Source organism: Pseudorasbora parva, chromosome 25 (assembly GCF_024679245.1).
Source record: "Pseudorasbora parva isolate DD20220531a chromosome 25, ASM2467924v1, whole genome shotgun sequence".
NCBI classification, from domain to species: Eukaryota; Metazoa; Chordata; class Actinopteri; order Cypriniformes; family Gobionidae; genus Pseudorasbora; species Pseudorasbora parva.
Genome location: NC_090196.1, coordinates 23,509,530 through 23,581,618, shown reverse-complemented (window position 1 = coordinate 23,581,618; position 72,089 = coordinate 23,509,530). Strand labels below are relative to the sequence as shown.

The 72,089-nt window shown below is 38.2% G+C and overlaps 4 protein-coding genes across 4 annotated transcripts; 1 reads left to right on the top strand and 3 right to left on the bottom strand.

Moving 5' to 3' along the window:
- Positions 1 to 3,400: 3,400 nt before the first annotated feature.
- On the bottom strand, positions 3,401 to 11,598 carry LOC137064464 (kelch domain-containing protein 4-like). Its single transcript, XM_067435818.1, has 7 exons — positions 11,516 to 11,598; positions 7,982 to 8,060; positions 7,639 to 7,847; positions 7,266 to 7,553; positions 6,610 to 6,743; positions 5,700 to 5,789; positions 3,401 to 5,086 (listed from the first exon to the last, which is right to left on the bottom strand). The coding sequence occupies exons 2-4, from the start codon at positions 8,016 to 8,018 to the stop codon at positions 7,404 to 7,406; spliced, it is 396 nt and encodes a 131-aa protein (XP_067291919.1). The 5' UTR covers positions 8,019 to 8,060; positions 11,516 to 11,598; the 3' UTR covers positions 3,401 to 5,086; positions 5,700 to 5,789; positions 6,610 to 6,743; positions 7,266 to 7,403.
- LOC137065026 (kelch domain-containing protein 4-like) lies at positions 11,555 to 16,150 on the bottom strand. The gene is made up of 6 exons (XM_067436594.1): positions 15,975 to 16,150; positions 15,791 to 15,888; positions 15,635 to 15,713; positions 14,899 to 14,982; positions 14,542 to 14,676; positions 11,555 to 11,599 (listed from the first exon to the last, which is right to left on the bottom strand). Exons 1-6 carry the CDS (start codon positions 16,014 to 16,016, stop codon positions 11,555 to 11,557), a joined length of 483 nt encoding a protein of 160 aa, XP_067292695.1. The 5' UTR covers positions 16,017 to 16,150.
- An 11,863-nt stretch (positions 16,151 to 28,013) lies between these two features.
- On the top strand, positions 28,014 to 35,007 carry klhdc4 (kelch domain containing 4). Its single transcript, XM_067435816.1, has 12 exons — positions 28,014 to 28,222; positions 28,309 to 28,400; positions 28,478 to 28,556; positions 29,304 to 29,402; positions 29,569 to 29,705; positions 30,794 to 30,886; positions 31,246 to 31,408; positions 31,919 to 31,997; positions 32,129 to 32,337; positions 32,405 to 32,816; positions 33,913 to 34,029; positions 34,640 to 35,007. The coding sequence occupies exons 1-12, from the start codon at positions 28,124 to 28,126 to the stop codon at positions 34,810 to 34,812; spliced, it is 1,752 nt and encodes a 583-aa protein (XP_067291917.1). The 5' UTR covers positions 28,014 to 28,123; the 3' UTR covers positions 34,813 to 35,007.
- Positions 35,008 to 44,682: 9,675 nt separating this feature from the next.
- On the bottom strand, positions 44,683 to 66,573 carry slc7a5 (solute carrier family 7 member 5). The gene is made up of 10 exons (XM_067435817.1): positions 65,767 to 66,573; positions 62,837 to 62,962; positions 54,728 to 54,833; positions 54,180 to 54,224; positions 52,584 to 52,707; positions 52,345 to 52,448; positions 51,986 to 52,082; positions 50,404 to 50,553; positions 48,138 to 48,315; positions 44,683 to 47,706 (listed from the first exon to the last, which is right to left on the bottom strand). Exons 1-10 carry the CDS (start codon positions 66,350 to 66,352, stop codon positions 47,651 to 47,653), a joined length of 1,572 nt encoding a protein of 523 aa, XP_067291918.1. The 5' UTR covers positions 66,353 to 66,573; the 3' UTR covers positions 44,683 to 47,650.
- Between the last annotated feature and the right edge of the window lie 5,516 nt (positions 66,574 to 72,089).

The following is a 72,089-nucleotide window of genomic DNA, read 5'->3' as shown; positions in this document are numbered from 1 at the left end:
ACTACTCTATAGGTACTCAAGATTGACATGAGATTGGCAGAAATTGTGTGTTATATACCCTTTAATATTATGCAAGGGTTTTGTGAGATTCGGACAGATGCACAGATGCTTTCTTAAACTTCATTGTTACACCTTTGATCACAAAAAGATCATTAAATGGTTCCATTTGCAAGCCTTTTCAAACTGTGCCCAAACAAATTAGATAATGTGAGGAAAAGTGTCCCCAAGCTATAGAATTAGTCAAGCCTCAATTCTGAATCATTATCTTTTATCAAGCTCTCTGTCTGATTGGTTCAGCAGACTAATGAGGTCATAAGAACAGCCACTAGGTAAATAAACGGAATTAAATCAAGTAATGTGACCTACAAACATCATTGTAAATCTTAAAGAACTAGCAATTCTGTCCCTGTTTCTCCCTATTTAAATGTCTTTCTCTTTCTCTCTAACATACACACACTCTCTTCTGACGCGTCTCTTACGACATCAGTTTTATGTGCTTCAGGACGTCAGAGCAGTGTTTTAAAAATGGTGACTATTTAGTTATTTATAAACGCTGTCTTTTTAAAAAAGAAATACAGAATTGTAAAAAAAGATGGAGAGATGGAGAAAGAGGGGGGATGAGAGGAGACAGTTGGCTGCGTAATCGTAACCTCATCCATCTCTCTATCCACCATTTATTATTCATTAGCTTCTCATTCTACATCTTTCATTCTTCACAGCCAACAAAAAATAGGTCAATGTGGGAAGCGCCTTTCATTTGGAAACTGTGATTGCTGGTTGGCCATCCTTTTTAGCTTCAAAGTCTTGAGGAAACTTCTCATACAGTAAATGTTTCTGCCATTCACAAAACACATCTGTTCTGATATTTTTGACTATTATCTCTCACATTCATAAAATTTACTTTAGAAAATTTACTTTAGAATAGAATACACCCATTCTACTGTTTTACTGACAGCAAAGGGTTATTTTGCATTACTTTTGTCCATTTTTGTTGTTAACTAAAACTAAAATCATTGTAATTTATTTAAATAAAGCTGAGAAGAAAAAAAACTTTAAAAAAAATCCTTCAACAAAATGAAAAGTTGAAGTACTAAAATGACAAAAACGAAAATAAAAATTTCACCTAAAGGATTATTAGGAACACCTGTTCAATTTCTCATTAATGGAATTATCTAATCAACCAATCACATGGCAGTTGCTTCAATGCATTTAGGGGTGTGGTCCTGGTCAAGACAATCTCCTGAACTCCAAACTGAATGTCAGAATGGAAAAGAAAGGTGATTTAAGCAATTTTGAGCGTGGAATGGTTGCTGATTATTTCACAATCTGCTCAGTTACTGGGATTTTCATGCACAACCATTTCTAGGGTTTACAAAGAATGGTGTGAAAAGGGAAAAGCATCCAGTATGCGGCAGTCCTGTGGGCGAACATGCCTTGTTGATTTTTGAGGTCAGAGGAGAATGGGCCGACTGATTCAAGCTGATAGAAGAGCAACTTTGACTGAAATAACCACTCGTTACAGCTGAGGTATGCAGCAAAGCATTTGTGAAGCCACAGCACGCACAACCTTGAGGCGGATGGGCTACAACAGCAGAAGACCCCACCGGGTACCACTCATCTCCACTACAAATAGGAAAAAAATGCTCCAATTTGCATAAGCTCACCAAAATTGGAAAGTTGAAGAGTGGAAAAATGTTCCCTGGTCTGAGTCTCGATTTCTGTTGAGACATTCAGATGGTAGAGTCAGAATTTGGCATAAACAGAATGAAAACATGGATCCATCATGCCCTGTTATCACTGTGCAGGCTGCTGGTGGTGGTGTAATGGTGTGGGGGATGTTTTCTTGGCACACTTTAGACCCCTTAGTGCCAATTGGGCATCGTTTAAATGCCATGGCCAACCTGAGCATTGTTTCTGACCATGTCCATCCCTTTATGACCACTATGTACCCATCCTCTGATGGCTACTTCCAGCAGGATAATGCACCATGTCACAAAGCTCGAATCATTTCAAACTGGTTTCTTGAACATGACAATGAGTTCACTGTACTAAAATGGCCCCCACAGTCATCAGATCTCAACACAATAGAGCATCTTTGGGATGTGGTGGAACGGGAGCTTCGTGCCCTGGATGTGCATCCCACAAATCTCCATCAACTGCAAGATGCTATCCTATCAGTATGGGCCAACATTTCTAAAGAATGCTTACAGCACCTTGTTGAATCCATGCCATGTAGACTTAAAGTACTGTAAAAAATGTTTTTGTTTTTTTGTTGGTTTAACTTAAAAAAAAAAGTAAGTAACCTTGTTGCCTTAAAATTTTAAAATTTGAGTTGAAACAATGAAGGAAATTTGTTTAATAAATAGAAACTCAAAATATTATTGTATCTGAACCACATAAAAAATTTGCTAAATCATGAAAATAGCACTATTTGGCATATATATATATAAAATGTTAAGCCACTTTGGGCTACAGAGAAGCAGCACTGAACTGTTGCTCAGTGGTCCAAAGTACCAAATTTTGCATGCCATTCGGAAATCAAGGTGTCAGAGTCTGGAGGAAGACTGGGGAGAAGGAAATGCCAAAATGCCTGAAGTCCAGTGTCAAGTACCCACAGTCAGTGATGGTTTGGGGTGCCATGTTAGCTGCTGGTGTTGGTCCACTGTGTTTTATCAAGGGCAGGGTCAATGCAGCTAGCTATCAGGAGATTTTGGAGCACTTCATGCTTCCATCTGCTGAAAAGCTTTATGGAGATGAAGATTTAGTTTTTCAGCACGACCTGGCACCTGCTCACAGTGCCAAAACCACTGGTAAATGGTTTACTGACCATGGTATTACTGTGCTCAATTGGCCTGCCAACTCTCCAGACGCAAGACCCAACACTCTGGATAAGCTTAAGGCCGCTATCGAAGCATCCTGGGCCTCCATAACACCTCAGCAGTGCCACAGGCTGATCGCCTCCATGCCACGCCGCATTGAAGCCGCATTGAAGCAGTCATTTCTGCAAAAGGATTCCCGACCAAGTATTGAGTGTATAACTGAACATAATTATTTGAAGGTTGACTTTTTTTGTATTAAAAACACGTTTCTTTTATTGGTCGGAAGAAATATGCTAATTTTTTGAGATATGAATTTTGGGTTTTCATGAGCTGTATGCTGAAATCATCAATACTAAAACAATAAAAGACCTGAAATATTTCAGTTGGTGTGCAATGAATCTAAAATATATGAAAGTTGAATTTTTATCATTACATTATGGAAAATAATGAACTTTATCACAATATGCTATTTTTTTAGAAGGATCTATATATATATGGTTTTAGTATTTTTTGTGCGTTTATATACAAAAAATACTAAAACTTAAACATTAAAAATAATATATAAAAATAAAGCCATATTTTAAATATTAATACATATTCTGGTAGAATATTAATAATAACACTGCTTATGACAGTCAATTTATTTCGTTTTTTCTTCTTGTGATTTCATTTCTATTATTTCTTTAGAGCTCCCCTTTTAACAATTCAGAATTGTCATTGCTAGTCAAAATAGTGGCACTTAACCAAGTTAAAAGGTATTTTTTTCTTTGACATTTAAAACAGGACAGGAAAGAAAGAATAATTGTTACAATTTCTCAGGTTCAAACTAACTATATTCCAGCATTACCTTTAACAAACAAGGTCTATTTTTGCCTTTAATTTGCCAATAGCATCCGCATTAAAAATAAACTGTCGCTTATGCTAAATTACAAAAGTAATCAAATATTTTGATCAAAATGTATGAAAAATTACAACCCAAAAATGGCTTCCAAATCTGTTTAAAACATTGGAAAAAAAACTCCTAAGCAAATAATAGATCTACTTTTTTCTACTGTTTTTTTTGTTTTTGTTTTATACTGTTTTCTGAGGTCAGCTAATAACGTGTGTTTTTTTTCTACACTGGTTTTGAAGCTGTCTTCTGAACGCTGGGTTATGATGGGCGTGCCACACTGGAGACTTGGAAGTAAACGCCCACGGCTAGGATTGGAGAAGATTAGCATATTTAATGAGCTTTAGCTCCCTTGTCAGTTCACATGAGGAAGGGACTGTTTTGAAAGCGGCAACTGGAATGATTTTCTCGACCACAGGACTCGTAAAATGTCTTTATCAAACAAACAGAATGATTTATTTCTTCCCCCCCCCCCCCCCACGTTTGATTGGACTATTATTTTTGCATTAAATGGCCCGTCCGATCGGTCGATATAAGTGCGAACCACGCACACACACACAGACACACGCATGCGTGCCCTACAAATGTCAAGTCAAGAGAGAGAGAACAACGCAGAACGAGAAAGGAATATTATGAGATTCATTGGCCTGCCGACAGGCTTGCGTTTTGGTAGCCCGTCTGGAAAACACGTGAGCTGGAACTTCATTAAAAATAAAGTTCAACCACACATTCCTAATATTAGGATCTGAAGGAAGCTTATGCAGCGACTGTGTTGTTCCACAACCAGGAATAGTGCAATATCTTGCTATCTTCTTCGCAGCTCCATAAGTTGGTGGGCGGGGCTACTGAATTGGACGCGCAGTCGCGCAATGACGTAAAGATACGCACACAATCGTCTTCTGGGCCTGGTGTCTATAAAAGCTTTTCTTTGACTAACAAGGACATTTTCAGCTCTGAAACTTACGATATTCTTATATTTCCATGACCTTTTATATTTCAAAAGCTCAAGGGAAAGATGATTTCTCAATTCATCACCCCTTTAAGGTTGTGATTTAGCTGCGTTTAAAATGTCAAAAACATCCATTTATTTTAATTTGATCAATTTCTCACACATATAATAGCACACATACATTCTCCTTCTCACAAACAAACCCTTTAATTATCTTAGCACAGACACACAAACACACACACTCACACGTTCAGTGTCATTCCTGATCCTCAAAGAACACCTTGGCCATGGCATGGCCCACCTTTTGAACTTTCTTCTCTTTGGCATCGGGACCCATGTTTGCTCGGGCCAGACCCAGCCAATACGTCTCAGTCCGCATTTGATAATCCGCAAGTGCCTCTCCAGGCTTTACTGGAGGATGGTCTGCATCTAATAGAGAGATACAGAGAAAATGTTAACACCTGTGCAGATTACTGCTTCCTTTTTCTTTAAAAATCCCTAAATTATACCTTAATATTCTCCTAAAGAACTTCGGTATTGCCACTGTAACATCTGGGACTTGAAGTACTGAAGTACTGAAATGGAGATACTTTAAACACCCCTCAAAAAAGGATGATGAGACAACAAAGTGTCTTTGTTTAGCATGCTACCCAACCACGAGGCAGCCACAAGCTAACAATCAGTGATGTTATTACAACTGACAAGTGAAACAGGCATCTAACAATAATGAATTTAAGCGAGAAGGACCCCAAAGCAAAACACACAGCTCTGGTTGTCAAAGAAGATCAATGGATGTTGACCTGGGTCTTGGCGGCTAAACCTTTGGTCATGTCTACCTCATGGACCTGACCCAAATCAATCATGGCCTTGATCATTAAGAAAAATGCATGTGCCAGTCCACAGGGATGGGCTTTGAACTGCTGACACAGGTATGAAACTGATTATTTTGATCAGTTTAAAAGTAAAACTGACTATCAAAATACTTTTCTGTCATAAATGTGTATAGACTTCAAAATTAAGAGGACAGTGGCAAAATACACACCTTCTTCACCCTCCTTTTCCTCATCATCACCTCCCTTTGCATCCTCTTCTTCATCTTTATCTTCTGAATCTTCCAGCTACTCCTGCGTCTCTAAAATAAGAATTCAGTGCTCGAGTGTGGAAATATCAAAATACTGTTGGCATACTTGTTGCTACTTGTGTGACATTTACATAATATGTGTAAGAGTTTGAACAGCAGTGTATGGCAATTTACCAATCTCTGAAAAGTGTAGATATAAAAAGAAAAAAGATGAGACCAAAAGTCAGACCAAAATCCAAAGTACTTCCAGACATGGCTTTTTAGATTTTGGAGGGTTAAAATCGCTTTCTCTGCTGCGGTCGGGTTGGGCTCTGCACTTTCTGCCATCTTCCATGCAAGACGCGTCAACTTTCAGCATTGACACTGTGCCTGACAGTGCGACTCCCGTGGCCTGTCCCTGAACCATAAGGCCCGCTATTGGCATTCAGTATATTTCCACTGACCCACTCACAAGACCCATAAAAGGCACTAAAGACTTCGTTACAAAGTCCATCTCACTACAGTGGCTGTACAATAATTTTACGAAGCGACGAGAATAGTTTTTGTGCGCAAAAAAATAATAAATATAGTGGATAAAGTCGTTATTTTGATTTTTGTAATAACTATTTTCGTCGCATTTTAAAATGATTGTACAGCCACTTTAGTGAGATTGACTTTGTAACGACGTCATTAGTGCCTTTTATGAAGTCTTGTGAGTGGGGCAGTGGGAATGTACTGAATGCCAATGGAGGCCTATCTGAAGCCTTTCTCAGCCATCAGATTTCAACAAAAATATCTTCATTTGTGTTCCGAAGATGAACGAAGGTCTTACGGGTGTCCAACATGAGGGTGAGTAATTAATGAAATCATTTTCATTTTTGGGTGAACTAACCCTTTAAGCCAGTACATGTCCAGGCCCATCTGAAGTTTGCTAGAGAGCATTTGGATGATCCAGAAGAGGATTGGGAAGTTGAAAATCCTTGTTGCCCAGCGACAGCCCCAAAACATCACTGCTCTAGAGGAGACCTGCATGGAGGAATGGGCCAAAGTACCAGCAACAGTGTGTAAAAACATTTGTGGCGACTTACAGAAAAAGTTTGACCTTTGTCATTGTCAACAAAGGGTATATAACAAAGTATTGAGATTAACTTTTGTTATTGTTATTTTCCACCATAATTTGCAAATAAATTCTTTAAAAATCAGACAATGTGATTTTCTGGATTTTTTTTCATTCTGTCTCTCATAGTTGAAGTGTACCTATGATGAAAATTACAGACCTTTCTCATCTTTTTAAGTGGGAGAACTTGCACAATTGGTGGCTGACTAAATACTTTTTGCCCCACTGTAGATAGATAGATAGATAGATAGATAGATAGATAGATAGATAGATAGATAGATAGATAGATAGATAGATAGATAGATAGATAGATAGATAGATAGATAGATAGATAGATAGATAGATAGATAGATAGATAGATAGATAGATAGATAGATAGATAGATAGATAGATAGATAGATAGATATAGTTTTGATTGTCGATCAACTTGCAGTGTTTTATTTTTGCCATGGCACTAGAGCGAGAACAGGGCTCCACCAGGGAAACCATTGCAGCCGCCTCAACCTCTTCATCTTCCTCGTCCTCAATGTCATCTTTTGTCCGTGGAGCTGAAATCACTTCCTTGATGGTCATAACCGTTCCGTCCTCGGCAACAATCTCTTTAACAATCTCTTTAATCTAAGTGGGAACGTGTGACTTCTCTTTGTCCTCTTCTGTTTCATTTGTCTATTTGTCCCATGGCACCTCTTCTTCTTCTCTTGTTGACTTGTTGCCCTGCCCTGCAAAAAAAATTAAATAAACATTAATATGTATATATTCATGTCTCTATTTAGGGGCTTTATCAAAGCAAAACATCACACCAACCTTTAGCTGTGCAGGAAACCACCGGTTTTTGTTGATATCATAAAAGTAAAGGTCATTAAAGAAGTCTCCTTCCAAAGACTCCTCATCTTCCTCGTCACAGACGCCACCGAAGAGGAGCGCTCGGCCCCCAGGGCCCACAGCCAGGGAGAAGCCAGAACGAGGATGGGGCTTCACTCCTGCAGGGTTCACTCGCGTCCATATCCACTTTTCTACAGGACGGGGCAAAAATCATATGCTAATCTTCTTCAGAAATTGTTTTGTATCTTCAAAACAAAACCAGAAATGGAGAGAAAAGCAGCCCACGTTAAACAAGCGATCACTGTGGAGGCTCTAATGATGGTACCTTGCTCCTCTTTGCCTTCCCTCCTCAGCAGGAACATGTCAGAATGGATGGTTCCTTTATCCACATCCTTCTTCGCTCTCTGGAAGAGAAAAGCGGCCATTACCACCTACGTCTGTTTACTCTCGTGGGTTTACTCAAGGACAAGCTCTTGGAAATGATACAATACCTTGCTCTCTGATTAGAGCAGCCTCATTTTGCATGAACATGTTAATTGCAATGGCAAATTAACAAGCTAATGTAAAATGAGGCTAAACATTACACAGCTTACCTAATGATGGACAAATAAGGCAAAAACATACTTTTAAATTAATTGACCTAAAAAATTGCATGTGAAGCAACTTTTTAAGCCCTTAAAATGAACTGTCTTCAGTTTAATTGGCATATTCATATTTTTTTGCATAATTTTGCAATAGTTGGCTGCACAAATTAAGGGAGTGTAAAATATCGGACATCAATAGGAATCTATAATAATGTGTAGTTGCTTAGCAACTACTACCATTATTTATTGGGCATAGTGTGACCATGTAATTACATGCAACATGGTAGTCCTACAGTACAATTACTTTAGTACCGGTAGTACCACAATAGTAGAAAGTGAATATAGTCTTCATACCGTACTATGATATAGATCAATGATATCATTATATTTTCACCATAACAACTTCACAAACTTTCCAGAAAATGTTATTTGTTTACCTATATTCAATTGTTTATTGAACAATAAAGTCAGTTATCATATTGCTATTGCTGCCATTTTCCTGTTCGACTTTCCATATCATGCCAAAAAAAACATTTTGATTGAAAAGTCTCTTATGCTTACCCAGGCTGAATTGATTTGATCAGAAATATAGTCAGAACTGTAACAACATTTCAGAATTTACTATTTAAAATAATTTAAATTTTTTATATATTTTAAAATGTAATTTATTCATGTGATCAAAGCTGAATATTTCAGCATCATTACTCCAGTCTTCAGTGTCACATGATCCTTTAGAAATCATTTTTAATATGCTGATTTAATATGCGGATTCTCCAATGAATAAAAAATTTAATATTATGTCTGGGCTGTCATTGATGATCAGTTCAGTGTGTATACGTGAATAAAAGTATTAATTTAATTGTTTCTTATATTTATATACTGTTGGCACTTTCAGCGGTGGACAGGGGTAAGCATGGGCACCCTGACTGGTCTGTGGCTATGCAATCCCATACGCAACAAACTATGATGCTGACACCTTTCTATCAGAACCAGCATTAACTACTTGAGCAATTTGAGATACAATAGCTCATCTGTTTGATTGGAACACATTGCCTTCGTGTATCAATGAGCCTTGGCCGCCCATGACCCTGCCGCGCTTCACTGCTGTTTTTTCTTTAGACCACTTTTGATAGATACTGACCACTGTAGACCGGGAACAACCCAAAAGAGCTGTAGTTTTGGAGATGCTCTGACCCATCTAGCCATCACAATTTGGCCCTTGTCAAACTCGTTTAAATCCTTATGCTTGCCCATTTGCCAACACATCAGTGGACAAAAATGTTCACTTGCTGCCTAATATATTCCACCCACTAACAGGTGCCATGATGAAGAGATAATGTTATTCACTTCACCTGTCATAATGTTATTTATGACAGCTGAAGACCGGCATATAAATAAATATATATATACAGTGCCTTGCGAAAGTATTCGGCCACCTTGAACTTTGCGACCTTTTTGCCACATTTCAGGCTTCAAACATAATGATATGAAACTGTAATTTTTTGTGAAGAATCAACAACAAGTGGGACACAATCATGAGGTGGAACGAAATTTATTGGATAGTTCAAACTTTTTTAACAAATCAAAAACTGAAAAATTAGGCGTGCAAAATTATTCGGCCCCCTAAAGTAAATACTTTGTAGCGCCAACTTTTGCGGCGATTACAGCTGTAAGTGTACAGCTGTTTTGCCCATTCCTCCTTGCAGAACAGCTCGAGCTCAGTGAGGTTGGATGGAGAGCGTTTGTGAACAGCAGTTTTCAGTTCTTTCCACAGATTCTCGATTGGATTCAGGTCTGGACTTTGACTTGGCCATTCTAACACCTGGATATGTTTATTTTTGAACCATTCCATTGTAGATTTTGCTTTATGTTTTGGATCATTGTCTTGTTGGAAGACAAATCTCCGTCTCATCTCAGGTCTTTTGCAGACTCCATCAAGTTTTCTTCCAGAATGGTCCTGTATTAGGCTCTATCCATCTTCCTATCAATTTTAACCATCTTCCCTGTCCCTGCTGAAGAAAAGCAGGCCCAAACCATGATGCTGCCACCACCATGTTTGACAGTGGGGATGGTGTGTTCAGGGTGATGAGCTGTGTTGCATAACGTTTTGGATTGTTGCCAAAAAGTTCAATTTTGGTTTCATCTGACCAGAGCACCTTCTTCCACATGTTTGGTGTTTCTCCCAGGTGGCTTGTGGCAAACTTTAAACTTTTTATGGATATCTTTAAGAAATGTCTTTCTTCTTGTCACTCTTCCATAAAGGCCAGATTTGTGAAGTATACGACTGATTGTTGTCCTATGGACAGAGTCTCCCACTTCAGCTGTAGATCTCTGCAGTTCATCCAGAGTGATCATGGGCCTCTTGGCTGCATCTCTGATCAGTCTTCCCCTTGTATGAGCTGAAAGTTTAGAGGGATGGCCAGCTCTTGGTAGATTTGCAGTGGTCTGATACTCCTTCCATTTCAATATTATCGCTTGCACAGTCTTTGGGATGTTTAAAGCTTGGGAAATCTTTTTGTATCCAAATCCAGCTTTAAACTTCTCCACAACAGTATCTCGGACCTGCCTGGTGTGTTCCTTGTTCTTCATGATGCTCTCTGCACTTTAAACGGACCCCTGAGACTATCACAGTGCAGGTGCATTTATACGGAGACTTGATTACACACAGGTGGATTCTATTTATCACCATTAGTCATTTAGGTCAACATTGGATCATTCAGAGATCCTCACTGAACTTATGGAGAGAGTTTGCTGCACTGAAAGTAAAGGGGCCGAATAATTTTGCACGCCCAATTTTTCAGTTTTTGATTTGTTAAAAAAGTTTGAAATATCCAATAAATTTTGTTCCACTTCATGATTGTGTCCCACTTGCTGTTGATTTCTCACAAAAAATTACAGTTTCATATCCTAATGTTTGAAGCCTGAAATGTGGCAAAAGGTCGCAAAGTTCAAGGGGGCCGAATACTTTCGCAAGGCACTAAATATATTCAATTTTCATTTTAAAGTTTTAGTAATTTTTGTTGTATTTAAATTAACATGCCATAATAATATTTTTTATATTAATAATTATAAAATTAAAAAGGACATCTCATCTGATAAATAAATATATTCACTTAATATATTAATTAATATCTTTATAAACATTTTATAGAACCTTTAGCTCATTCTGAAAACATATTCTCAATTTAGGGTACAACAAAAAGTTAAAATTGTCCTTACAATACTGATTTTAATAATGACAAGTTGAAGCTGGGGACGTATACATCTGCCTGTACCTGGTGCTCTCATGGAAACCTCCAAACACAAGCAGTTGTTCACGACCATGCGATGTCCACTCCTGCCAGATAGCGCCAGGAGCTCTGAGAGGACAAAGCGGACATATTTCAACAGGTGGTCAGGATTGCCAAGTCCAAAGTCAATCCTGTTAGTTTAGACCTCTATAACCTCTAGTGACAGCATGACGACAGAACACTGGACAGACGTCTTAAAGTGTCTGCTGAGCTTCCATAAAGAGCAAATACAATTAGACTTCCGGTTCAACATAATGAATATGGTCTCCGTGAATGTTGGTGTTATTTTACTAATAGAGATAGTGTTAGAATTTGATTTATATTTAGAATTTTTTATTTTTGTACATTTTATTTATAGTTAATAGTTATTTTCCAAAAGTGAACGGACATTCTGTATCTGTTATCCACTGTAAACTGATTATAATAGGCTCTATATGCTTTTGACACAACACTCACATTTGGCATTGGCGAATTTTAGCTATTATGCAACTGAAGGCCAATGGGTGGGGTTATTTTTCAGGGGGTTGGGCTTGGCCCCTTAGCTCCAGTGAAAGGAACTCTAAATGCTTCAGCAGACCAAGACATTTTGGACAATTTCATGCTCCCAACTTTGTTGGGTCAGTTTGAATATGGTCACTTCCCGTTCCAACATTACTGTGCACAAACCAAGGTCCATAAAGACATGGCTGAGCAAGTTTAGTGTTGAGGAACTTGACTGGTTTGCACAGAGCCATGACCTCAACCCGATATAACACATTTGGGATGAATCAGAGTGGAGACTGAGAGCCAGGCCTTCTTATCCAACATCAGTGCCTGACCTCACAAATGTGCTTCTAGAAAAATGTCTAAAAAAAATCCCTAAACCCTGTGGAAAGCCTTCCCAGAAGAGTTGAAGCTGTTATAGCTCTAAACGGTGGGCCAACTCCATATTAAACATTATGGATTAAAAATGGGATGTCATTAAAGTTCATGTGCATGTAAAGGCAGGTGTCCCAAAACTTTTGGCAATATATTGTGTATATATACACTGACCTTAAGGTATTATTAGGAACACCTGTTCAATTTCTTATTAATGCAATTATCTAATCAACCAATCACATGGCAGTTGCTTCAATGCATTTAGGGCTGTGGTCCTGGTCAAGACAATCTCCTGAACTCCAAACTGTATGTCAGAATGGGAAAGAAAGGTGATTTAAGCAATTTTGAGCGTGGCATGATTGTTGGTGCCAGACGGGCTGGTCTAAGTATTTCACAATCTGCTCAGTTACTGGGATTTTCACGCACAACCATTTCTAGGGTTTACAAAGAATGGTGTGAAAAGGGAAGAACATCCAGTATGCGGCAGTCCTGTGGGCGAAAATGCCTTATTGATGCTAGAGGTCAGAGGAGAATGGGCCGACTGATTCAAGCTGATAGAAGAGCAACTTTGACTGAAATAACCACTCATTACAACCGAGGTATGCAGCCAAATATTTGTGAAGCCACAACACGCACAACCTTGAGGAGGATGGGCTACAACAGCAGAAGAACCCACCAGGTACCACTCATCTCCAAAACAAATAGGAAAAAGAGGCTACAATTTGCACAAGCTCACGAAAATTGGACAGTTGAAAAATGGAAAAATGTTGCCTGGTCTGATGAGTCTCGATTTCTGTTGAGGCATTCAGATGGTAGAGTCAGAATTTGGTGTAATCAGAATGAGAACATGGCTCCATCTTGCCTTGTTACCACTGTGCAGGCTGGTGGTGGTGTAATGGTGTGGGGGTGTTTTCTTGGCACACTTTAGGCCCCTAAGTGCCAGTTGGGCATTGTTTAAATGCCACGGTCCATCCTCAGATGGCTACTTCTAGCAGGATAATGCACCATGTCACAAAGCTTGAATAATTTCAAATAGTTTTTTTAAACATGACAATGAGTTCACTGTACTAAAATGGCCCCCACAGACACCAGATCTCAACCCAATAGAGCATCTTTGGGATATGGTGGAACGGGAGCTTCGTACCCTGGATGTGCATCCCACAAATCTCCATCAACTGCAAGATGCTATCCTATCAATATGGGCCAACATTTCTAAAGAATGCTTTCAGCACCTTGTTGAATCAATGCCACATAGACTTAAGGCAGTTCTGAAGGCGAAATGGGGTAAAACACAGTATTAGTATGGTGTTCCTAATAATCCTTTAGGTGAGTATATATATATATATATATATATATATATATATATATATATATATATATATATATATATATATATATATATATATATATAATGCTTGTTTTATTGTTTTGCTTATGTAAAAAGGGTCTTTTTGATGTCATTTCTTTAAGCACATTTTAACTAGCCTAGAAATCTAGACGCACCCTAGCGGCGGAAAATTGTATTTGCCCGCAAGTATTGTCTAGCAACTCTCAATACCCTTCTGAGCTGTATTCCCCTCACTCTGGACGGGCCAATCCCATAGTGTATAGAGTCGGTGGGCGGGGCCATAATGACGACGGCCGAGCTGCGTTTGTGTGCTTCTAGTAAACACAGAAACTGGCGAACGGCGGCGGTCTTTAGAATCAGCTTTGACCGTGACTCTGGAAGACTTGGAGTTAAGCTTTTCTCTGAGAAAAGAACAAAGAACGGCACTGAAGTCATTCTTAAAAAGGGAAGATGTGTTCGGAGTTTAGCCGACCGGATACGGTGAATGTTTAATCTATCAACAAGCTCTGTTTCACCTTCGTTGCTCTGGTTGGTGGTAGCGCTATCCTATCGCGTGCAGAGGGAGTTTGAAAGACAACCGTTTATCCCGCCCCTCTGATTGAGCTGTCTATGGTGAGTTTCCAGACCAAAGATCTTGATGTGGGTCTGGCTTGTCAGGCTACATTTTAACAGCTTTTGGCTTGCAAAATTAACTGGTCATGATGGTATTTAGATATTAGCTCAGATTAAATTGTCTTTCACTTGTAACACATTGTTGAGTGTTGCACAGTCCACAGTGAGTTGTCAAAAACAAAACAATGCTCACTTGATTTGCTCCCATGTGCGTGTCCAGGTGAAGCACCCACAGATCTTTATAGTGGTAGAACTGCTCACTGTCAGGAGATGCAAACTCCCCCCCAAATATCCACATCTGCCCCCCGCCCTGGGGAACTATCACTGACTGCCGGGAGATGGAGAGAGAGAAACAGAAATATGCCTCAGATTAATTATGTTAGAACAGTCTGACCCCTGGTGGTGAAGTCTGAAAGAACATGTTCAGCATTACCTACATTGCACATTGCTCCTTTTACTATAGCATCATGCTTTTTGTTAATTTATTTTTTCTGTCATGAAATAAATAAAAAATGTATATATATTTCAAGCAAGTGAGTAAGAGAAATACCTGTTGAGGAGGGTTCGGGATCTCCGCCTTCAACCAGGTGTTCTTCTTAATGTTGTAGAAAAATAATTCATTGTACAGAAAAATCTGGCAGAATGGAAACATTTAAGTGACGTCAAGTCAAGGCTTTTTGGGAAGGATATCATAGTTGGCAAATAAAAATCTGTACATATCTAAATTGACATTGAATTTTTGTGGTGCAGAGGTTTTCAATCTTTTTGATGCTATAATCAAAGCCATATTTGATCATTCTCATGCAAGGGACACCTATATATATATGTATGAAGATAACATATATACTGTGAAAAAATGTATATTGTATGGAAAATATTTTGTTTCTATTGTCATATTAATTATTTTTTCCTACAAACTGTAGTACAGCCCTGTTAGATGTGTTTTTTATTGTTTATTGATGTTTATTAATTAATATCAATGTTTAATAATTAATGCGTTTTAACATAGTTGTTATTTATTTTTTATATCATTTTAAACTGTTTTTCTCTACACTTCCTTGGAAATAAACTGCACAGCAAATAAACTGATAGCTTGTTTTAAAGTTGGTCCCAGCTGTACCAGCACCAAACCAATAAGGTGCAATAAGGTGCATAAGCATAAGGTGGTCAAGATGTTTTTTGGAACATGACAGCTGATTGACCAGCTAATGAGCATCTTAGACCATATAGAAACCAGCTCCAAAGCAAAGCTACATTTACCAACAGGGGTGCCATGAAATACCCACTTTCTTCCCATTGAAAAATTCCCCTCCGAATAAAATCAGCTCGTCTTTTTCAGGATGCGCACATAGAGAGGCGTTCAACCTGCGGAGGCAACGAGCTGTCAGTCAAATGTCACAGTAACCGTCACGTGATTCAAACCTGCACACATGAACGCGCACCTGGGTGACGGGGGTGGGGGGGCACACGCAGTCTCGATCACCTGCGTCTTTTTCGCGTCCAGAGACTGAAATTCTGCTATCAACGCCTCTAAATCCTCCTATTTCAATAAAACACAGAATACAATTATTATTTTCTGACATGTCTGGATGTTTAGAGCGTTTTTGTTGATATAAGTTCACTCACCTCCTCTCTGTTCGATTGTTTTGACACCTTGTTCTTCCCCATTTTTGTGGCGGTTTTCTCTATTCCTTCCAGTTTCTTTTCTTTCTTTTTTTTTAACAATTTTTACCCATTTTGATTGCTTTAAAGAACCAAGAATGAACCATATGAACAGCCACATTGAGAGAAAATAACTTCAAGACCGATTAGATGGTTTGTAACGCTCCTGCGCTATAGCGACGCTTGTTGGTCTGGGGGAGCTCCTGTGAATTGCATGTTCGCACTGATCTATCACACATACGAAAAATAATATATTATATTATAGCCAATAAATAATAATTAGATTACATTTAAATAAATAAAAATAAATAAATAATACACATAGCTATTCATTACTACGTTGAGTAGAACAAAATAATATGTATAAATAATGTAAGTAAGTAAGTAAAATTTATTTGTATAGCACTTTTCATAGATAAAAATCACAAAGTGCTTCACAACAAAATGAGGAAATACACAAAATGAGGAAATACATAATGTATTTGAAACAAATTTTAAATATAATTTTTGTGTCTAAATTAAGTGTTTATAAAAGACAGATGTCTTATACATTTTAGGATGGGGGTTCCTCACACAGGGATGATTATATTTGGAGGTCCGTGGCCATCTAAAAGATTGAAAACCCATGTGCCAGAAGCAGTGAAAATAGTCAAGCGTAAGAACTTGAGCAAGTTTGACAAAAGCTAAATTGTGGTGGCTAGACGACCGGGTAATAGCATCTCCAAAACTGCAACTCTTGTGGGGTGTTCCCGGTCTGCAGTGGTCATTATATATCAAAAGTGGCCCAAGGAAGGAACAGTGGTGAACCTTTGACATGGCCAAGGCTCATTGATGCACGTGGGAAGCAAAGACTGGCCCTTGTGGTCAGATCAAACAGACAAGCTACTGTAGCTCAAATTATTGGTCTGCACAACATCACACAGCAAACACCGGGCTTTGGTCATATATTAAAATATATATTGTTTTTGACCGAGAAAATGTCTTATAAATATCAAATCATGTATGAACATGAAGCCTTTACATTCCCCTGAACAATGTGAAATGTGTTAACAGAGTGAACTGATCAGATTTACATTAGATTTCCATGGGATCACTCCTATGGGCCCTGACCCACATGAAGCTCTGTCTCTCATCCTCCTCATAACTATGACACTAATTAGCATGTCTAGTGCAAAGCCTTTCATTGTTACGAAAGTTTCCATAAGGTTAAAAAAAATGTAATCGAAATTCACATTCACATGCATAATGTGTTGACCTAACAAACAAAACAATGCCAATACTCTGTCACGGGGCACATACTAAAGAAGCATACTAAAATTAGCTCATACAAGCTATTTATTGAGTAGAAACATAGAGATCTGTGCCTCGGCCTTGGTTAGTATAGATATGGTGCATTGTCCCTTTCAAATCTTTCTAACATAAAGGACAAATAAACATCTGTTGCCAAGCACATGACTGCTTGAATCGTTCTTCCAGTCACCTGACCGCCATTGTGAGGGTGGAATTGTGACTTTCATTGTGACTTGTGTCATACATCTCACCCCAACACCTTTTGACCTCAGTCCCTCCTCAGTCCCTCCTCCCCTTCCAATCCAGGCCTCCTGTTGTTTTTCTGTTCAGCCGTGCACTTTCCGTAAAAACAAGCGGTCCAGAAGGACACGAGGTCTGCCAGGAGTGATTTTTCTGTTTCATTTCTTGTATTTGAGTGTACAACATGCAGGATCATAGCCTAGAAATCTAAACGCACCCTAGCGGCAGCAAATTTAATCTGCCCGCGAGTGTCGTCTAGCAACTCTCAATACCCTTCTGAGCTGTATTCCCCTAACTCTTGCCGGGCCAATCACATAGTGTATAGAGTCGGTGGGCGGGGCTATAATGACGACGGCCGAGTTGCGTTTGCGTGCTTCTAGTAAATACAGAAACTGGCGAACGGCGGTCTTTCGAATCAGCTTTGACCGTTTCTCTGAGAAAAGAACAAAGAACGGCACTGAAGTCATTCTTAAAAAGGGAAGATGTGTTCGGAGTTTTGCTGACCGGATACGGCGAATGTGTAATCTCAACAAGCTCTGTTTCACCTTCGTTGCTCTGGTTGGTGGTAGCGTTATCCTATCGCGTGCAGAGGGAGTTTGAAAGACAACCGTTTATCCCGCCCCTCGGATTGAGCCCAGTCAATGGTGAGTTTCCAGACCAAACATCTAGAAGAGAACACTTTTGAATCCTTTTATTTTTCAACCTTTATCTATATATCACATTAGATTTAGTTTTAAATAAAAACAGACATCATTTAGCATTGCATAAGCATTTTGCCCCTTATTTGTCCCTTACTTTAGAAGTAAACGGCTGCACTTCTAAGACTTCTTTAAGTAAAATGATTGATATGATTTGCTAACTTCTGAATACCGGCATAGTTCACGTTATCAGAAACTTGCTAAATACTTAACAAGTGTCAGTGTCAACATGTAAATGTGGGTGGTGGTCATATGTTAAAATGTCAACATGTTAGTGTGGTGATAGTCTTGTTATCTAACCAGACCTTCAGACTGACGGCAGAAGGTCTGGACTCCATAGCAGCTTTCATTGGCCAAGGACCGCTTAGAGGCCATCTGACTGGCATGTAAAGCAACCAATCACTTAATTTTGTTCAATGCCATGTTTTGGGTTATAAAAATGTAAAGTCAATGTTCCTCCAATAACAGATGAGCGTGTAAAACACTTGTCTTGGTGTATTTTATGTATTTTACTGTATCAAGGCTCCTCAGTGGGAAGTCTGTGGGAAGGAAAAAGTGTGGCAAAAAACGCTGCACAACGAGAAGAGGTGACCGGACCCTGAGGAAGATTGTGGAGAAGGACCAATTCTAGACCTTGGGGGACCTGCGGAAGCAGTGGACTGAGTCTGGAGTAGAAACATCCAGAGCCACCGTGCACAGGGCACAGGCGTGTGCAGGAAATGGGCTACAGGTGCCGCATTCCCAAGGTCGAGACACTTTGGGCTACAGAGAAGCAGCACTGGACTGTTCAGTGGTCCAAAGTATTTTTTTGGGATGAAAGCAAATTTTGCCTGTCATTCGGAAATCAAGGTGCCAGAGTCTGGAGGAAGACTGAGGAGAAGGAAATGCCAAAATGCCTGAAGTCCAGTGTCAATTACCCACCGTCAGTGATGGTCTGGGGTGCCATGTCAGCTGCTGGTGTTGGTCCACTGTGTTTTATCAAGGGCACAGTCAATGCAGCTAGCTATCAGGAGATTTTGGAGTATTTCATGCTTCCATCTGTTGAAAAGCTTTATGGAGATTTCGTTTTTCAGCACGACCTGGCACCTGCTCAGTGCCAAAACCACTGGTAAATGGTTTAGTGACCATGGTATTACTGTGCTCAATTGGTCTGCAAACTCTCCTGACCTGAACCCCATAGAGAATCTGTGGGATATTGTGAAGAGAAAGTTGAGAGACGCAAGACCCAACACTCTGGATGAGCTTAAGGCCGCTATCGAAGCATCCTGGGCCTCCATAACACCTCAGCAGTGCCACAGGCTGATCGCCTCCATGCCACGCCGCATTGAAGCAGTCATTTCTGCAAAAGGATTCCCAACCAAGTATTGAGTGCATAACTGAACATAATAATTTGAAGGTTGACTCTTTTTGTATTAAAAACACTTTTCTTTTATTGGTCGGATGAAATATGCTAATTTTTGAAATTTTGAGAATTTGGGGTTTTGTATGCCAAAATCATCAGTATTAAAACAATAAAAGACCTGAAATATTTCTGTTAGTGTGCAATGAATCTAAAATATATGAACGTTTAATTTTCATCATTACATTATGGAAAATAATGAACTTTTATCACATATGCTAATTTTTTGAGAAGGACCGGTACTTCTCTGTTGACGTACTTTGACGTACTTTTTGCTATAGTATAGTATAGTATTCTGAAGTGCGTATTCGATTGACACTTTACTAGACGGATGGGGGGGGGGATTATGTATGGAAGTGAAATAGGAACACATAACAATAATACAAATTTCAGTAGGAACGCATAACAATACCACACATTTCACATTATATTGCTAGGCTAATTAGAAACTCTAAAAAAATACTGTATAGAGCAAAATATTACTTATTATTATCAATGATGACAATATTTGCTGCATAATATTTTTGTGGAAACTGATACTTTTCTTTCAGAAATAAATTAATAGTTGGTTCATATGAACAGCAACTTTTTCTAAATTTAAAGGGTTAGTTCACCCAACAATGAAAATTAGATGTTTATCTGCTTACCCCCATGCATCCAACATGTAGGTGTGTTTGTTTCTTCAGTAAAACACAAATGAAGATTTTTAACTCCAACCGTTGCTGTGTCATATAATGGGGTGAATAGGTAACAATTCTATGAGAGAAAAAAAAACAAAAAAAACAAAACCTTCCTTAGAACACATGCACAAAAACCCTGCTGCTCCTGACAACACATTGATGTCTTAGGACACAAACCGATCAGTTTCTGTGAGAAACGGAACAGTAAGGTCAAACTGATGCGAACATAGATATACATTATGCAGATGTCTCATTCCACCGATCCACGCAGGCACTAATGAGGAATCTATATATACCTATGATCACGCCAGCTTGACCTTAAACTATTCCCTGCTGAGAAGGATAGTGTCAGCTACTCGAAATTATTACTCTTAAAATTATTATTATTAAATTATTACTTGTTAAAACAATTAAAAGTTAATAATGTTATGTGAGAACAACAGATTTTTAGCTCATTTTCTAAATGTAAAGAATAAAAAATAATATTTAAAATTTCACCAAATAACTTTTCTGCTTTCCGCAAAAAGTTTTATAAACTCATGCAACATATTTTATTCTATATAAAGTGGGATTCCCCCTTATTTTGAAATCAAATGACTGGTTGGGCCTCACTGACTTATAATTTTGTATAACTTTATAACATTATTAATATGTCTAGAAAAGGTTCTCAGACAAAATCCACAGCTACATACACGTATTCACACACATTTGTTCTACCTCGTTCTAATATTGATGAATCTGATATAACGATTCCCAATAGTTCTGAGCAAACTTCAGGGGTCGCGGCTAATATGCATAAAACACGCAAACCATGTCCATATAAGGACTTCCTACACCACTCAGAGAGCATGCGCAGCAAGATGCATGCTTAAACCTAAATACTGGTATGCCATTCTCAAAACTTGTTTAAAGGTTTATATATTAGGCAGCACGAGACCATTTTGTCCTCAAAGTTGATGTGTTAGAAGCAGAAAACATGGGATTTGAGCAAGACAAGGGCCAAATTGTAGACAGGGCCAAAGCATCTCCAAAACTGCAGCTCTTGTGGGGTGTTCCCGGTCTGCAATGGTATCTATCAAAAGTGGTCCAAGGAAGGAACAGTGGTGAACCAACGACACACTGTAAAAAATATTTTTGCGATTTAGTTATTTCAACACATTTTTTCAGTAGATAACTAGATTGTCCAGACCAGTGTCTCGCACCCTGGGGTGCCGTCTGACGCAGGAGTGCCGTGTAAAAGGTGCTGGTACGCACTTGCACCGCGGTTCATCTCACATCTGATGATTCTGGACTGGTAATTCGACATACCAGGCTTTTTCCCGGTGGGCCAACACACTTACACGATAGTGTTTTTTGTTTTTTGTGCCACTGACAACATGCAGTGACAGCGGCCCATTGGTTTGTCTTCTGAATTGACACACTAACGCGAGAGAGACCTCCCCTCCATATTTACATTTAATCATTTAGCAGTATCATATCATAATCATATTAGGCAGTAAAAAGTAAAAAGTAGTAAAAAGTCACGCCTGAAATATCCTCCATCACATCGTAGCGAAGATGAGCTGCAGCTCAAATTGCTCAAGAAGTTCAAACCGGCTTTGATAGAAAGAATATACAGTGCATCGTAGTTTGTTGCATATGGGGCTGCAGCCATTGAGAGCAATGGAAGACGTGGATGTGGATGGCCGGGTACGTGTGATGCTTACCTGGGGAACACATAGCACTAGGATGCACTCCAAGAAGGCAAGCAGCGGATGCAGTGTGAAGCTTCGGGCAATGTTTTGCTGCAAACCTTGGGTCCTGCAATCCATGTGGATGTTACTTTGACACGTACCACCTACCTAAGTATTGTTGCTGACCATAAACCCTTTCATGAAAACGGCATTCCCTGGTGGCTGTGGCCTCTTTCAGCCGGATATTGCTCCCTGCCACAAAGCTAAAATGGTTCAGGAATATATGTGTTCTCTGTCTGAAACAGGACATATAGCCAGCAAGAGGAGGGCAACACACTGGCCCTTTTGTGCGCCTCTCCCATTCATCCACATTCTGTTCAGTCATCTGCCGGACACAGAGGGATGTTCAATAAAGGAGGTTTGGAGGCACTGGAGTGAAAGAGGACATTTGCTTATTGCTCATAAATGATTTCTCATTCTAGATCTCATTAGGGACAATCCACTGTTGGCACTTATTACTGCCTGTTATGATGTCTTCTTTAGACACTTTACTGATTTCATTGATGGTTTCAAATCAAGTGTCAAACTTCTAGATGGTAGGAATCCTTATAATACACTAAATAAATAAAGAATGAAGATTATTATATTTCCAAAAGAAAATAATTACTATTTTATTTACTTAAAATTCACATTATATAGTATTTCCTTAGAAAGAAATGATACAGTACTAATTAAAAGACTGGGGTAGGCAAGATATTATTATTTTTTAAATTGAATTTTCAATGATAATAATAATAAATGTTTCTTGAGCAGCAAATCATTTCTGAAGGATCACTGGAGCAATTAACTGAAAATTCAACTTTACCACCACATGAATAAATTAGCAATGGGAAAATAGACAACTGCTATTTTAAATTGTAATACTATTTAACAAAAATACTGTTTTTACTGTATTTTGACCAAATAAATGCAGCCTTGGGGCGCATAAGAACAGCATTTAAAAAACATAAAAAAGTCTAACTGATCCCAAACTTGCGAACAGTAGAGCATCCATTTTTTTGTATTTTACACTGTACACTTTTTACACTTTTATTTGTATTCACTGTTGACCTTAATTAAACTTAAGTCTCAATGTTCTCTAAACTTAAATACTATAAATATATGCTGTATATAAATACCAGTATGTACTGTATATAAATGTAAATGCAATATAAAAAGTACTAAAAATATTACATCTTGCTTATACTGCTATCTAATTACAGTATGATAATTATTTTAACTTAATAGGAAATAAATACAAATAAATATATTAAAAAGTAGATCTTATATTTATGAACATATCTGCTAATGTGACTTTATGTATAAAAAAAATAAAAATAAATGACAACATGCTGTATGTTGTTGGCATTGCAAAAAAAATATTTTTACAAATTTTTAAAAGAACAGCTAAACTTCTGGTCCCCTTAATTAAATGTCTTCAAACTCCTCTTTATTGAATAAGTGCATGAAATTCATGAAATGCACTCATTCATGTCTAATGCGTTTTCGACTACCTCTGGAAGTGGTCAAAAGCGGACAAGCATAAAACATTTTAGACAGTTTACACCTGTATTTAGTGTCTTCCACTTGTGATCCGATCGACAAAAATGCAACAGGGCCAGAGGGAGCTTGAGGAGTCTGTCAGGCCATCTGAAAACAAGCGGAAGTAAGTGAACCATTCTGTAGAACCAGATCAGACCGGCTATCACAAAGAGTAAGAAGCTCCTCTGGGGGACTTTGTTATGAAACTGTAAGGAGAAAAAAAACGGAGAAGGCTATACTAAGAACTGCTTTGAACCATTTTTGGAGCTCTGTGAAGTTCAATACAAATGGAGAAAACACAACACGACCCAAACATCAAAGATCAGGATGTCCTACCAGTATGAGCACCCAGAGAAGAATGGTGATTGTTGGAGAAGAGAGCAACATTAAGCTGTCCATTTCTGCAGTGTCTTCCATATGTGAAATAAATGTATACTTTCCGACTTTAAATAGACTTTTGATCACATTTTCAAAGCTTTACGTGTCTCTGTCCACTAGGTCAATATTCTGCTGCCCATGTCCTTCGTACTGGCCTGCCTGTTCCTCATCGTGGTGTCCATCTGGAAAACCCCTGTGGAGTGCGCTATAGGATTCGGAATCATCGCCACAGGAGTTCCCGTGTATGTCTTCTGCGTAAAGTGGCAGACCAAGCCAAAATGGCTCTTGCAGATCATCTGTGAGTGTCTCTCCTCTTGTGTGCTTCATGACAATCAGAAAAAAGATGGTTCTAGACAGTTAAAACATGAACATCCATCTTTGTGTCTCACAAGACATGCAAACCCTTTCACTCTTGGGCAGAGTTGCATAGTTGAATTTTCAGCATCATCAAGTCTTCAGTGTCACATGATCCTTTAGAAATAATGATATGCCTGATCGCTCTATATTATACATTACCATTCAAAAGTTTGGGGTTAGTAAGACTTAAGTTAGTAAGAATGATTCTTATATTCAGCAAAAAACTCATTACAATTGAAAGAACGTGACACAAAAGTGTTCTATACATCAAAGAATCCTGAAAAATGTATCACGGTTTCCACAAAAATATTACAAATATATTCAATAATAACAGTGATCATTTAAAGGTTTCACTGAGCAACAAATCAGCATATATGACACTGAAAAAAAAGTAAGTTTTGCCATTAAATGCAGGGAAAAAAATTACATTTTAAAATATATTAAATTGTAATAATTTATATATATATATATATATATATATATATATATATATATATATATATATATATATATATATATATATATATATATACAGTCTTGTTCAAAATAATAGCAGTACAGTGTGACTAACCAGAATAATCAAGGTTTTTCGTATATTTTTTTATTGCTACGTGGCAAACAAGTTACCAGTAGGTTCAGTAGATTCTCAGAAAACAAATGAGACCCAGCATTCATGATATGCACGCTCTTAAGGCTGTGCAATTGGGCAATTAGTTGAAAGGGGTGTGTTCAAAAAAATAGCAGTGTGGCATTCAATCACTGAGGTCATCAATTTTGTGAAGAAACAGGTGTGAATCAGGTGGCCCCTATTTAAGGATGAAGCCAACACTTGTTGAACATGCATTTGAAAGCTGAGGAAAATGGGTCGTTCAAGACATTGTTCAGAAGAACAGCGTACTTTGATTAAAAAGTTGATTAGAGAGGGGAAAACCTATAAAGAGGTGCAAAAAATGATAGGCTGTTCAGCTAAAATGATCTCCAATGCCTTAAAATGGAGAGCAAAACCAGACAGACGCGGAAGAAAACGGAAGACAACCATCAAAATGGATAGAAGAATAACCAGAATGGCAAAGGCTCAGCCAATGATCACCTCCAGGATGATCAAAGACAGTCTGGAGTTACCTGTAAGTACTGTGACAGCTAGAAGACGTCTGTGTGAAGCTAATCTATTTTCAAGAATCCCCCGCAAAGTCCCTCTGTTAAAAAAAAGGCATGTGCAGAAGAGGTTACAATTTGCCAAAGAACACATCAACTGGCCTAAAGAGAAATGGAGGAACATTTTGTGGACTGATGAGAGTAAAATTGTTCTTTTTGGGTCCAAGGGCCACAGGCAGTTTGTGAGACGACCCCCAAACTCTGAATTCAAGCCACAGTACACAGTGAAGACAGTGAAGCATGGAGGTGCAAGCATCATGATATGGGCATGTTTCTCCTACTATGGTGTTGGGCCTATTTATCGCATACCAGGGATCATGGATCAGTTTGCATATGTTAAAATACTTGAAGAGGTCATGTTGCCCTATGCTGAAGAGGACATGCCCTTGAAACGGTTGTTTCAACAAGACAATGATCCAAAACACACTAGTAAACGGGCAAAGTCTTGGTTCCAAACCAACAAAATTAATGTTATGGAGTGGCCAGCCCAATCTCCAGACCTTAATCCAATTGAGAACTTGTGGGGTGATATCAAAAATGCTGTTTCTGAAGCAAAACCAAGAAATGTGAATGAATTGTGGAAAGTTGTTAAAGAATCATGGAGTGGAATAACAGCTGAGAGGTGCCACAAGTTGGTTGACTCCATGCCACACAGATGTCAAGCAGTTTTAAAAAACTGTGGTCATACAACTAAATATTAGTTTAGTGATTCACAGGATTGCTAAATCCCAGAAAAAAAAATGTTTGTACAAAATAGTTTTGAGTTTGTACAGTCAAAGGTAGACGCTGCTATTTTTTTGAACACACCCCTTTCAACTAATTGCCCAATTGCACAGCCTTAAGAGCGTGCATATCATGAATGCTGGGTCTCATTTGTTTTCTGAGAATCTACTGAACCTACTGGTAACTTGTTTGCCACGTAGCAATAAAAAATATACTAAAAACCTTGATTATTCTGGTTAGTCACATTGTACTGCTATTATTTTGAACAAGACTGTATATATATATTACTGTTCTTATTGTATCTTTGTGAACATAAGAGACATTTAAACAATTATATTTGTAAATGTAGAAATTAATATCACCCAGACTGTTCATTGTTTTTTCATGTTAGCTATTCCATTACCTAACAAACATTGTTGGTGTGTGTTGGTGTGTGTGTGTGTGTGTGTGTGTGTGTGTGTGTGTGTGTGTGTGTGTGTGTGTGTGTGTGTGTGTAGGCCTGAAGTAATCAGGTGCAGAACGAGACTGAAAACCTGTATAACTCTTTGTACAAACTTGAGTATCACAGGCTCAGACCTGAGCTTCAGAGAACTACGCCAGCACAGAGATTCAGTCTGAAAAGTTCCTAAAACACACACAAACTCAAACACGCACTTTTCTAACAGACAACAGCTCAGTGTGAGAAATTAAGTCACATCAATCTGGACATCTTAATAGACAAAGGGAGATTAGGAAAACTTGGACATCAGGTAATCTAGACATTTCCACACGCATACTGGAAACCCGTTTTGTCATATTCTAGTATGTATATAGGCCTAAAGCCACTCTGCTGTTTGCTCCTTGATGTTGTGCAGACATATGAATGGAAGCCCTGGAGGCAGAGACGCTCACACACGCATACACACACCATATATGGCCTAATATTATGATGCTGATGATACACAATTATATCTGAAAATTGACACTCATTCATCATTATCGTCATCATTATCAACACTTTCTGCCAGTCTGGAAGAGATAAGGACATGGATGAACTAACTTTCTCCAGCTGAACAGCTCTAAGACAGAAGCCATCCTCATTGGTTCCCCTCATCGGATCAGCTCATCATCCACCATAACCTGTATTACATTTTCTGGGCCAGGACATTCCTCTATCGTCCATAGTCACTAATCTCAGTGTTAGTTTTGATCCACACTTAACCTTTGAGGCGTGTTGCAAAACCCTTCATGATGCTGAGAAACTCATTCATGCCTTTGTCTCCTCGAGACTGGATAATGCTCTTCTCTTTGGGTTTCCAAAAGTGCATCCAGAAGCTCCAGCACATACAAAACAGTGCCACTAGGATCCTGATGAGAGTGCGTAAATATGAACTCATCACACTAATTCTTCAGTCTCTATTTTGGCTTCCTATTTCCACTCGAATCGAGTATAAAGTTTCCCTCCTCACATCAGTGCATCATGGCAATGCTCCCACCTACCTTTAAGAACTCATTACTCCACAGATCTCAGCACGCTCTCTTCACTCCACAAACACTCATTGGCTCCATCCCCCCAGGATTAAGACCCACACCACTGGGGACAGAGCCTTCTGTCCCGCTGCTCCATGCCTGTGGAATGCCCTCCCTGAACATCTGAGGGCTCCACAAACGACTGCTGCTTTGAAAACGGGACTAAAAACATACCTGTTTAGAAAGTTTATAAATTATTATGTTTCATATTTGTAATATTGATATATCAGTGAAAACCATAGACTGTAAAAAACACAAGTAGAGGTAGCAGCTCCCCCAGACCAGCAAGCGTCGCTGTAGCGCAGGACTGTTCACAACAGAGAGGCGTGTTTTTGGCGGAAGTATATCATCTCTCTTGTAGTTCGTTTAAATCTCCATGTGGTTGTAATTGTCACGCTTACTTCATCCTGCGTTATTTAAAGCAATCAAAATGGGTAAAAAGGGTAAAAAAGAAAAGAAAGTTAAAGGAGCAGAGAAAACCGCCGCCAAAATGGAGAAGAAGGTGTCAAAACGATCGAAAAGAGAGGAGGTGAGGAAACTTATATCAACAAAAACGCTCTAAACCAGCAGACATGTCAGAAAATAACACTTGTATTCTGTGTTTTATTGAAATAGGAGGATTTAGAGGCGTTGATAGCAGAATTTCAGTCTCTGGACGCGAAAAAGACGCAGGTGATCGAGACTGCGTGTGCCCCTCCGTCACCCAGGTGCGCGTTCATGTGTGCAGGTGTGAATCACGTGACGGTTATTGTGACATTTGACTGACAGCTCGTTGTCTCCGCAGGTTGAACGCCTCTCTATGTGCGCATCCTGAAAAAGACGAGCTGATTTTATTCGGAGGGGAATTTTTCAATGGGAAGAAAGTGGGTATTTCATGGCACCCCTGTTGGTAAATGTAGCTTTGCTTTGGAGCTGGTTTCTAGATGGTCTAAGATGCTCATTAGCTGGTCAATCAGCTGTCATGTTCCAAAAACCATCCTCCTTGGTGCTGGTATGACATATATACCAGGTAATGACCAACTAAAACAAGCTATCAGTTTATTTTCTGTCCAGTTTATTTCCAAGCACAGTTCATATCTCTCACAAAACTTTGCCATTGTTAATAAAACCATAGTTTATAGCAATTAACACAGTTGTTCATTAACACAGGGGTTTGCAAACTCGAGTTGTATCAATCAAATTCCTGTTAAGATTAAATAATTATAAAACATTGATTTAAATATATTAAGGACTTTACTATAGTGTGTATAAAAAAGTATGACAGTAGAAACTTTATATTTTCCAAATAGTACTACTTTGCATATTATATTACATTTTCAAGGTATAATTTAAAAATGTATTGTTGACTGGCTTTTAAGTTTTAGGATGGTTGTCCCTTGCATGAGGATGGTCATAATTGGCTGTGATTGTGGCATCGAAAAGATTGAAAGCACCTGCACTAACAGAATTAATAATAAAAAATATGTAAATGTAAATTTAGGTACAGATTTGGATCAGCTGTGTGCTTAAATGGATGCTGTAAAGGCTACGGTTGATAATTACTATGTGTCAACTATGTCCTTTCCAAAAAGCCTTGACTTGACGTCACTTAAATGTTTCCATTCTTCCAGACTTTTCTGTACAATGAATTATTCTTCTACAACATTAAGAAGAACACCTGGTTGAAGGCGGAGATCCCGAACCCTCCTCCAAGACGCTGCGCTCAACAGGTACTCCTTTAACTCACTTGAGACATTTATAAATGTCTTTGTTTTGACTGAAAAAATGTAGGTAATGCTGAACGTGTTATATCAGACTTCACCACCAGGGGCCAGACTGTTCTAACATAATAATCATTTATCTCAAGCATTTTTCTGTCTCTCCATCTCCTGGCAGGCAGTGGTAGTTCCCCAGGGCGGGGGGCAGATGTGGATATTTGGGGGGGAGTTTGCATCTCCTGACGGTGAGCAGTTCTACCACTATAAAGATCTGTGGGTGCTTCACCTGGGCACACGCACATGGGAGCAAGTCAAGTGAGCATTGTTTTGTTTTTGGTACTGTGATGGGTTTAAACCTGTGCAATAAGTCCATTCATGAAATTTCCTCACTGTTAAATATTCCACTGTCAACTGTTAGTGATATTATAACAAAGTGGAAACAATTGGGAACAACAGCAACTCAGCCACGAAGTGGTAGGCCACTTAAAATCACAGCGCGGGGTCAGCGCATGCTGAGGCGCAGTGGGCAGACGTCAGCAACTTTCTGCAGAGTCAGGTGCTACAGACCTCCAAACTTTGTGTAGCCTTCAGATTAGACAAATAACGGGGCACAGAGAGCTTAATGGAATGAGTTTCCATGGCCGAGCAGCTGCATCCAAGCCTTACATCACCAAGTGCAATGGAAAGCGTTGGATGTGGTGTAAAGCACACAGCCACTGTACTCAAGAGCAGTGGAGAAGTCTTCTCTGGAGAATCACGCTTTTCTGTCAGGCAATCCGATAGACGGTGGAGGGGGGATTATGGTGTGGGGTTTATTTTCAGGGGTTGCGCTTGGCTCCTTGGCTCCAGTGAAAGGAACTCTTAATGCTTCAGCACCAAAACATTTTGGATAATTTTTTGCTCCCAACATTGTGGGAAAAGTATGGGGATGGCTCCTTCCTGTTCCAACATGACTGTGCACTAGTGCACAAAGTAAGGTCCATAAAGAAACGGCTGAGCGAGTTCGGTGTGGAGGAACTTGAATGGCCTGAGTCCTGACCTAAACCCGACAGAAAACCTTTGGGATGAAGCGGAGACTGTGAGCCAGGCCTTCTCGTCCAGCATTCGTGCCTGACCTCATAAATGTCCTTCTAGAAGAATGGTCAAAAATTCCCATAAATACACTCCTAAATTTTGTGGAAAGCCTTCCCATAAGAGTTGAAGCTGTTGAAAGTTCATATGCATGTAAAGGTTGTGGCAAAGGTCAAAAACCGGTGGCAATATAGTGTATATCAAAATACCATGGATATTGTGCATGATTCTTTAGTGCATGCTATACTACTAGACATTTTTGTTTTTGTAATCTTTCATCATAAGATATTACACCGATCAGGCATAACATTATGTCCACTTTGTCCTCTCAGAGCTCCTGGCGCTCCGTCTGGCCGGAGTGGACATCGCATGGTCCTGAGCAAACGACAACTGCTTGTGTTTGGAGGTTTCCATGAAAGCACCAGGTACAGGCAGATGTATATGTCCCCAGCTTCAACTTGTCATTATTAAAATCAGTATTGTAAGAAAAATTGTTACTTTTTGTTGTACCCTAAAGTGGGAATGTGGTTTCGCAATGAGCTACAGGTTTCAGAAAATGTTTAACAATATGAATTAGTATATTTAGTAGATGTATTTATTTATTAGATGAGATGAACTTGAAATACTGCAAATTCTTTTTATAGTATTATAATATATTATTATAGTAAACTGAAATATAAAATTTAATGGTCAAAATGTAATATTTTATTTATATATATATAAAATCACTATTCAAATGTTTGTTCAAGTGACCGTTTTTTTAATGATGTTCTCCACTCTACAGGGATTATATATATTACAATGATATTCATGCATTTAACCTGGACACATTCACATGGAGCCGTCTCCAGCCCACAGGAACTGGCCCTTGTCCACGTTCAGCCTGTCAAATGACCCCCACTCCTGACGGCAATGGCATCATCATCTATGGTGGATACTCCAAATCTGTATGTTTTGATTATAACTGTGTTTTTTATTTATTATGCATACTGCAATGTATTACTCAGATTTTACACTTAAAGGTACACCATGTAGTATTTTTGCAGCAAAATATCCAAAAACTACCAGGCCAGTGTTATATATTTTGTTCAGTTGAGTTCTTACAATAACCCTAATGTTTCCAACTATTTGTAAATTGTGAGAAAATGCTATTGTAATCAAGAAACCGGGACGTCTGAGCATAGCATCTCAGGGAGTTGTATGTCAATTATCGTCATATCTGCGTTACCCTTGGTTTTATTTGGCCAAAACTCTTTACTCTTAGCAGTGTGAACAAGTGTCACAGCAGCCGCTGAACGAACGCACAGAGTCATGTCATAACATCATTTTAAACAAACTTATACTTGTTTAATATATCTTATATAATAAACAGAGCAGCGTTACCTCATACTCATGACCTTGAGTAAACCCAGGAGAGTAAACAAACGTAGGTGGTAATGGCCGCTTTTCTCTTCCAGAGAGCGAAGAAGGATGTGGATAAAGGAACCATCCATTCTGACATGTTCCTGCTGAGGAGGGAAGGCAAAGAGGAGCAAGGTACCATCATTAGAGCCTCCACAGTGATCGCTGTGGATCGCTGCTTTTCTCTCCATTTCTGGTTTTGTTTTGAAGATACACTTGCCCATTTCTGAAAAAGATTAGCATATGATTTTTGCCCCGTCCTGTAGAAAAGTGGACATGGACGCGAGTGAACCCTGCAGGAGTGAAGCCCCATCCTCGTTCTGGCTTCTCGCTGGCTGTGGGCCCCGGGGGCCGAGCGCTCCTCTTCGGTGGCGTCTGTGACGAGGAAGATGAGGAGTCTTTGGAAGGAGACTTCTTTAATGACCTTTACTTTTATGATATCAACAAAAACCGGTGGTTTCCTGCACAGCTAAAGGTTGGTGTGATGTTTTGCTTTAATAAAGCCCTTAAATAGAGACTTTATTTATTTATTTTTTTAATAGGGTAATAAGTCAGAAAAGAAGAAGAGGCGCCGTGGAGCAAAGGGAGAACAGACGGCTGAAACGGAAGAGGACAAAGAGAAGGCACAAGGTCCCACTGAGATTGTTAAAGAGATTGTTGCAGAGGACGGAACGGTAATGACCATCAAGGAAGTGATTCCAGCTGCAAGGACAGAGGATGACATTGAAGATGAGGAGGAGGACGAGGAGGATGAAGAGGTTGAGGCGGCTGCAATGGCTTCCTTAGTGGAGCCGTCTCCTCGCTCTAGTGCCATGGCAACAGTAAAGCACGGCAAGTTGTACTTGTACGGCGGAATGTTTGAGGTGGGAGATCGACAATTCACCCTCAGTGATCTCTATAGCCTGGACCTGCATAAGATGGACCAGTGGGACGTTCTAGTGGAAATGGATCCAAGTAAGTGGAAAGAGCCCAGAATTCTCTTAGCTTTAGCAGGAAGATATAAAAGGGTTAGTTCACCAAAAAAGGAAAATTATGTCCTTAATAACTTTATATTTTAGTCCCAGAGCTTTCTGTTCCTCCATTGAAAATGTATGTACGGTATACTGTCCCTTTCCAGAAAGGTAATAAAAACATCCTCAAAGTAGTCCATGTGTGACGTCAGTTGTTTAGTTAGAATATTTTGAAGCATCGGAAATAAATTTTATTCCCAAAATAACAAAAACCCGGGTCTGTTTTCAATCCGCGCTCTCGACTGCGCAGTGATGCTGCTGCCGTGTTATCTAGTGTGTGCAAGCTTAATTTATAGTCTGAGGGAGATGCATGCTGTAAACAAAATAACCTTCGCAAACATGTCTAAGGATTTCAACACAGAGGAAACATGAATTTTTTTTGCTCAGCCATATTTATTTAAACCTGAATACACAGGCGCACCAGATAACACGTCAGCAGCGTCACTGCAGAGTCGCGGATTGACAACAAACCTGGAAGAGAAGACGATGCTAAAAAATAAAATATAAAAATAAAGTCATAGTTTTTGTTATTTTTGGACCAAAATGTATTTTCGATGCTTCAAAAGATTCTAATTAACTAACTGATGTCACATATGGACCACTTTGATGATGTTTTTATTCCCTTTCTTGACATGGACAGTAAACCGTACATACATTCAAAGAAGGAACAGAAAGCTCTCGGACTAAATATAAACTGTGTTCTGAAGATGAACGGAGGTCTTACGGGTGTGGAAAACATGAGGGTACATCATTTTCACTTTTGGGTACTAACCTTTTAAGGTTCTGTCTGTCTGTCTGTCTGTCCGTCCATGTGTTGAAAATAGAGATGAAACAGATTAAAAATTGTTTTGTATATTTCTAGGTTTTTTCTATTTTCTTCTTTTTATATCAACATTTCTCAGAGATTGGTAAATTCTCATAGGCTGCTGTTCAAACTCTTACACATATCATGTAAATGTCACATATAAATGTTAAGTAGCAACAAGTGTGCCAACTGTATTTTGATATTTCCACACTCAAGCACTGAAATCTTATTTTAGAGACGCAGGAGTGGCTGGAAGAATCAGAAGATGAAGATGAAGAAGAGGATGCAAAGGGAGGTGATGATGAGGAAGATGATGAGGAAGAGGAAACATCTGAAGAGGAGGGTGAAGAAGGTATGTATTTTGCCACTGTCTTACTTTTGAAGTTCAAACACATTTATGACAGAAAAGTATTTTGATAGTCAGTTTTACTTTCACATTTTCACTTTCAAAAATAATCAGTTTCATACCTGTGTCAGCAGTTCAAAGCCCATCCCTGTGGACTGGCACATGCATTTTTCTTAACGATCAAGGCCATGATTGATTTGGGTCAGGTCCATGAGGTAGACATGACCAAAGGTTTAGCCGCCAAGACCCAGGTCAACATCCACTGATCTTCTTTGACAACCAGAGCTGTGTGTTTTGCTTTGGGGTCCTTCTCGCTTAAATTCATTATTGTTAGATGCCTGTTTCACTTGTCAGTTGTAATAACGTCACTGATTGTTAGCTTGTGGCTGCCTCGTGGTTGGGTAGCATGCTAAACAAAGACACTTTGTTGCCTCATCATCCTTTTTTGAGGGGTGTTCAAAGTATCTCCATTTCAGTACTTCAAGTCCCAGATGTTACAGTGAACATCAAGTGGCAATACCAAAGAGAATATCAAGGTATAGTTTAGGGATTTTCAAAGAAAGAGGAAGCAGTAATCTGGACAGGTGTTGATATTTTCTCTGTATCTCTCTATTAGATGCAGACCATCCTCCAGTAAAGCCTGGAGAGGCGCTTGCAGATTATCAAATGCGGACTGAGACGTATTGGCTGGGTCTGGCCCGAGCGAACATGGGTCCCGATGCCAAAGAGAAGAAAGTTCAAAAGGTGGGCCATGCCATGGCCAAGGTGTTCTTTGAGGATCAGGAATGAGACTGAAAGTGTGTGAGTGTGTGTGTTTGTGTGTCTGTGCTAAGATAATTAAAGGGTTTGTTTGTGAAAAGGAGAATGTATGCGTGTTGTTATATGTGTGTGAGAGAATGAACAAAAGAGAATAAATGGATGTTTTTGACATTTTAAACGCAGCTAAAGCATGTTTATCTAACTATAAATCATGACCTTACTCTATATTTCCCCACCATTTTGTCCTTGTATTTTTAATTTATTTTTTCCATTCTATTATTTGCTTAATATGTTTTTTCCCCTGCTTTCCATGAACCCAGATTTGGAAGCCATTTTAGGGTTATGAATGCTTTAAATCATATACATTTTTTATCAAAATATTTGATTAATTTTGTGATCTAGCAAATGTGAACAGATAACATTAATTTATGTATTTTTTAATCAATTAATTTAGTACTCATTTTGACCCTTTATTTTTTAAAGCGGAAGCAATTGGCAAATTAATGGCAAAAATAGACATAAATTGGCTCCCTCAAAATAAATTGTTTGTTAAAAGTAATCCTGCAATTTAGTGATTTGAACCAGATAATTGTCACGATTATTTATACTCATTCTTTACTGTCCTGTTTCAAATGTCAAGAGAACAAAAACCTTTTTACTCGGTTAAGTGGCATTATTCCCGACTAGCAATGACCATCATTGTCAATCAATTGTCAAAAAGGAGTTATAAAAGTGAGTATGTCAAGAACTTTTTTTAAATACTGATATGTGATGAACAAACTGTGTCAAAAAGATATTAAGGTCTACTAAACGAAAGCTTAGTGAATGTCACTCTCTTTGAAAAACTTTTACCTCAACGTTTTACTCTTTATCAGTAGTTTGACTAGAAAACCTTTTTATTTTTGTAACAATAACAACTGAGGGCTCTATACAAATAATAGGAATGAAGGAAAAAACTAAACTAAATAAATCTACTGTCATAAGGATAAAAAATACTACCAGAATGTATTCTTTTCTTTCTTTTTTGTTTTATTTGTATATTTTAAATGTTCATTTTTATTAGTTTTTTCTACTTAGTTTTATTTTTTTGTTTTAGTTATTTTAGTACTTCAACTTATTTCATTTCATTGAAGGATTTTTTTTAACGTTGTCTTTATCTCAGCTTTATTTAAATTAATCAAAACAATTTTTAGAGTTTATATATATATAATATATATTATACATACATACACCCTCCCTAATCAGGCATAATATTATGGTCTTATGTCCTATTCTGTTGGTCCCTCTTTTGCTGCCAAAACAGCCCTGACTCGTCGAGGCATGGACTCACTAGACCCCTGAAGGTGTGCTGTGGTATCTGGCACCAAGACGTTAGCAGCAGATCCTTTAAGTCCCATAAATTGCGAGGTAGGGCCTCCATGGATCAGACTAGTTTGTCCGGCACATCTCACAGATGCTCGATTGGATGGAGATCTGGGGATCTTTGTGGCAGGGCACATTATCCTGCTGAAAGAGGCCACAGCCACCAGGGAATACCGTTTCCATTGAAGGGTGTACATAGTCTGCAACAATGCTTATGTAGGTAGTACGTGTCAAAGTAACATCTACATGGAAGGCAGGACCCAAGATTTCCCAACAGAATATTGCCCAAACCATCACGCTGCCTCCGCCGGGTTGCTATTTTCCCATAGTGCATCCTGGTGCCATGTGTTCCCCAGATAAGCGTCGCACCAGGCCATCAAACTGATGTAAAAGAAAACGTGATTCATCTGACCAGGCCACCTTCCATTCTCCCGTGGTCCAGTTCTGATGATCACGTGCCCACTGCAGGTTGGTGTGTTCGGTGACCTTCTACTTCCGCCGAGATTCTGAAAAGCGTATTCGATGGACACTTTACTATCCCATGAGGCCACGGGAGAGAATTAATGCATGGAGGTGCAGCTGACGCTGGTAGTTCACATAATAATGGTAACATGGCAGATGCAGTACGTCCAGTTTACATTCATTCTACAACTACATACATACTTTTTTTAACTGTCGCATGCAAGTAAGTTCAAATTTAAACGTAGTACCTAAGTATTTGATTTTGACAACGTCGGTGGAAGTAGTAGGTAATTCGGTGACTTTTCGTCTACTGTTTTTCAGTCCTTGACTCCTTGGGCAATGAACGCTGTTATGGAGTGCAGACCTTTTGCAGTTAGTCTGGTTATGCAAGACTATGACCACAATAACGGGATAACACTTTAACGTATGACCACCCACATTTACACTTGTTAAGTATTTAGCAAGTTTCTTGAACTACGCCGTTATTCGGAAATTAGCTAATCATATCAGTACAGCCATTTAATTATAAGGGTCAGAAAGAGGGTGCAAAATGCTCATGTAATGCTAAATTGTCTGTTTTTGGAGCAAAACTAAGACTAACATAAGTAGATAAAGGTCGAAAAATAAAAGGATACAAAAGTGTTCTCTTCAAAATCAAATCTTTTCTCAGTGATCCTGCACTTAAATACAAGAAATGAAGCAGAAAAATCACTCCTGGCAGGCCTCATGTCCTTCAGCACCACTTGTTTTTTACGGAAAGTGCACGGCTGAACAGAAAAACAACAGGAGGCCTGGATTGGAAGGGGAGGAGGGACTGAGGTCAAAAGGTGTTGGGGTGAGACGTATGACTGGAAGTCTGGGGGCAGAGAGGCTCACACAGAATTAGAAAAATCTCACTGAAAGTCACAATTCCACCCTTACAATGGCGGTCAGGTGACTGGAAGAACGATTCAAGCAGTCATGTGCTTGGCAACACAGACGTTTATTTGTCCTTTATGTTAGAAAGATTTGAAAGGGACAATGCACCATATCTACTAAACAAGGCTGAGGCCAACATTTTTTTAAATGAAAATCACAGATGTACCGGTACTATGTTTCTACTCACTAAAAATGCTTGTTTAACTTTTTTTTAGGAACACTTTTTAAATCCTGTTTTTGTGGTCTCATTTTTCACATGGAATTCACTTTGTAAGGCCTTCTTTTTCTACTGTTTAAAGAAAATTGCAGTGACGTTTCATAAAGGTTATCTTGCACATGGTACTGAATACTAATTAAGAGTGTCTGTTTGATAAGGATATCTCTTCTGCTTGTGTGTGTGTCAACAGTGCAGGAGGATATTTCTCACAGATTCAGATCCTTTTAATTTCCTCTGATCCCCTGAACCGTTACATAACACTGGAACATGTGCCCCGTGACAGAGTATTTTCATTGTTTTGTTTGTTAGGTCAACACATAACACGTGATTTAAAAAAAAAAAAAAAAAGTAAACCGCATATTATTATGGAAACTTTCATAACAATGAGAGGTGTACAAACCAATGGCTTGCACTAGACATGCTAATTAGTGTCATAGTTATGAGGAGGATGTGAGACAGGGCCCATAGGAGTGATCCCTTGGAAAACTAATGTAAAACTGATCAGTTCACTCTGCATTTCACATTGTTCAGGGGAATGTAGAGGCTTCATATTTATACATGATTTGACATTTATATGACCTTTTCTGGGTCAGCATATTAAATACACTACATTGCCAAAAGTTTTGGGACGCCTGCCTTTACATGTGAATGAACTTTATTGACATCCCCAAACTGTTCCAACAAATGTGATTCTTCACTCCAGACAACACTGCTCCACTGAGTCCAGTGGCTGCAAGCTTTAAACCACTGTATCCAGCACTTTGCATTGCACTTGGTGATGTAAGGCTTGGATACAGCTGCTCTCTACAAACTGTCCTTGAGCTAATCTGAAAGACCACATAAAATTTAGAGGTCTGTAGCTATTGACTCTACAGAAAGTTGGCGACTTCTGTGTGCCTCAGCATGTGCTGACCCCACTCTGTGATTTTACGTGACCTACCAATTCATGGCTCAGTTACTGTTGTTCCCTAATGCTTCCACTTTGTTATAATACCACTAACGGTTGACTGTGGAATATTTAGTAGTGAGAACTTATTGTACAAGTGGCAACCAATCACGGTACCACGCTTGAATTCACTGAGCTCCTGAGAGCGACCCATTCTTTCACAAATGTTTGTAGAAGTGCTTGCATGCCTAGGTGCTTGATTTTATACACCTGTCGCTTAACGATTGGAACACCTGAATTCAATGATTTGGAGGGGTGTCGCAATTCTTTTGCCAGTAATGTACAGTATATTCACATATACACACCGATCAGACATAACATGACAGGCGAAGAGAATGACACTGATTATCTCTTCAAAACAGCACCTGTTAGTGGGTGGGATATATTAGGCAGCAAGTGAACATTTTGTCCTCAAAATTGATGTGTTAGAAGCAGAAAAAAATGGGCAAGCGTAAGGATTTGAGCGAATTTGACAAGGGCCAAATTGTGATGGCTGACCAGGTCTGCAGTGGTCAGTATCTATCAAAAGTAGTCCAAGGAAGGAACAGTGGTGAACCGGTGACAGGGTCATGGGCGGCCAAGACTCATTGCTGCAATTGGGGAGCGATGGCTGGCCTTTGTGGTCTGATCAAACAAACGAGCTACTGTAGCTCAGACTGCTAAAGAAGTTAATGCTGGTTCTGATAGAGGTGTCAGAATATACAATGCATCACAGTTTGTTGCGTTTGCATAGCCACAGACAGTCAGGGTGGCCATGCTGACCCCTGTCCACCGCCAAAAGCGGCAGCAGTGGGCATGTGAGCATCAGAACTGGACCACGGAGCAATGGAAGAATGTGGCCTTGTCTGTTGAAACACGCTTTCTTTTACATCACGTGCATGGCGGATTATGTGTGCGTCGCTTACCTAGGGGACACATGGCACCAGGATGCACTATGGGAAGAAGGCAAGCTGGCGGAGGCAGTGTGATGCCTTGCACAATGTTCTGCTGCAAACCTTGGGTCCATGTGGATGTTACTTTGACACGTACTATCTACCTAAGCAGACCATGTGCACCCTTTCATGAAAAACTGACATTTCTTGGTGACTGGGGCCTCTTTCTGCAGAATAATGCGCCAGAGCAAAGTAAAAATGCCTCAGGGATGGTTTGAGGAGCACGAGTTTGAGGTGTTAACTTGGCCTCTGAATTCCCCAGATCTCAATCCAATCGAGCATCTGTGGTATGTCCTGAACAAACAAGTCTATGGTCCCACCTCGCAGGTTACAAGATTTAAAGGATCTGCTGCTAACATCTTGGTGCCAGACACCACAGCACACCTTGATCATAATGTTATGCCTGATCGTATATAGAGTGTACTTTTTTAAAGGTTGTAAAGTAAATTTGAATTCAAATGTGCTACCTACTCAATACTTGATTTCGAACACAACATCATTGGAAGTATAACCTAGGTCATCCAGGGACTTTTCAAGAGTATGTGAACATTACTCAATTGTCTTTTTGAAATAAAGTCTTGATTCAAAAATATTCAAAAAAACAAAACTATTTCTTCCAAAAGTGTTTCACATTAGCATATTGCTAAGCTAACAAGATCATCTAAAATATATAGAGCAAATAAATGTTCTGTAAAATAGTCCTATTTTATAAAGATAACAATATTTGGTAACACTTTACAGTAAGGTTTCATATTTAACATTAGTAAACATGACAAACAATTCTTCTACAGTATGTGTTCATCTTAGTTCATCATTTCTCCAGTCTTCAGTGTCACATCCTTCAGAAATGATTCTAACATGCTAATATTGCTGCTCAAGAAACGTTTCTTATTATTATCAATGATGAAAAAGGGAGCATTTACTTGATAGAGCAAAACATTATATATATATATTTTTACTTTACTGTCTATTTTTCTCAATTTAATCCTTAATTATTATTTTTTGTAATAAAGCTTTGTTTGCCATGTTGCCTACCATACACTAAACCAATAATTTTCAGATAAATGGGTATTGCAGTTGTTATTGATATTGTGTGAGTGTGTGTGTGTGTTTACCTGAGAGAATTAACTCTGTTGCTTTAGTCTCTTGGCAACAGGCAAATCACCAGTAATTTCTCCCTGGTTCAAAGATAAAATCAGAGTTCAATATTTTCATTATGGTCAATTTCCGATCTCATTTCTTTATATCACAGATGTCTCTGTGGTCACGACTCCAATACAGAAGCCTTTTGTGCAGCTGATACCGGGATGGAGTGTAGGATTTGTTTTGTCTAGTACTGCAGGCTTATTCGCACATAAAGTGCACACAGAACCCCATGTACATAAGACAGTACATCACAGCAAACACTTAGGTGTAAAATCACATGTGCTTCCTGACACTGAGACCATACACGTTTTGAGCAGAGGAGATGGGGCCGATAAAGGGGCAATATTACCTATGTTCCAAAAACCTGTGTGCTCTCTACATAGGAAGCATATTAAGGCATGCACAAAGGCTTCCAAAAATATCACTAAAACATTTTACATTTAACTAACAGATGCTGTTGTTTGACTTCAAGCTAGGACATTAAGCGTTTCACTGATCCGTTCTTACCTCCAACATTTCATAACATATGGAAAATAGATCTGCTGCAGTAGATCTGACTCATCTGTCAAGCATCACACAGGTCAGTCGACTAGAGGTGCCATTCTGTTGTTGACAGGCGTCACACTGTCCATTCACATGATGAGGCCTGCAGTCAGATGGAGGTCAGTCAGTGTCTACATGTTACATTTAACAGTAAAGTATTTCCTGCTGAGTAGTCAGCTACTCAAAGTTATTACTAGAATAATTCATATGCAACATGCCTAGCCTATAGTCAAAGTTTAGAGGTAATATTAAATACTCATTATAATACAGTAAAATAAAGGATGAGCTTTAGTTGAGAGAAGATCAAACCCCTCAAATAACAATGAGCAATAAAGCCAGAGATGAACAGTATTTTTTAATGTATTGTCATACATCTACATTTCATCAATTAATTCAGTCAGAATAAGAAGACACTGTATGTCTATTACCAATTAAATTAAGTCAGTATCAACAAAATCCATCTTTGTATTTACACCTAATGCAGCTCAGATGCGGCATGAACGGATTTACACCGGAGCTGTATCATCAGTGTTCGGTGTAGCATTGTCTTCTCTTCCGGGTTTTCAATCCTAAAATAAAGATTCAAACAGTTATGAATCAGCGGATTGATTCATGATTCAGATCACCAATGTCACGTGATTTCAGCAGTTTGACACGCGATCCGAATCATGAATCAATACGCTGATTCATAACCGTTCAAATCTTTATTTGAGGATCACGTGTCAAGATTAGAAGTCATAGTTTTTGTTCTTGTTATTTTTGGACCAAAACTCCTGAAATCGCGTGACATTGGTGATTCGAATCATGAATCAATATGCTGATTCATAACTGTTCGAATCTTTATTTGAGGTTTGAAAACAAACCCGGAAGAGAAGACAGTGCTGAATAAAGTGATTTTTTTTGGACCAAAATGTATTTTTGATTCTTCAAGAGATTCTAATGAACTAACTGATGTCACATATGGACTACTTTGATGATGTTTTTATTAGCTTTCTGGACAGTATAGTGCATAGACTTGGATACGCTCTCAGACTAAATCTAAAATATCTTAAACTGTGTTCTGAAGATGAACGGAGGTCTTACAGGTGTGGAACGACATTAGAGTTAGTCATTAATTATATAAATTTCATTTTTGGTTGAACATTTTAACACTTTAACATTTTATAGTTTTTTGATAGTTGGACCTAGTGGTGTGTCAAAGAAGTAAGCTGATGGGTAATGTGGGTGCAGATGCGAGGTAACCTACATTAATATTTCTGAAATAATCAGCTAATATTTCTTTAGCAAGTTTTGTTGTAGAATCCATGCCTATAGAGAAGAAAACCCTTTCTAGTCCCTCTCCAGCGTGATCTGTGTCATAGCATTAGTCCAGTTGTTTGATGAGAGAGTTTATTAAACACTTTAAGAATCCGTCGAGCGGCGGAGGACTGTTATTCTGTGGAAACACCGAAAGCAGCATGGGATGATGTTTGGTTGACCAATCAGCGGAAAGGGGCGTTTCATGCAAACCTATACGTGGAAATCAAATATTCAAGCCTTTTATCCATGTTCTATCCCTGAACCTAAAAATATAAAATCATACGAAGCTCTGAACCGCAAGGTGATACATTTTTTTTTCTCCATTCAATTATGTCGTAATAACGAGATCTTGTTGCCTGTAGGCCTATTAGTGGCAGTGCCCAAAGCAAATTGTACAAATTGTTGTTAGTTTATTGATGTAGATTACAGTTCAACAGATCCCCATCTTCTAAATGGACCACTCTTAATTTCGACGGACCCTGGTGTAGCCACGAATATCATAACTATCTATAGGCCTGTAAGACATATTTTAAGTATCATTACCAGCATTCTTGGTTTGCTTCTTATTTATTAAATATACTGGCAATTTTTGACTAAACAAGTCAATTATTATTTTGATCAAAATAATAATAATACATAATACAGGCAGCGGAAGATATATAATAGGCTATAGCCTATATAATACAGGCAGCAGAGGATTACGCTGAGCTTGCTTTTGCTTTTCAAACATGAAAGTGTGACAAAGGCACATATGCTTTATACATTCTCTAATGTGTATAAAGGCATATTTTGTACACATCATACAACACATGACCTTATTAGGAGAAAATATATGTCGTTTTAACGAGAAAATTGTTATATTTACGACATAACATCTCGTCATTATGAGAAAAGATGGCGTTTTTACGACATAAGATCTCGTTATTACGAACAAAAAAAAGGTATCACTTTGCGTTCAGTGCTTCCGTAAAATCAAGCCGAATTCTCGCTTTTTAATCATAACAAATAAGGGGGAAAAAAGATAAATGAGTCGTTTCCTCATTTTCCAACTTGATATTACATTTTTTTTTTAAACGAATGGACGCAAAAGTAGGCCTACACGGACCTTTAATGACTAATAATTTTGTACAACTTATTACGTGAGTAGAAAAGATTCTCAGATAAAATGTGTGCAGATTCAAAACTACAACAATACACATTACGCACATAAATCTGTTCTGTTCTACCTCGCTTTAATGTTGATGAATCAGATTCTGAATGAACTGACGTCTTCTTCTTCAGAGGGTGCAGGTAGTAATTTGCATAAAACGCGGCTTAAACATATAAGGACTACCTACAGCACTCGGTTTGTTTGTTTTACAATATTCGTTTGATGCCACTTTCACTTAGTGCCAGTAATGGTGCAGAAATAGTTTACTGTAGGTTACCTTAAACGGCAGAATTAGTGCCCTTCACGCTTTATTAGTGAAGCGGTTCATCTGCTGTTTTAATAAATAGTTTGAATCTTGAATAAAATAACAAATAAAAGAGGAAGTCAAATGACATTGGCTAATCTTTACCTCGCAACTCACATGACATGAAAGCTTTCCTTAGGCCACAGCAGCTGAGACCACAGCTATTACGTACCCTTTGGAGAAAAATGGCTTTTGGGTCAGTTACTCTAGTCCAACTTGCATGAACACATTTTTAGGAGTCACGAGCTACAAGAGTTCATGACAGAAAACGTTTTCTTGAGGGAATTCATTATTGTAGACAATCTTATAACCACCAAAAACTTCCATCCAGACTCATGATCCGATTTTCATTGCATAATAATAAAACATATTTATTATAGATTTTTTTTGATTCAATCGTTTAATTATTGTACTATATACTATTATATAAATTGCATTACACGTTTATTTCTAAATATTGTTTTAATTCAAATTTTATAGAGGTTGTGTAATGTAGTAATGTATTTTAGTAATGTATTTTAACTGTGTAAAGGAGACTATTAAGTGTCTTCGTATGTGTGCTGCTTTGTCAGTGATAAAAAAAGAAAAAAAACCTGCTAATCTGCAAAAACACACAAGTCCTCAAGTTTTTAATGTATTCATGTTTTATTTTTCTGAATACTGAACAAAGTTCTGTGGCAAAGTAAAAATCACTTTAGAGCATGTATGTTTAATGTCTAAAAAAATTGTACAGTAGACGTATAACCATGGCATCAGACGAAAATGTAGTTGTATTTCACATCACAGAGAAGACAGGACAGAATAACAATTAACAGAGCCCAGGTACTACAAACAGTGTAGCTGACTGATCAGAGATCAGTTGAACACAGCATCTACAGATCACACAAGACTTCTCTCAAATGAGCGTCAAAGTGAAGTGACGAAAGACTGAGTCTGCCCAAGAGTGAAAGGGTTTGCATGTCTTGTGACAAGATTGGATGTTCATGTTTGTTGTCTAACAAGTTAATTATATGCCAGTTTGTCAATGCAAGAATGGCATTTTTAAAGAAAATGTTGAGTGAAAATATCAAGCATACAAAATAAGAATCATTCATATATTTTTATTTTTTTTAAGTAAAAAAAGATGAAATAAAACAAATCTCTGGTGAACAAATTTAATAATTTGTCACAAATGTACTGAAATGTAGTGACAATTGTCCATCACTGTGATGCCATTGCAATGTCATTTCATTGAGGGCAAATGTCAGTGCAGGGCAGACTCAGGGTACGTTTACATGACAACGATGTACTAAAAAAACGTGCTTTTGGAAAGTTTTGTGTACAGACGACAACGCTGTCAAACCCGCTAAAATCGCCGTGTTATGCTGCCAGGCCATTAGTTGGCAATGTCACTGTAAAAAAAAAAAAAAAAGAACTATTCACCCATAAACTGAACAGGTAATACGCATCACGTCACCGTTTTCACGAACTTGCGATTTTGTAGTGTACATGGAGATGATAAGCTATCGTTTTCAAAAGTTAGCATTTTCAAGCCCCCAAAATGCCATTGTCGGGTAAATTAACGGCCAAAACGTATAAAACGTTTTCTGGTTTTGGTTAAAAACGGTGTGTAAACAGTCCCTCTGTTATTTTCATATTAATGGGCACCAATGGAAACTAAACCAAGCCAGGAGTTACAAAAAACATTTACAGATTCTCAAAAAAAAAAAAAAAAAAAAAAAAAACTAGTAAAAAAAAACAATAGAACCAAAAAAATACATATAAAACATTCATTCTGAAGAAAGAAGGAAAAATATCAGTAACAATTTTTAGCATTTTCATATAGAAAAAATGCCCTGTAAAAGTTATTAGAGCACTATCCGAATGATCCTACAAATAAATAAATAAAAGTAAATTTCTACATAACTATTTAAATTAGATAAATTGGTCTTATTGACTGGAGTGTTAGTCATACTGCTGTAATTCTCTAAATAATACCAAGCTTCATTATCTAAACACCCACTAAATCATAACAGCATTAAAGAGAAGCATTTCAGTTTGTATAAGTCCTTCTAAGCAGAAACCTACGAAATGTTTCTGTAATCATAATGACCAAAGGACAACTTCCATTTTGACCTAAAATAAAATCACCTGCATTACCCAAAACCCCCCAAGTTTTTTCTCTCATCACCTTTAACGGAAAATGTCCATTTTCACACATACAGTACATTTGGTCCAGTATAGGAACAAATAACCATTAACCAAAACTAGGACAACCCCAAAACACTGCATTCGAATGCAGCCGCCTAAAACGGACACACAATAACACATCGCATTTTACACCAGTCTGATTTTTTCAGTTCGCAAACTGATGAGGCACTAAAATGTCTTCAGTGAGGGGATTTTTCATTATACCTTGGAGGTACAATAAAGAGACGCGATGGCCAACAGGCCATACGTATTACAACAGCAACAAACTGTTTTAAATAATCATGAAAATTGACAATTTTCTTTCAAAAATTAGCAACAACCAAGATGATTTGCCTAAAATAATAATTGCCAAAAAACAAGAATGAAATACAATAGATGGTCCAGTGTTAAGTACTTGATGTATTTATGTGGCAGATGCAGAAAAAAGCTGCTAAATATTAAAAATGTCAGACAGCGGCTCATCTTTTGTGCTTCAAAATTCGCTAATAATCAATAATAATCATAATTAGCCATAAAAATAGACAGCCAGGTCTATGAATGCACTGTACTGTATATTTACTGAGGTAAGCGGAAAGGCTAGGTATTCTGATTCTGAATTTATGAATACTGTATGTCTATGCTTTCCATCAAAACAATAATAATAAAAAAATGGATAAATCCAATTAGAGGACCATAAACAAAACAAAAATGGAGATTTCTTGAAATTCTTAGCTGCAGTTCAAAAATGCATTAAGCTATCAAAAATAAATCTGTTGAAGTATAAAGTCATTTCAAGTTGATCTAAAAAAATAATAAATTTCTACACCGGCAGAAAGGCACAAGTCAAATCTGCTGTAGAAAAGGAAATGCGTGTAGATATCATAAAACTTATTGTGATCCAAGAAGCGAATTTGTCAGTCAGGTGGGAATCATGTTTCTGGTTGCTGAGAGAGACAATGGCGCCTCCCCACAAGCATTTTCAGTACGCACGTACATTCTGAAACAAACGCTGAAAACACGATACAGGAAGCTTATGATCAAACTACTGTACGCTTACAAGGCCCTAAATAAAGGGTTGACCAAAGTAAACCTCTCACAGAGGTTATATGACACATATCTCCAATGGCTTAAAAGAAATATATAAAATCCTGATTGAAAACTTGTAACTCAAAAAGACTGAAATGTATACAGTGTAATACATTTCATTAAGAAAGGACTGACGAAATCTACATCTCAACTGAAATGCTCCTGTGACCTCTGATGTTGTCTGGTTTCGTATGTGGTGATTAATATAGATTTTGCCTGTTGCAGCAGGATAAGACTTTTTTCTGGCTCACACGAGGAGAGGTGAGGCAGTCGAGGAATACAGTAAGGGAGTCTGAGGTGGATGCGAGGAGACTTTGTGTGCTCCGTTCGGTCTTCAGGACTCCTGAGGAACCACTTCCATCAGTTTCTGGAATGTCGCCGTGGTAGAGACTGGTCAGAGGAAATAAGCATTATAAATACATTGATCCAAAGTGATAGTAAAGAGATTTGTAATGCTACAAAGAAATTTCTATTTCAAATAAATGCTGTTCTTTTTCTGATTTAAACACATTGTGGGACCTAAAAAACATAATATAACAGCCCATTTTTAACAATCCAATCTCATTGGATAAAAACAAGCCACATCAAGCCCTAAATTATTTCTGACCAAATATACTTTTAATTCTTCAAATCTGTCGGAGGTAAATGCATTGTGGACATCTCATGCTGTCTTGAAAAGCAGTGTAGCGATGTAAGAATGAGGCTCAAAGTCAGCCTTCAATGCCTAAATAGTGTTGCAGATTTCAAGAATGCAGTTTTAACTGTCTATAACCATCTTTTTTTCTGATTGTCATGAAGCACACAAGAGGAGAGACACTCACAGATGATCTGCAAGAGCCATTTTGGCTTGGTCTGCCACCAAACGCCAAAGAAATACACGGGAACTCCTGTGGCGATGATTCCAAATCCTATAGCGCACTCCACAGGGGTTTTCCAGATGGACACCACGATGAGGAACAGGCAGGCCAGTACGAAGGACATGGGCAGCAGAATATTGACCTAGTGGACAGAGACACGTAAAGCTTTGAAAATGTGATCAAAATCTATTTAAAGTCGGAAAGTATACATTTATTTCACATATGGAAGACACTGGAGAAATGGACAGCTTAATGTTGCTCTCTTCTCCAACAATCACCATTCTTCTCTGGGTGCTCATACTGGTAGGACATCCTGATCTTTGATGTTTGGGTCGTGTTGTGTTTTCTCCATTTGTATTGAACTTCACAGAGCTCCAAAAAGGGTTCAAAGCAGTTCTTAGTATAGCCTTCTCCGTTTTTTTTCTCCTTACAGTTTCATAACAAAGTCCCCCAGAGGAGCTTCTTACTCTTTGTGATAGCCGGTCTGATCTGGTTCTACAGAATGGTTCACTTACTTCCGCCTGTTTTCAGATAGCCTGACAGACTCCTCAAGCTCCCTCTGGCCCTGTTTTCACCTGGTATTAAGATGCGTTTTGGTTAATTGGATCACAAGTGGAAGACACTAAATACAGGTGTAAGCACGGTCTACAATGTGTTGAGCTTGAACGCATTAGACCGGATTGCTTTTATAGTGTCAAAAAAGACCGCCTACTGAACTAATGTGTAAACATTATGGGAAGTGCACTAGCCAAACAGGGTTTAAACATCCATCGTTTCCAGGCACTTTTATATGTAAATTGTGCTAGCTTATTTTGTCCATTAGATAAAAAAAACACCAAAAAAAAAAAAACATAAAAAACACCAGGTGTTATCAGGAATGTTTCTCTCTCATCTACTTGTGATCTGCTGATCGACCAAAATGTATCTTGATACAGGTGTAAACAGGGCCTCTGATAAAAACTAGCTCTTTTCTATTGTCATTACATGTAACTTCCACAGAGACGTGAAACAGTTATTATCCAGTGCACTCATTCAATGGAGAAGACATTTTATTAAGAGGACCAGAAGTTTATCTTTTTAGCAGGTTTAAACTATTTTTTATTCATAAATATAAGATCTACTTTTTAATATTAGAAATTATTTAATGATATGCATTTTCTATTTACTCTGAACTTTGAAATAATTATAGTAATAATTACTGTAATTAGATTATTTCTAAAATTTTGATATTTTTTATATAATAGTTTTAATATTTTTGTACTTTTTATATTGCATTTACATTTATATACATATTTATACCACATATATTTACAGTATTGAAGTTTTTTTTAAAGTGACAGTGAATTGGATACCCTACTGTTCAAAAGTTTAGGATCAGTACCTTTTTTAAAAAAAAGAAGTCTCTTATGCTCAACAAGGCTGCATAAAACTACTAAAAACTGTAATATGGTAAAATATTATTACAATTTAAAATATATGTTGTCTATTTTATCTAAAATATAATTTATTCCTGTGGTGGTAAAGCTGAATTTTCAGCATCATTGCTCCAGTCAGTGTCACATGATCCTTCAGAAATCATTCTAATATGATGATTTGCTGCTCAAGAAACATTTATTATTATTATCAATGTTGAAAACGTTCAAATGTTGAAATTATTTGATGCATAGAAATAATAATAGCATTTAAATAGAAATCTAACATCATAAATATCACTTTTGCAATGTAATGTGCAAATTGTAATTTTCTTTGAAAATATTATAATATGCTTTATTCCTTGTGTTTTATAGGGATTCCTACGATCTGGAAGTTTGAAACTATCGATAAAATCAGTAAAGTGTCTTAAGGCATCATTACAGGCAGTAATAAGTGCCAACAGTGGATTGTCCCTAATGAGATCTAGAATGAGAAATCATTTATGAGCAATAAGCAAATGTCCTCTTTCACTCCAGTGCCTCCAAACCTCCTTTATTGAACATCCCTCTGTGTCCGGCAGATGACTGGACAGAATGTGGATGAATGAGAGAGGCGCACAAAAGGGCCAGTGTGTTGCCCTCCTCTTGCTGGCTATGCCCGGTTTCAGACAGAAAACACATATTATGGCAGGTCACTCCTCATGGATTCTTATGGAACTATGACTTCGTTCCCCCTCGCACAATCTATCTGTGTTCACTTACAGATGTTCAGCCAATCAAAAGTTGTTTTCTGCTAACTAGCTCCGCCCCCGGCTCACCTTAATTGGTCGTTCCAACTCAGGTTTCTTGTAGCGTAACCACATCATGCCAAGGATCGCCATGGCAATGCAAAGCCAATTAAAGAAGCTGAAGAAGTTGATGACAGAGAATATGTCATTGGAGAAAGCGTAGAGGAGAGTCATGATACACTGTGGGGGGAAAGGAAAGAAAAGGCGGTTTAAACTTTCTACATTGCCAATTATTTGGTATCCAGCAATCTTTTATTTTGAGTCGGCTGTTTTTTATGTGGGTCAAACATTTCTTTGTGTATTAATTAACCTTTTCAGTAAAATATAGGCAAATTCAATCCGATTTGTGAATCAAGACAAACAATTCACTGAAAAGAACTCGCTCAAAAGATTCACTCAAAAATTAAAACTGGTTCATTGAAAATAATTTACTTGCAAGAATGATTTATTCAAAATTCATACGAGATGATTCACTTAAAAATGAAATAGATTCTCAAAATAATTAAGTGTGTTCAACCTGAAGTAGCGCTGCACCGTATGACGTCAAAATACAGCGAGAGCATATGGAGTTGTCTGTTCTCTAATTGCTCTCACTGTACTTTGACGTCATTCACAGATAAATTGGATCTAAAGATTCATCAAAAAGAACTGATTCAAAAGATTTATTTGCTCAAACATTGAAACCAGATAAATCAATTCATTAAGAAGAACTGACACAAAAGTATTATTTGCTCAAAAATGCGTACAGCCTAAACAAATAAATTTGAAAAACATGGACTCAAAAGACTAATTTGCTCAAAACTTTGGAACAAGTTAGACCAAATAATTGATATTAACAGGCTAAAAAGAATGATTCACTCACAAATTAGAACTGGTTAAATCAATTAGAAGAAAATAACTGACTCAAGTAATTGTCTTAGAAATTGTAAACGGTTAAAATGATTTCTTGAAAAGAACCAAAACGATTCACTCAAAAAATTGAAATGGTTAAACTGATTCATTCAAAAAAGAACCGATTCACTCACAAATTAAAACTGGTTAAATTAATTTTCACTAAAAAATGAAAATTCTGTCATTAATTCCTCACCCTCATGTCATTCCAAACCTGTAAGGCCTTTGTCAATCTTCGGAACGCACTAGCTAGGATATTTTTGATGAAATCTGAGAGCTTTCTGACCATGGTAGGCTATAAATATTGGGGGGTTTTGGCTATTGGGAGGGTTACCTTCCCCCCTGCAAACTACACTTCTATACTAAAGAAACCGTTAAAATACTCTATGTGACATTGTGCCCTCATGAACAGTGTCGGCCAATAGTGAGCCTGCGTTCTGACATAGAACCCGGAAGTTTTTACTACTTGAACAGCATAGGAGACTGACATGGAAGAGAAGATATTTTTGAGTAATGTCATTAATGATGTCTTTTCTACCTTTCAGGGCCTTTAAAGTATTTATGATGTTGCTGTCTATGTGGGGTCAGAAAGCTCTCGGATTTCATAATTTGTCTTTAATCTTCATTTGTGTTCTGAAGATGAATGAAGAGTTTGTAACGACAATGACAATGATAAAGTCATAGTGAGGGATAAGGGATGTTGTTGGTTGTGGACACTTACAGTAAATATAAGTGAAGGCAGAGGGGTCAGCAGGTCTGGGTGAATCATCGACAACAAACTGGGAAGGTGACCTTCTCGGGAGCCTACAAAGAACAGCCTGAAGGGAAAGAGAATGATACACAAGAGACTGTTTTGTCCAGTATGTCTGATACCAAACCAGCATTATAAACAGATCTATTTCAAGATAACCTGTCCTATGTTTGCAGTGGAAAAGCCTGCAGGGTGACTTTAGTGTGCAACACTAACCAGACAAAGTAATCAAATAAACTACTTAAAGTAAAGTGATCTGATTAATGTGACCTCTTCCAACAAAGGATATTTATAACAAGTGTGTGTAAGTGTGTTTGTGTGTGCATTACCTAGATGAAGTAAACAGAGAGCCATTCACAGAGCCAAAGCAGGACAGGCCCACAAACACAGGGATTATCCAAGCCATTGGCCCTAGGTGGTAGTTTCCAAAGTCCTTGGAAAAACACAAAACTTAATTATTATGTAACTTTAATAAACATGAATAAAAAGGAAACTAATAACTAAGTTAGTAAATTGAGTTAATAAAGGTAACGGAGCTAAATATGGAATAGAATGTGGCGACACTCACCACAGCAACAGCCTCGGATGAGAGCATTTGCTCCGGACTGAGCGTGGTGAAGTAGGCCAGGTTGGTCAGCACATAGACAACGGTGACAATGGGAAGCGAGATGATGATGGCCCGAGGCAGATTTCTGTAACATGGCAGCACATATAGCATAACATTATAACCCACTCCTCTCAAAAACTTCACTACGCTTTTTCAGTTTAAAAACTTCAATTGCAGACCTAATGTTTGCACACTTGTTTTTTGTGCATCTAATTTTAACTAACAGTCTGATATGATTCATTTATTCAGTGTGTGGAAGTCGATCAGGCATAACATTATGACCACTGACAGGTGAAGTGAAGAATTGAGATGAATTAATTCATGAAGAATTAAGGAAGTTCTGAAGGCAAAAGGGGGGTCCAACCCTGTACTAGTCAAGTCACCGTTGTTTATATTGTGCTTTATACAATAAAGATTATTTAAAAGCAGCTTTACAGGGATAAACAGGAACATAACGATTCAATGATGCAAACAGAATTAATCTCTGCTGTAAAGCAGCTCTAAAAAGACACTAGTAAACATTCATCATTGAGCTGAAATCAGTTCAGTGCTGATTTATCTCAGTTCAATAACTGTGTAAAGTACATTAATTGAGAAATTAGTCCATTCAGCAATAAATCAGCTCTGCAGAAAACAGTGATGTCATCACATAGATAAGTTGAGTTCTCCAATAGTGTCAATACTGCTGAATATTAAGTGTCCCTAACTAAGCAAGCATGAGGCAACAGTGGCTGTACTAGGAAGGTGTACCTATTAAAGTGGCCGGTGTATATATATATATATATATATATATATATATATATATATATATATATATACACACACACACACACATATATACATGTATATGACAATGTTGATAAGTTTGGTCCTGGCAGAATAGATCAGCTACACTGCTGCTGTTGGTTATTACTGCTTCAGAGCAAGTACGGGACTTGCTACAGCCAATACACAACACGCTGCTGTGAGCAAGTAAGACATGCTGCTGCTGTACAATATAACATACATGAATTACCTGTAGCAGATCTATACAGGTAGATCTGGGGAAGATTTTCTGAAAGCCCACTGCACTGCTAAAGTAATTTAAAAAAGCTTTAAGGTTGAGCAGCAAGCACATTGACTGCTGATACACCAGGAACCAATCAGCTGTTTCTTAGAGAATTATGTGATTGCAAGCAGGTTGAGTTAAGGACTAGTGATAGTAACTTCTATCATCTAGAAAGACCATCCCTGTGTGTGTGTGTGTGTGTGTGTGTGTGTGTGTGTGTGTGTGTGTGTGTGTGTGTGTGTGTGTGTGTGTGTGTGTGTGTGTGTGTGTGTGTGTGTGTGTGTGTGTGTGTGTGTGTGTGTGTGTGTGTGTGTGTGTGTGTGTGCATGGCCGCCCCCATGATGCAACTTGCGCCATATAAAATAAATGAGCTTTTATTAGACTACCATAATGACTTCAAAAGTTATATTTAATTTTAGGGTAAAATATTTTTAATGAGGAAAAATATATATTTTTTCATTCATTTAAAAATATATTTAATGAGGAAAAAAGGGATTTGTTTGACTAACCTGTATGGTTCAATCATCTCCTCCGTGACAAAATTCAAATAATTCCTGAAAAAAAAAAAAAGTAAATGAGAACATTAAAAAAAAACTTCCTGTCCAACAAGTTCAACTGCTGAAGGCCAAAAAGGAAGACAAAGATAATAAAAGATAATAATATAAAATAAGGAGATTATTTAATTATAGAATGGCCAACACAAAGTTTTGAATTCTAATAAAGAGGAAGTGTGAAATTTTGTGTATATTATAATACTTCTTTCTGTGCCCGCTGAATAAGTTTAGTTCAGTTGATTTTCAAGTGCAAACACTGTGGATTGAAATTATCAAAACAACTATGTTGTTATGTGGAAGGAGATTTTGAACCAATGGGATTTCACTGTGAACGGGTCAGCATGACCGAAATAAAAGAAAAGTGATTTATATGGAAAGATATCTTGAACCGGATGGTGTAGCATTACATTTTACTAGTGATTTCCCTTGTTAAAAGTCAAAGTCTAACTCTTCCTGCTTTCTACCTAGTTTCACCCAAATATAGAGAAGTTCTGTGGTCTTACCATCCTCCATAAGCAAACAGCCCACTGTAAAGAGCCAATCCGATGTTGCCAAAGTCTGTATTGCTTCCTTTGAATGAATTTGCAGGCAGGAGCTCAGTAGTATCCCCTGAAACAGAAACAATCAGCATGAAACATGAGATTACAAAGCTGTCGCAAACTATCAGGAACATCATGTAATTTAAACAACACATAGTCATAATATCTGGGGAGTACTCTACAATTCCCACAACATTTTCCATGAGAGGAGCAAACAAGCTTTCATAAAAAAGTTTCAAGGTGGAAGACTGCTGACATTTAGCATCATGCTGACATTCTCAAGGCTGGTTGTGGGCAGTAGGTCGGCACATGAGGGACAATGTCACAGATGTCACAACCGAAAAGCAAGAGCAATGGGAAAACAAGAACTGGAGGGAAAACGGAGGGTTTGCACATTCTTGAACACCCAAAGCCTGTGATTTTCCCACTGGATCAACAGATGAACATAGTGTTTTTTCAGGCTGAGGCCCGCTCTCTATCTGTCCCATGAGAAAGCTGGGGGAGATCAAGCCTCTACATACATCCATCTCTCCAAAGTCTGCGGGTTGTACAATGATGAGGGCTTCCCAAAAAGTAGATCCCATATAGGTTCAATTTGTGTCTAGAAAACTCTAAAAAATTACTTTCAACTTGAGTACTTTACAAATTATTTCTGTGACTATCACTACACAATGAGACCCTCTTGTAATTTTTTTTATTACTCTTTCTTTTCTTTGAGAATGTGTGGTTATTTGTTCTTTCATCCCTGAGGAGCTCTTTAACACAATAGCATCAATTGATTAAATGTCCTAATTTGCATATTTTCAAGGTTGAATGAACTTAAGGGCCAGAAAGTAAAGCACATGATAAGCACACAACCTTCTTATCTAAAAATATCTAAAAATGGATCAATAGATTCTCTTTGTTTCACCATAAAGAATTAATAGTTAACTATGACAACTTAAATGAATACTATAGGAATACATATTCCTATCACAGGAATAAATTACATTTTAAAGTACACCATATTGCCAAAAGTATTGGGACACCCCTCCAAATCATTGAATTCAGGTGTTCCTATCACTTCCATAGCCAAAGGTGTGTAAAATCAAGCACCTAGCATGCAGACGTTTCTAAAAACATTTGTGAAAGAATGGGTCGCTCTCAGAAGCTCAGTGAATTAAAGTGGGGTACCGTGATAGGTTGCCACCTGTGCAATAAATCCATTCGAGAAATTTCCTCACTTCTAAATATTCCACATTCGACTGTTAGTGGTATTATAACAAAGTGGAAACAATTGGGAACAACAGCAACTCAGCCATGAAGTGGTAGGCCACGTAAAATAAGAGAAGGTCATCAGTCAATAGCTACAGACCTCCAAACTTCATGTGGCCTTCAGATTAGCTCAAGAACAGTGTGTAGAGAGCTTCATGGATGTGCAGCTGCAACCAAGCCTTACAATGTGCAATGCAAAGTGTCTAATGCAGTCATGTAAAGAACGCCGCAACTGGACTCATTCTCTGGAGTGACGAATCACTCTTCTCTGTCTGGCAATCCGATGGACGAGTCTGGGTTTGGCAGTTGCCAGGAGAACTGTGCTTGCTTGACTGCATTGTGCCAAGTGTAAAGTTTGGTGGAAGGGGATTATGATGTGTGTTTTTTTCAGGGGTTGGGCGTGGCTCCTTAGTTCCAGTGAAATTAGCACTTAATGCTTCAGCGTACCAAGACATTTTGGAAAATGTCATGCTCCCAACATTGTGGGAACAGTTTGGTGATGGCCTCTTCCTGTTCCAACATGACTGTGCACCAGTGCACAAAGCAAGGTCCATAAAGACAGGCTTGGTGTGGAGGAACATGACTGGCCTATACAAAGTCCTGACCACAACCCGATAGAACACCTTTGGGATGAATTAGAGCGGAGACTGTGAGCCAGGCCTTTTCGTCCAACATCAGTGCCTGACCTCACAAATGTGCTTCTAGAAGAATGGTCAAAAATTCCCATAAGCAAACTCCTAAACCTTGTGGAAAGCCTTCCCAGAAGAGTTGAAGCTGTTATAGCTGCAAAGGGTGGGCCAACTCATTATTAAACCTTACAGATTAAGAATGGGATGCCATTAAAGTTCTTGAGCATGTAAAGGCAGGCATCCTAAAACCTTTGGCAATATCGTGTATTTTAAAAATAGAAAATGGTCATTTTAATTTATAATAATATTTTATAATATTACTGGTTTTACCGTATCTTTGATATATATTTTGATATTTTTACTACTATCTATTTACAAGAGACTTCTATACAAATATATTTGAATATATACTATGTATTTATAATATTGTATGTAGAAATTAACATTAACCAGATGAAGTACTTTTTATTGTTGTTTTTTTAATAATAGCTATTGCATTAACATTAGCATATACAACCTTACTTTAAAGTGTAGTCCAATGGCAATAATTTTGTGAACATGTTTGCTGTGTAAGAATGATTGCAGCCCAAGGCGAACTCATGTGAATCATCGTGATCAATGGAGGCCAACGCCACCAGGTCACATGACACGACATGCGAGGTAGGTGTGTGTGTGTGTATGTGTGCGTGACTGTAGGCCCGGGGCAATCAGGCGCAGAACAAGACCGAAAGCCTGTATAAACTCTTTGTACAAACTTGAGTATTACAGGCTCAGACCTGAGCTTCAGAGAACTACGCCAGCACAGAGGAGCCCAATCTCTGTCAAAAAGAAATGCTTCAACAGCAGATCTCAGCTTACATAGCCTAGATTCAGTGTGAAGACTTCCTAAGAACAACATGCAACCTTTAATACACACTTATCTTACAGACAACATATCAGTGTGTGAAAGTTCATTCAAACAAATAACAATTGAAAACAAATGAACAACTCCAAAAACAAAATAGCAAGTCAGAAAGCAAAAGACAAGTCAGACAAAATGGAAAAGAAAGGAATATTTTGCAAATGGAACACTTACTGCTGATTTGACGAGACATCTGTCAATCAAAACATTCAGAACGTACAGCAGGTTGCGGCAGTAGAAAGTCAATTCATGTGTACATGTGTAAATATTACAATTGTTTTAACGCTGTGCGAGCTGACTTTATTGAGTCACTCTATTTGCAAAGAACAAGCAAAAACACGCTTTGAATTTACCATCACATTAATAAATTACACTTTAAAATATATTCAAATAAAAAAAAAAAGTTATTTTACATTGTAATAACATTTTACAATATTACTGTTTTCACGTCACCTTTTATCAAATAAATGCAGCCTTTGTGGGCAAAAGATACTTCCATGAAAAATATGAAAAGTTATTTCTGACCCCAGCCATTCAATATGACAAAAAAGTATTTTTTTTTACATATAAACATAACACAAATACATACTTTTTACCCATCATTACTCCTCAGCTCTCAACTTCAACTATCAACAAAGTGGCAAAAAGACCAAAACTTAAACCATCCCACTAATGATTATGTTAATAAATGGGTGGAGTCCGGGGAATGGGCGGAGCTCCACTGTCTCAGTGTGGTTAGAGATCCAATCCCAAAAGAGTTCACCATGGTTTCAAAAAGCACAAGGTGTCATACTGCATACTACGCTTTAGTAACGGCTGGGTGGGTCGGTGTGATAAAGGAACTGAATTAAGCACTAGTGCGTTTCTTAAAACAAACACAATCACTAAGATACACACTGAGAGCTTTTCTGGACTTCTAAGTGAGATAAGTCTATCAAGCCGTCAAACAGAAGCCACTTTTGTCACAGAAACTGACACAGACAGAGACAGAGGAAATGTCAGAGAAAGACGTTGTGAATTAAACAGCTCATTCAACTGCAATTTATTTATTTAATTAAATAAATAGGACACTTTTCATTTTAGCCATACACATATCTGAGGACATTTCCACCAACAATATGTTATAAAATATTATACTGTCTCAGAGTCTATCTGTGGATCAAATCTACAGGCTTCATTCCCAGGCCTCGCTCTCACAAGCATTTTGCATTTTTGCTTATCTAGCTTGCAATGCACACAACTACGCCCAATAGCTAGCCAGCTGCCTCACTCTTTAATCAACATGGACAGTCATCTAATGCATTCTAACTCAAATTGAAAGCTATACATGACTGATTTGAAGCACTAAACACAGGCATGAGGCATCCCCCACATATAGGGAGAATCAACTCATCTCACTTCTGATTTAAATAAGTTGTGTCCCAATGACACTATTCACTGTAGACTTACACTATGGACTCTGTACTCACCTGTTTAGGATATGAATATTTTTTATCCATTATCCAAATCTCTTCTGCTACATAAGAAAAGCTCTGACAGTTTATTAAGTGCATTATCCGGGTATTTGAAGTGCAATTTTTCAGTGTCAAAACACTATTCACACTGTTTCTAATAAGAGAAGGCATATAATAATGCACAAGTATGAGAAATAAGGACACACCTATAGTTTAATCTAATGTCTATTAACATTTCATTGGCCTCGTCTGCCATCAATGCATGCTAGGATGTTAATAATATTTTTCAGTACTGAATGAATTACATATTTTTAATATACATTTCTCTTACCGCGACTCTCATCTTGGATTTTTTTTTTTAATGAGCTTGTTGCGATGTATTCTGGGATTTTATTTGATAGCGTTCAGTATTGACTGAAGTATATTTATTAAGATAAATCTCATCTTATTGATATTTTTCAGTATTGAATGAAGTATTTTTTTCATTGAGCTTGTGCATTCATGAATTGCTGTGCTTCACTTGTATATTTTGTATATAAGAAATTTATATTTTATTGAGCAAAGATGCATTAAATTGATCTAAATAATAATAATAATAATAATGTGTTCGATTTATATAGCGCTTTTCAAGGCACTCAAAGCGCTTTACATAGAAGGGGGGAATCTCCTCAACCACCACCAATGTGCAGCATCCACCTGGATGATGCGACGGCAGCCATTTTGCGCCAGAACGCTCGCCACACACCAGCTGATTGGTGGAGAGGAGACCGAGTGATGAAGCCAATCAGAATAGGGGGATGATTAGGAGGCCATGATGGACAGAGGCCAATGGGCAAATTTGGCCAGGATGCCGGGGTTACACCCCTACTCTTTTTCCGAAAGACATCCTGGGATTTTTAATGACCACAGAGAGTCAGGATCTCGGTTTAACGTCTCATCCGAAAGACAGTGGTCTTTTGTCAGTATAGTGTCCCCATCACTATACTGGGGTGTTAGGACCCACACAGACCACAGGGTGAGCGCCCCCTGCTGGCCTCACTAACACCTCTACCAGCAGCTACCTGGTTTTCCCAGTTGGTCTCCCATCCAGGTACTGACCAGGCTCGGCCCTGCTTAGCTTCAGTGGGAAACCAGTCTTGGGCTACAGGGTGATATGGCTGCTTGGTAAATGGACAGTAAAGACTTCTACATTTTTACAAACATTTTATTTTTCAAATAAATCCTTTTTTATTCATCAATGAACAAAAATATTAAGCATCACAACAGTTGCTTGTCTTTTTAATCGGACCACACTGGCCAGCCTTCGCTCCTCACGCGCATCAATGAGCCTTGGCCATCCATGACCCTGTCGCCGGTTCACCACTGTTCCTTCCTTGGTCCACTTTTGATAGATACTGACCACTGCAGACCGGGAACACCCCACAAGAGCTGCAGTTTTGTAGATGCTCTCACCCAGTCGTCTAACCATCACAATTTGGCCCTTGTCAAACACGCTCAAATCCTAAAGGTTGCCCATTTTTCCTGCTTCTCTAACACATCAACTTTGAGGAACAAAATGTTCACTTGCTGCCTAATATATCCCACCCACTAACAGGTGGCGTGATGAAGAGATAATCAGTGTTTTTCACTTCACCTGTCATAATGTTATGCCTGATCAGTGTGTAAATATATTATATATACCTGATTGGTTAGCGTTAGACAGCATGCAGTCCACACTGGCCCTTGAGTACTCATTTTTGATAGCTATCAGTCGTTGAAAATGAAAAAATGCCCTTCCCTATCGTGCATGTGGCAACCTCAGCAACTAAAAGACTAAGAGTCTGAACATCTAAGAAACCCACTCCCAAAGGCAAGGCCAAACTCTGGCAGTCTCGGCAAAATTTGGGTGAGGCGGTCCAATTAAAAGAGACGTGCCCCAAAGTTCTGGCTCCCAAATTGCAGGCTTCAGTAATTATCAAGCAGCATTGTGTCTCCTTTCCAATTTTCTTTAGTTTAATAACCATCTAGCTGTCTGTCACTGCATGTCCACTTGCTGTGAGCAGTGAGAGTAGGTGGAGGGGAGATGAAAGACCTAATAATCTAATAATCCATTCGAATTAACCTGTCCTGTCTCGCTGACTCACAACTGAGGGAGTGATACCAGCTTCAGGTCTTTCTTTGTGCAATAGACATGGCATGTACCAAGTGAATGGGCCTTTATTAATCTGCATTTCAGACTGTGAAATCCTCTTGTTTCTTTCTGAATTTGTGAGTTTATACCAGTAAGCTGAGAAACCGAACCAAAAAGAAGTAATATAAAGGAACAGTGCACCTAAAAGCGCATCTGCTAAATGTAAATGTTATTCTTTGTGAAACTACCATGTTAATTCCAGTTGGTCACAATTTAAACAGAAACTACTGTAGTTCATGTCAAGGCTGGGGGTAAGGTCTGCCAGCTAGTACTACAAATCTTTAAACTGCTCTTTCTTTTTGTTTGCTCACTATTTCTCTAGACTATTGCTGTCAGTGTTTAAGTGCCTCAATGGAAAACAATCAGAGCTGCTGTTCTACAATTTTCTGCCAAACTGGCTGGTTCACAACTGTGTAACTATCTAACCTTTATATGGCCTGAATCTGAGTCCCGGCAACAGAAAGCCCTAAAAGTGATGGAGTGCTGACATATTAATGCCTGAGGCTAAGACTGCTGATAAACTTCATTTTTATATAAGTTTATACATTATTTTCAAGAAATGACCAGTACATTTAATATACAAATCTAAATTATATAAATTAAAAGAAATTAAAAAAAAAGAGGAAAGAATAATGAAATAAAATGGACAAAAACCTAGCTAGATTGGGTTAAAATTGATAAAATATCCCAATTATATTAATTATATATTTATATTTAATAAATCTTATAGATAAATAATGGTTTCATCATATATTTAGTAAAAGGGTTAAATGGCTCAGCACCAAATGTGTGTAAAAAGTGAAGATTATAAAATTAGATTATTTACATGCCAAATTATATTTTTTGTGATTGTTATTATGAAATAATTTGTAATTATGTGTGATTGTGTGAACATTTTTTTTATTTTAAATCACAAAAAAACGTTTGTGTTGGGACCAAATGTTAGTGACATATTTATATTTAATACAAATTATTTAAAAATAATGGTTTCATCACATATTTAGTAAAAGGGTTAAACGGCTCAGCAATAACACTAAAAATGTTGATTATGAAATGAGATTATTGACATGCCAAATTATGATATTTTTTAATTGTGAAATGATTCAAGAAGTCAAGAAGTCCAGAACCTCTGAGGTAGGATATGTGATGTTTAAAACCTCATGCTATGTTTATTTTATGTTAGCTAATAGTTTATCTATTAATTGATTTAAAAGTAATGGGACACCAATTTGTACCCTATTCGTGGAACATGTCTTTTTTGAAGCTGTTGAACTAAGCTTGGTCTCAAACTTTGTGTAGCTTGCAAACACTTTTCACCCAGCTAAGCAAAGCGCAAAATCAACCCCCGTAATGAAAATTGTTGGAGCAGAACATTTTCTCCATAGCAAACCTAAACAAAGACCATGCAAATCTTTATTCATATAAAAAAAAACATAATACATTCCATCAGCCAGTATTTACAAACGTGCTATTCATACGGGTTCTTGTGGTTACCATGTGACATGGTCCAATTTATTATTATTATTATTATTTACATTTATATTAGGAAACACTAACATTAGCCAAAATGGCAGCTATTTGGCTGTTTTCCATTACATTCTTTATTCTTTAGTTACCTGACTGATTGCTGGTGGACATTTAGGTGCGTTTGTGTGTGTTACCCACCTTTGCCAATCTCCACAAAGCCAATAATGATGATGAGGGCCAGGGCGAGTAGCTTAGCAGCAGCAAAGGCATCTTGGACCCTTGTGGCGGCCTTCACACTGTAGCAGTTGATAGCAGTCAACAACACTATGGGGAGAGAAGGAGGGAGTAAAAGAATGACAGGCAATTATTTTTTTTAGTCTTTCACAACAGAGGTTCAACGGAAGTTAACCTAAATACTTGGAAACTAATTAAGGTAGAATTTGTCAGCCAGGCTTGAACTCAGGAGGCGTCATCCACAACGCGCTGTTTACATTTAGGTTACACGTGGCAGCATGCTCTCTAGTGTGCTACTTTTTCTAATGAAATAGCATGGCTGCCAAATTTGCACTTAATAGAGTTCAACAGGAAATCAGAAATCAAATAACAAGGCTATCTGTCTGATCTTGAAAATGTCAGCACCACATGTAAAGTTCAAACGACTATAAATATTATATCCTAGAGGACACATTAATCTGTCTAATGGGTTCTAATTGTATAACAGGGTGGATATGGGGGTGATTACCTGAATCATACTCTACTTATTCCACCCACTTACATTTTTTGTTTGGTTAATTCTGTTTCAATGTGATTAACTGAGCATTTAATGACTGGATGACTATGTGACAACATTTTGAATAAGACTGACCGATAGCTTTGGGTAACGATTTGGGAATCGACACACCTAATTGTGTCTAATAAACATCTAATACATTTTCAGGTTTGCTATGCATGTGTGTAGGGCTGCATGAATTAACTCAAAAATCGAATTGAATTTATTTTGTTCAAAAAAGAAATGCACTGTAGTCATAATACTTTTGTACTGTAGAATTAAAACAGTATATAATAACATTAATTTTACATGAAATTATATTTTACAATACATTTTTTAACTGTATGAATACAGGTGGCTCAATGGGTAGTAGTATGGTTGCCTCACAGCAAGAAATTCCGTCTCCCAGACAGTTTGAGTCCTGGATGAACCACGAGGCCTTTCTGTGTATGTGTGCTTTCCTGCCGACGGCCCGGATGAGTTACACAAAATAAGTGGTTGAAAAAACGAATATAAAATGAGCAGGTCAGGTATATGCGCCACAGCCTGCCTGAAACATGAAAGTTCACAGACCAAATACTGGTAAACAGATTTTGAAGGAATAATAAAAAGCATGAGCCTCCAGCCTCCGCCTCCAAGCTCCCTATTAAATGTGATTAACTAACGAATACTTCAAAGCAGCATTAGCTGTAAATCGGTCTAGGCACCAAACAGCGAGGCGAAGCCCAACGGCCTTTGTGTGCCCCTAAAGTACAAAAGGGGGTCTGTATCGGGTTGGACAGTAGAGTCCCCTCAAGCAAGCACACACTGTTGTATTACTCTGTCAGGCATTGCAGTTCTCATTCTTAATAGACTATAGGGATCATGAGACAGGTTCCTCCCTGAACTCCCTTATGGCATTCCCACTCAGGGGGCCTCTCCCATGGATACGTAGCATAGTTCACTGCCACGAACCAATCCTGGAGTCCCATTTTCATCATAACCTCAGAACACATAAGAAATTGGGTCAGAGGAACAATGGCCAGATGCTATGCCAAGAGACCCAAATGCTGTTTACTGACCGTAAAACTGGGCACTTGTGTAAATCCCATAACTTGTCGTTGCTCAGCTTAAGTCTATGGTCGCAGTCATCTTTACCTCCCTTTCTGTCTTGTCATGTGGGTTCTTATGGAAGGATTAGGCAAGCCACTAGCAGGGCGAGATTACAGCGGATAGTGGGTGCTGTGTTCATTCACTCTCTCACAATCACAAAGAATACACATTCCTGTACCCCAATCAAGCATTAATTTGGCCTAAACGAGAACGGAGGAGGAGAGAGAGAAAGAAAAAGACGGAAAGAAAGAGAGAAATTTGGGTTTTTATTTGTTGGCCTATTGGTAATTAGGTCTTGAGTTAATTCTGCTAATCCTGACTGGTTTAAACCTGCGGGAGGGCTTCATTGCTCACATGGCTGCCATGGTAAATCACACCCTCGACATATTATCATGAGCATGCATGTCAACGATCTATGATTGTGATTGTAGCAGGGCTGTATTCATTATTGGTCTTTACTCTCACTGCAAGAAACACACACAATTAACGGAACACGACAATAAGGGAATATAATTAGTAGCCTGATCATTTACAATGAATAATCTTAGTTTAGACAGATTATGTTATTGCATATAGGTCTACAGGTGTATTAGAGTTTCTGAAGGAAAAAAAAAAGAGTAATTATTCATTTATTTAAATGTTTTAATGCTTAAAACATCTCATGAATTACATAATTAATTTCATTTAAGTTTCATGCTAAAATAAATTTGATGTGCATTTTCCCAAAATATTTACATTAATTATAAAAATATAATGAATAATAAAATGTCACTAAATTGGTATAATTAATACTAACAATGCAATTAATTAGCATAAAACCCGCCAAAGTGATGTAGCAGCGCGTGCCACTTCCTCTTAGATGATGAAATTTTTCTGCATCTTTTCAACATGGATAGTACTCAGTTCCGCCTATAGGCTGAACACGCCGTATCAGTGTCGAAACATGGCGTTTCTGTCTCTAATTACACATTTTCTGTCACACACGTAGTAAAAAAAATTATATTTATAATTTGGCCGAATTTTTATGAATATTCTGACGGTGAGTAGGCTACATGAGGAGACGTGAACGCTGAGAAGATGAGGCGCGCGAATGAATGGCATGTGAAATGACAGTTGAGTAACGTTAAAGTCTAACGTCAGAAACGTTAAAGGAGATTCACGATAAAGGCTGACTTAAGCCCTCTGTGATTTTGTTTATGAATGAAATAAAGGGGTAAAATGAACTAATGTGATCTAACGAGGTAACGTTAGGTAACAGGTTACTTACGGATACATAGGCAGGCGATTAGTTTTGCCCCTGATTCAGGGACAGGACAGAATGGAAAGATCGGCTTCAGGAGGTAGGTGGCGAAAACATAGGCGACAATATACTGCGAAGATGGCCTTATGATGAGAAGCTCGATCCAGAGTTTCAGAAACGCAGGTAGGGAGCCGTAAACTTCGAGGATGTAGGCATAGTCACCCCCTGATTTGGAGATGGTGGTCCCCAGTTCGGCATAGCAAAGCGCGCCTATAGTCGAGAAGACGCCGCATACAGACCACACCACCAGCGACAACCCGACCGAACCAGCTTCTTTCACCACTCCGGTTGGGGTTACGAAGATACCAGAGCCAATAATGGTTCCTACAATAATGGCCACGCCATTTACGAGAGTTATAGTTCGTTTAAGCTCGACTGTCTCTTCTCCATCCGCTGCGCTGATATCTGCGGTCGGGCTTTCAGGCGTGCCGTCTCCTGGTCGGCTCATGTTGCCATTCCCACCTCTGCTGGAGAGCATCTTCTCCGTCACCTGCTTGTCGTCTTCATCCCGGTCCGCGGATGTATTTGAACCCCGTTTCTTCAACCCTGACATTGCTTCCTTTTGTCAAACAAAGCCAGACGCTTTGTTTTTGCGTTTATTAAGTGTGAAAATGACCCTTTCAGCACCTTCAGACTGGGCTGGCTGATGCACGGCGATACCGTGGAGTCAGGTCTGACTCAGAGAAACGTGGTTTCTGAAGTGTGTCAAGTCAACGTTGTAGAGACTCACAAAAGCATCTCCTGATTCGGCCTGCCTCTCTTTCCTCCTCCTAATAGCGTCATTAGTGAGGGATTGAAGGTGTATCTACCGCCCTCTAGCGTAAGTTCCCTTAAAGTCCCCATGAAATCAAAATGCCCCCCAAATTTTTTTTTTTGTCTTTTAGTTTAAAGGGTCATACAAATGCGTTTTAGCAGCAGTTGGTTATCACCACAGTTTTGAAAAATGCTGTAAAGTGGGCGTGGTTTAGCGGCGGAGTGGAGGGGGGTGAGGGGAGACTGACAGCTTCTGATTCAGACAGTTTTATTTCGCTCTCATTAAAAGCATCAAAGCTACCCACAAATAAATGCAGCTGCAATGGTTTTGTAAGCTCACCATTACACAAATACATATATCCTGTGACAACTATAATTCAATGCACAGCCTTTCGCAATTTGTTCTCTGCTTTGAAAATATATGTGAACACACTGGTGTATAACTTTGACAACTAGGTTGGCTTATTTTGTGGAGTTTTATATGTCGTTTGTTCGGTTAAATACCCGTGACACATACTTTTGTTAAAATCTCAGAAAATTGGGTTCAGGGTTTCATGACCCTTTAAATATGTTAGCCTAAAGGGATAGTTCCCCCAAAAATGAAAATGATCCCATGATTTACTCACCCTCAAGCCATCCTAGATGTATATGGCATTCCATTTTCAGACGAATACAGTCAGAGTTAAGCTATATTAAAAATAGCAGCCCAAAATTTGAAACCTGAAAAAGTGCTTCAATCCATTTTAAAATTATTTACATTATTATTTTAATTTATAATTATTTTTCTCTGGGGAGGTTAATAAAGGCTTTCTGAAGTGAATTGATGGGTAAGAAAAATATAACCCAAAGTAAATGAGAATTGACACACTATACCCAAAGGATCTTCATCAGGCAAAGATAAATATCCATAATTTAAAGACTGCCATGCCACCTTTGGTAACTTACGGAAAAAAATGCTACTGGTGCGATGTATGATGTCGGACTAGAGCTGCAAGATTTGAGGAAAATATATAATTGCGATAATTCTGGTAAAAATCATAGACTGTAAAAAAAATATGGACGTAGTGCCCTTGACTTCATCCATAGGATTCTGAAGAGCAGTTCTGCGTAAAGTAGAGACGAGCTGGCCATTGCCATCTTGTAAGCATGTCATCGCGCATCACACCCAGATAACAGAAAATGGGCAAAGAGGCGGGACGTGGGCGGAGCTGACTCGATGACTAACAGACAGCGGATAAATGCCTCTTCACCTATCACTCAAAGTGGCCACGCCCTTACTTATCCAGAACTTTAAGGCTTTAATACGAAAATTAGTTATAAAAAAATTCACCCCCTCACAGATTTCACGAAGGACAAAATTAGCTGTAGGCTACAGACCAAAACCACAATTTGAACCAGGCTGTAAATATGCTTTTTTCTGCTGTAAAGTTGGGAATTTTTCTGCTGTAAAGTTGGGAATGGCGCTCAATGAGAATAAATTTAACAATATAATTATATTAATATAATAACAATAATTATTATTATTATATAGAAAACTTATTTTACCAAAAAAACTGATTGGTTGCCTTTTAAAAAGCAGACAGCCTACACTAAACATTATTGGAAAGGTTTTAATGTAACAAATTGTCATTTTAATTTATTGTCAAAAAATATATACATTAATAATAATAATAATCAGCTTTTTATCAGTGATATCAATTTCTTAAAGTCTGTCTTTGATTTGAAAATTGAGCCTCTTGTGCATCCACTGTGGGAGAAAAAACTCCTGTACATTGGAGAAAAACATAAGGAAGTCATTTAAATGCATTTAGAGAGAAGTATTATTTTTCTTATTTTTTACCCAATACTTTAATTCATATTTGAAGACAGAGGGCGCCCTTGAGCAGAAACTCCATTTGCCTCAGAGAAGTTATCATTTCAGAAAATCTGAAATTGAAAATCAGGGTCTGAAATTGTCATCATAGGTGCATGTCCACTGTGTGATACATAATCTAAAAAAAAATCCAGAAATCACAATATATGATTTTTTGACTATTTATTTGTATGATACAGCTGCAAATAAGTATTTGAACACCTGTCTATCAGCTAGAATTCTGACCCTCAAAGACCTGTTAGTCTGCCTTTAAAATGTCCACCTCTGCTCCATTTATTAACCTAAATTAGATGGACCTGTTGATGTCGTTTGCTGCATACAGACACCTGCCCACCCCATACAACCAGTAAGAATCTAACTACTAATATGGCCAAGACCAAAGAGCTGTCCAAAGACACTAGAGACAAGATTGTACACCTCCACAACGCTGTGACCACCGTTGCCAAGGTTACTGTTGGTAATACAATAACACGTCGTGGTTTTAAAATCATGCATGGCACGGAAGATTCCCCTGCTTAAACCAGCACAGGTACGTCTTAAGTTTGCCAATGACCATTTGGATGATCCAGAGGAGTCATGGGAGAAAGTCATGTGGTCATATGAGACCAAAATATTACTTTTTGGTCATAATTCCACTAAACGTGTTTGGAGGAAGAAGAATGATAAGTATCATCCCAAGAACACCATCCCTACTATGAAGCATGGGGGGGGGGTAGCATCATGCTTTGAGGGTGTTTTTCTGCACATGGGATAGGGCGACTGTACTGTATTAAGGAGAGGATGACCGGGGCCATGTATTGCAAGATTCTGGGGAACAACCTCCTTCCCTCAGTTAGAGCATTGAAGATGGGTCGACGCTGGGTCTTCCAACATGACAATGACCCGAAGAACACAGCCAGGATAACCAAGGAGTGGCTCTGTATGAAGCATATCAAAGTTCTGGCGTGGCCTAGCCAGTCTCCAGACCTAAACCAAATAGAGAATCTTTGGAGGGAGCTCAAACTCTGTGTTTCTCAGCGACAGGCCAGAAACCTGACTGATCTAGAGAAGATCTGTGTGGAGGAGTGGGCCAAAATCCCTCCTGCAGTGTGTGCAAACCTGGTGAAAAACTTTTGGAAACGTTTGAACTCTGTAAAATTCCAAACAAAGGCTACTGTACCAAATATTAACATTGATTTTCTCATGTGTTCAAATACTTATTTGCAGCTGCATGTATCATACAAATAAATTGTTAAAAAATCATACATTGTGATTTCTGGATTTTTTTTTTTAATAGATATTGTCTCTCACAGTGGACATGCACCTACGATGTTGTGTATTAATACTATAAAATAATGCATACCTCATTCTGTGATAAGAAGCCAAATCAGCTCACGATATGAAGTGAGTTAAAATGTGTTATTCAGCGTATTTTGTTACAACGCTTCGCATTACTAGTTTGTGAAGATGTTTGACGCATTTTTTTTCTTTTCAAAAGCACGTTAAGCGACTCAAATGCACAGTGCTTTCAGACAGAGCAACGTTTACTATTGATCACAGAGCCGCTCTGCACTAACACACATGGCATATATTTATGTCTTTTAAATCACAGCCTTTGCACTTTCATAATCGCACACAAGCCAAATCGCGATTGTGGTTGGAGTTCCATTAATTGTGCAGCCCTATGTCGGACGTAGAGCAAACGTAGTCAAAATGGATAAACAATTCATGATTCGGATCATGTGTCAAACTGCCAAACTGCTGAAATCACGTGACATTGGCAATCCTAATCATGAATTAATCCGCTGATTCATAACCATTTGAATCTTTATTTTAGGTCAAGATTCCGTATTATAACAAGCAAAGTTATAATACGGAGTCTAGACTGAATGTAAAAAACAATCTGCTGTAAAGTTGGGCATTTTAACATGTAGGCGATACAAATTTGACTCCCTTTTAGAGCCTATCTCTAGCGGCCAGTTGATGAATTGTAGTTTTTAAGTCACTTCCATGTTGGCTTCAAGAAAGACCGAGGTTGCAGAGAGGATCATATGCATGCGTCTGTTTGTACCAAAAAACGGACCCATTTGAATTCTGTTCAGAATGCTATATTTTAAAGCGACATGGAGATTAGGAGCAGAAACAATTAGATATAAGGCGGAAACTGTGGCTATAATGAACTCAACGGCTCTGGCCGAGCTGTGATATAAACAAAACGCTACCATTGTTTCAGTGGAAATTGCGTAACTGTAGGCCTTTAAGAAAATTCCTTTACATTTTCTAGACTGTGCGGTCCAACAGGTTGAGCAAGTCAAAGGTGTGGATCAGGGCCTTTAAGAATTTTTATTTTTATTTAGTTGAACACCCTATATGAGCCCCTTGAGATTTTAAGTCACATCATAACAGTTAAATAAATATATAATGGAATAAGGGCTACATGCTCATGACAATCAATATGGGCAATTATTTCTCTTGATATTACAAATAGAGCTTGAGTGATCAAATGGCAACCCGATCCCACATAAATGCGTATAAATAGTACGAATGTGCAATGTCGTTGAATGTATACGCCAAAACTCATTTTGGCATGCATATGATACGCTGTTTTTCACGTGCGTATGATATGCACTTTATGGCGTATATATGACACGCTCTCCTGGGTAGGTTTAGGGTAGTGGGGTTGGGGGTTCATATGTATAATACGCCATAAAATGCGCTGTGGCGTATACATTCCATGACATTGCACACTCGTACTATTTATACGCTTTTTTCCTCAATCAAACATATGTTCCTCAGGCATTTACACTTACCTCCACCTCGTGGTATCTTCCTATTGAGTATTGGATTCTGGTATTGGAGTATTGGATCATTGTATCTCTTTCTGTAATATATGCTAAGAAACTTAATTATTTGAACGCTGGGGATTTATGTTTCAAGGATGTATCTCAAGCTGTCTAGTATGGCAGCTCGAGCACCTTGGAGCCCAAGCCTTTCAGCCAAATTCAAAGATTCTCAATAAATATAAATTTCCTTCTCAAAGTGGTCCTGACTGAAATGTAATTCATTCCAAATAGTATGGAAAAGCTCCTTTTTAAACACTAGATAAAGAAAGTAATTATAATAGAAAAATCTAAAAGACTTGTTGTCTGTTTTTATGTACAGTCTTTGCTTTATTTACACAGTCCGTTGGAATATTTTGTTTATAATTTTACACATATTTATTTAATTTGGTTGGTATTAGCCTTTCTAGCTTAATGTTACAACCCCCCTGCAGTTCCACATTTGTGAACGACTGGTTGAAAAAAAAAAACTTTTAGTTTTTTTCAGTTTTCGTAGCATAATTAGTCTTAAGTTTTAAGTATTTTCCATTGATATATTGAGACTATAATCCTCGGCTAGACGTGAATTGCCCTTACTTGCCGTTTCAGGTTCATCCTTTAAAAATTCTTTCGACTCTAACTTGATCATAATGTCTGAAGAAACATATGAAAACATAACAAAAGTTGTCCCTGCTAATTTCCTGTTTTCAGGTAAAAGCCCTCGAAACATCATGTCACATTCCCTGTGGGCTTTAAAGATATTGGTTCTCAAATTAAACAAAACAACTTAAATTTCATCCACAAGCTTGCGTGTTTCAAAGAGAATGACTTGCATGTCAAATGCCTACAAGGTATCAATTTCCGAA

Excerpts from the sequence above, each read along its gene's own strand:
- LOC137064464 (XM_067435818.1), bottom strand. The coding sequence starts at position 8,018 with ATGTTCCTGCTGAGGAGGGAAGGCAAAGAGGAGCAAG. Across the intron at positions 7,848-7,981 it reads GGAAGGCAAAGAGGAGCAAG|AAAAGTGGATATGGACGCGA; the intron begins GTACCATCATTA and ends CCCGTCCTGTAG. Across the intron at positions 7,554-7,638 it reads GGTTTCCTGCACAGCTAAAG|GGCAGGGCAACAAGTCAACA; the intron begins GTTGGTGTGATG and ends TTTTTTTTGCAG.
- LOC137065026 (XM_067436594.1), bottom strand. The coding sequence starts at position 16,016 with ATGGGGAAGAACAAGGTGTCAAAACAATCGAACAGAGAGGAG. Across the intron at positions 15,714-15,790 it reads CCCCCACCCCCGTCACCCAG|GTTGAACGCCTCTCTATGTG; the intron begins GTGCGCGTTCAT and ends TTGCCTCCGCAG. Across the intron at positions 14,677-14,898 it reads TCCCGAACCCTCCTCAACAG|TCAGTGATAGTTCCCCAGGG; the intron begins GTATTTCTCTTA and ends ATCTCCCGGCAG.
- klhdc4 (XM_067435816.1), top strand. The coding sequence starts at position 28,124 with ATGGGTAAAAAGGGTAAAAAAGAAAAGAAAGTTAAAGGAGCAGAGAAA. Across the intron at positions 31,998-32,128 it reads GGAAGGCAAAGAGGAGCAAG|AAAAGTGGACATGGACGCGA; the intron begins GTACCATCATTA and ends CCCGTCCTGTAG. Across the intron at positions 32,338-32,404 it reads GGTTTCCTGCACAGCTAAAG|GGTAATAAGTCAGAAAAGAA; the intron begins GTTGGTGTGATG and ends TTTTTTTAATAG.
- slc7a5 (XM_067435817.1), bottom strand. The coding sequence starts at position 66,352 with ATGTCAGGGTTGAAGAAACGGGGTTCAAATACATCCGCGGACCGGGAT. Across the intron at positions 52,449-52,583 it reads CATCCGAGGCTGTTGCTGTG|GACTTTGGAAACTACCACCT; the intron begins GTGAGTGTCGCC and ends TGTTTTTCCAAG. Across the intron at positions 50,554-51,985 it reads TGCCTTCACTTATATTTACT|TGTATCATGACTCTCCTCTA; the intron begins GTAAGTGTCCAC and ends TTCCCCCCACAG.